Source organism: Panthera pardus, unplaced genomic scaffold (genome assembly GCF_024362965.1).
Source record: "Panthera pardus isolate Hobbes unplaced genomic scaffold, ASM2436296v1 HiC_scaffold_13, whole genome shotgun sequence".
In the NCBI taxonomy this organism is placed as follows: Eukaryota; Metazoa; Chordata; class Mammalia; order Carnivora; family Felidae; genus Panthera; species Panthera pardus.
Genome location: NW_026526688.1, coordinates 193,805,756 through 193,877,844, shown reverse-complemented (window position 1 = coordinate 193,877,844; position 72,089 = coordinate 193,805,756). Strand labels below are relative to the sequence as shown.

The 72,089-nt window shown below is 42.0% G+C and overlaps 2 long non-coding RNA genes across 2 annotated transcripts; one reads left to right on the top strand and one right to left on the bottom strand.

Moving 5' to 3' along the window:
• Positions 1-5,363: 5,363 nt before the first annotated feature.
• On the top strand, positions 5,364-7,635 carry LOC109269649 (uncharacterized). Its single transcript, XR_002081187.2, has 3 exons — positions 5,364-5,470; positions 5,794-5,943; positions 6,634-7,635. It is a non-coding gene; the product is annotated as an uncharacterized LOC109269649 (long non-coding RNA).
• Positions 7,636-48,136: 40,501 nt separating this feature from the next.
• Positions 48,137-69,668, bottom strand: LOC128776665 (uncharacterized). Its single transcript, XR_008421845.1, has 3 exons — positions 68,964-69,668; positions 60,878-60,989; positions 48,137-48,243 (listed from the first exon to the last, which is right to left on the bottom strand). It is a non-coding gene; the product is annotated as an uncharacterized LOC128776665 (long non-coding RNA).
• Between the last annotated feature and the right edge of the window lie 2,421 nt (positions 69,669-72,089).

Sequence of the window (72,089 nt, the reverse complement as noted above, 5' to 3'; positions counted from 1 at the left end):
GGCAGGAGTCGTGAGAAAATGAAACCTAATTTGCAAGCCTCAGACATGAAGGCAGCGATTAGTTGTGGAAGGTGAGCAAATGCACAGCTCCTGAGCCCTATCTGCCTTCAGCGGTGCCAGAAAGGGGTGGTGTAGCCAGGGATGAAGCCAGCAATGCCCAGAGTGCCAATGAAAACTCACTCTTTCATAGAACTTTACAAAGCACTTTCCCACACACGATCTTCTTTGATCTTGTTTGTCCTCGTTTACAGCTGAGGCGATGAAGATTCAGGTGACTCACCCAAGGTCACGGAATGAGGGCAGGAAGGGACCGCGATGCATGCCAGTTCTTCTGACCCTCAATCCCATGTTCTGGCCACCCTGCCTCTCAAAAACCTTCCGAAAGTGACAACTCATAGTAAGACCCTTGGCAATGAAGTATACACGCGGCCAATATACTAATGGGTATAAATCAATTGCACAGTAATGGCCTGACCCTCAGCTGCTGGGATGGTGGCCACAGGGCTGTCACTGGTGAGGCCCAGCAGGGCAGCTCTTCTCAGCTCAGGCTCAAAGCTACCAGAGCTAAACTTGCTCCTTTAGGCAGGGGGACCCAGACAAATAGACTATAATAAGTAGACCTTTGCACGAGACAGACTGGAAGCAGAGTGACCAGAAGAGTTTCACCGATGAAGGCTGGGTGGAGGAATACGATTCTTGGGAGAAGTACACAAAGCAACCCTTGGTTAGGCTTAAAGGATGCAAAGCAAGAAGCAGCCACCCTGCTGCTGAGGTCAGGGTGAGACACACAGAACAGAGACAAATCTTTTCCCACTGCCCTAGTGACAAGGGGGGTCCACTGGTCCATTCGAGCAGAAAACTGGAAATGTATCAGACCCACCAACACTTTCAAAGGCTTCCTCTAGTGACCTGGGGATAAAATGCAAATCTCCTAGGAGGATTCAAAACACCCCAGGAGGTCCCACCCTTGCTTACCTCTGTAGCCCCGTCTCTCATCACACTTCCCCCCCATGTATACACCCACAAGCAGCCCATACAGTCACTCTAGCTATCCAAACACTTACTGCTTCTCTTCCTCTGCCACAGCATGCTCTTTCTTGCTTCTAGACCCCGATCCAGGCTGTTCTTTGTATCAGCTTCATTTCCTCCTTCCTATCCCAACTGCTTAGCTCCTACTCATTGAGTATCAGCCTACAGGTCACTTCTCTCCATCACCTCTACCCTTATGAGGCTAAGTTTGCCTGCCATGCTCGCCCATAGCAGCCCGTACTTCCTGAACCCTCACTGTAATTGCTCAATTCATATTCCAACCTCACTACCCAGCAATTACTTGATAGAAGCAGGGATTGCTTGCACGCTCACTATGGTAACCCCAAGCCAAGCACATTTGTTGAACGATAGGATAGATTAATCCTTTAATTAATTTCACTGGTGGTAAAATGTAGTAAACAAAAAGCATTTCTCCTTTATAGAGGGTAAGTTAGTTGGTCTCAACTCGACAAAGATCCAGCTGGACAACCCCACCACGTCATGTTACATAAGCACCTGAACAGACCATTAGAGTCAAGATTCTGCCGAAAACGTGAGCAGAAGAGCTGTTCACACAGTTCTGACTTAAGAAGGCTTATTTCTGTCTGGGTGTGATCCAAGTTACTGAGGGCTTTAAATAATTGGGAAAGACATTATCTTTGGAAACTAAAATCCAACCCCTGTCCCTTGGTTCCTGCCAAATATCTCCCATAACCCACATTAAGTGGATTCCTCTGTCCTTAATCACATACTAAATGCCTGCATCTGTGGTTGGCATCAGTGGTTGTGAAGCAGCTGCAATCACCACATACATGTCCTGTTATTACAGCAGGAGAAATATTGGGTAAAGGGCTCCAAGTAGTTAGTGAGAGTAAGATCTTCCTTCCCACCTCCCTCTCTTCCTCCCCCTCTCCCTTCCTTCCCCCCCCCTTCCTTTCTTCCTTCCTCCCTCCCTTCCTTCCTTCCTCCCTCCCTTCCTCCCCCCTCACTTCCTTCCTTCCTTCCTTCCTTCCTTCCTTCCTTCCTTCCTTCCTTCTACTCCAGTTAAGGGTCAATTACTTTCTAGGTATTAAACAGAGATAAGTAAGGCACATTCCCTTCTTCAGAGGGTTGTCTAGAAAAAAAAAGAAGGTGTTTGGAGAACCAAAACTTCCTTAAAATCGTTTACTCTTTGCTTCTTAAGCTTTCATGTGTATTTCAAACCACCTAGGGATCATGTTAAAATGAGGTCCTGATTCAGTAAGTCTGGAGTGGCTCCTAAGATTCTGCATTTCTAATAAGCTCCTGAGTCCCACCAATGCCGCTGGTCTGGGAACCACACTTTGAGGAGAAAGCATCACGATATGATCTATATGGAGACAATCATTACATCCCTGTTGCCTCATTTAATTCTCACAAAAATCCTGGGAATATTTAGGGAAGGATGTACATTATGACCTTTCCACGGGTAAAATCATTGCATCTGGAAGAAATTAGCTATTTTTGTCCCAGTGGTACCACCTGTAAGACCAGGATGTATGTATTCATACCCAAAACCTCAAACCACCGACGTCGTCATTCCTCCACATGTCACCTACCCTTAGCTGCTGACCACAGCCAAGATGCCCCTCCACCTCTGGACACAGACCTGGAAGCCACCTGGTGGCCTCCTCTGCCCTAAGATGGCATACTGGCAGCTCTAGCCCTCTCCTCTGTGACCGACCTTGGCTGACCTTCGCTGATTTGGTGACTCCCAGGACAATGGACGGAAGGCCATAGGAAGCAGAGGAAGAAGGAATGTCTGGATTTTTCTGGAAGCACCTACCGCCGCTGGGTCTCAGAGAGGTCTCTGAACACCTGTCATCTCCTCCGCACTTCTGTTTCTCTACTCAGGTTACCTGCCGAGGACAAGCCACTGTACTGAGGTGTTGATGAGCACCTACCATATGTAGGATGCCGCACAGGTGTCTCTCCCGAATCAACTCAGTCACTAGGTGCAGAGTGGGCTGAGGTCTTCAGTCATGCAGGCATTCATTCAACATTAGTTGAGGGCCACCTGTGTCCTCGGCACGGGCTAGAGATCAATATAGATAAGACATATTCCTTCCTTTACAAGGATACTCAGAGAAGGTGAGAGACACATGCAAATTACCCAGCTAGGAAGTCTACAGCAGGGGCAGGAAACCACTATCTCCCCAGCCTAAATTCCTCACTTTTTCCAACTCCAGTGAACTCTTGAGACCAGCAAACTTCCTCATCTGAGGGATGTGTTAATAACACAGAGGTGAGGATTCCGTAGGTCCGAAAGAGGCCCAATTATCCGCATTCTCACAATCATACCCAGGGATTCTGATTCAAGCAAAACTCAGATCACCCCCCGAGGACAATGACTTCACACCAACTGTGGAAGTCAGACAGGAGCATTGCCTGCCTACCAGTCTCCCTGGGAATCTGCTTCCTACAGAGACAACAGACATCCTCTTGCCTTGGAAAGACTGATTTGGTTGGAAAGAGGAGCTCATTTATGGCATCCAACCAAATTTGGAAGCAATGTAACGAGCGTGACGTCCGAGGCCAGGAATGCAGCCCTGCTGGAAGGCTGCAGGGCTAGCAGGGCGTGGGTGGGTGGGGCAGCTTTCGAGGACCGCCTCCACGCTGCTCACATCACATCATGTTATTATGATGGATGCTCCTTGGTGCCAGTGCCCTGCCATGTGATCATCACTTTATAGTTCACAGCCCCACAATCTTAAGGGATGGTCACTTGGGTCCTTCGGTTGGCAGATGCCCTAGATAAACACACCCCCCTGGTAACCACATAGCAGCTGGGAGGGGTGGTTAACCCTGGGCTCCTGGACTCCAGAGGTAATCAGCTGCAGCCACCAAGTGGGACACTGAAGGGGATTACAATGAGTCCCTGCTGACCGATGAGCTGAGCCCAGCTCAACAGACTGAGGACAACTGAGATGGTGAGAAGAACACTGAGCTAAGAGCTGACCTGACCATTAACCGATGGCAGGAGCCTCAGCAAGTCAGGACCCCATTCTGGGTCACAATGTCCTCATGAGTAAAATACTTTCAGCCCTGGTTTTCTGGAAGTCCTTAATTTTGCTATAGGGAAAAGGCGCTTGTTCAGCTCAACATGGTAAGTTGAAATCTACCCCTGGCTCTCTCCTCACTACATCCTTCACTCCTGGAAGACCGGTCCACTCCCCAGAAAGCATTTGAGTTTCTCTCATCCCAAATGCACTACCTCCCTCTCTTTGCGGGGCTACTGGACCTGTATCATAGAATCAAGAGGGTCTGACTCAGGAAGGGAAAGGAAATGGACATATCCCAACAGCAGGAGTTTGTAGCTTTTTTAGCCATTAGCTTGAGTCGGTACCACCACCTTCCAGACTCTGTGTTTTTCTATTTTAATTATTAAATTCTGGAATATGGAGAGTCCCACAGGCCCTGGTGGAGTTGGATGCCTACTCCTGGCTCAGTCAGGTGCAGCCAGCGGGGCAGGGTCACTAAACAGCAACATGGCCAGTTACACTCCACTGCCTGTGAGAGGAAATACCCAGAGAAGGGGGCAGCCCCACCAGGGCTGGACACAATGATACTTCCTGGGGGACCTGAGCCTCTCCTGTCCTTTCAGCTCATTTCCAATGTCTGCTGATGTTCTGTCCTTTCCTAGGCCCCCAGGTCAAACACTGGGAGCTGAATTGCTTCAAGATGCAAACCTCATAGCTGAACTGTATCAAGAGCGCCAGACTCGATTCTCCACGATGCACCTACTGGCAGGATAATGTCGTTCATTCTATCCCCAGGGGTCAGCCCTCACTTAGAGCTCATGAACTCTGGAGATGGGTACACCACTGGCTGATCCACCCAGCAGAAAGCCATCCCACTGCCCTCTTCCAGAAATCCTGTAGAGGAAGCTTCCTGTAATGTTTATGATGGTGCAAAGGTCTGTGCCGGGCCCCGGGGATAAAGATAAGGCCATACCTCCAAATCCCTACTTTCAAGAGAGCTATCAGAAGAGAGACCAGGAAACAGGCAACAACACAAGAAAAGAGTCCCACATGCTTTCCTACACCCAAGACAGGAAGTTGAAGTCAGGAGAGACTCAGATAAGCATCTCCAGGGAAGGCGGTGCTTTCCTAAATTGTGTCTGAGAGGAGTAGAGGCTATGCAGAAGGAAGGGTGGCAAAGAGTATGGGCAGGAGGAATAGGAAAAGACTCAGAGGCAGTCCACCACTCAGCAAAGGCAAGGCATTCCTTGCCTTGTGTAAGGCAAGGAATCCAGCGAGGATGAGGCTGGAGGGCTTGGCAGGGGCTGGACTGAGTTAGGCTGAGTCAACCAGGCTGAAATCTGCGAGGCGTGGAGAGAGGATGGGAGTGGGAGACAGAGGCAGAAGCCAGCAGGGAGGTGCCTGCATCCTCCAGACGAAAGACGATACAGATACGCCGCAAGGTACGATTTAAGCTAAGATCTAAGAGACAAGAAGGAGCCAACCGCAGAAAGATCAGAAAGAAGAGTATTCTAGCAAGAGAAACAAACAGTGTGAAGTCCCTGAGGAGGAAACATAAATAGCTTGTTGTAGGAATAGAAAGTGAGCTAGCGAGTGGCTGAAGACAGTAAGGGCAGTAAGGTCTGAGACGTAGGCAGATGAAAGTCACCCTGGAAACGTGGGGAAGGTGGTGTTTGAGTTTTCTTCACAGGGAAGAAGCGTTTTAAACGAGCAACTCACATGATATTAGTAATACTTATGTTTACAACTTCTCCTTATTGTGCAGACAGGGGCCTGAAGGGAAGCAACCATCGAAACAGAGAGAGCAAACGGGGGTCTACTTACGCACTCCAGGCCAGGAAGAAGACAGCGGTCAAGGTGTAGACTGCCATGGGCAGACTGGTCCAAAGTTTTGGAGGCAGAGGCATTTCCTGAGGTGGGAAGACTGGCAAACAAATGAGGTTATCTTTGGGGGAGATAGAGGCATTCCAGAAACTCAATGGCTCCCTTTCGAATGTGTTATGTTTGAGGTGCATTTTAGAGATCTAAGTCGAGCTGTCAGGTAGCAGGTGGTTATAGAGGTTTCCCTTTGTGGCTAGAGACATACACCCGAGTGTCATTAGCATATACATGGCATTTAGAAACGTGGATGGGCCTGGACTAGATAAAGAAAGACAGAGAAGAAAAGGCTACCTGGGGCCAAATCTTGTGGCGTCCACCATTTTAAGATAGAGAAGAGGAAGAGAAGAGGAGGAGAAAAGCGAGGACCAATATCACCTGTGAGATGGGAGGAAAGAGAGGATATGGTTTTAGGGAAGCCAGAGCAGGGTGGGGGTGGGGGTGGGAGGCATCTTAAGAATGAAAAGGTGGCCAAGTCTGGCTACTTGGCAGAGAGGGCAGGAAAATGAGGACTGGGAAATAGCCGTTGGATTCAGATCCCCAGCCCCTAGGACCACAACTGCCACATAGTAGATGCTTAATAAATACGAGGTGAATTAATTGACTGAAGAATCTAACCCAAGGATGACAAGAGCAGAACATTTTTGGCTTCCAGGGTACCACTCTCATCCTCCTTCCTCTTTGACAGACATTAATAATCAATTCTTTTTCTTTTTCTTTAATCCAGACCCAGCTTTGGAGTCCTTCTGCTCTAGGCAGACCCTGTCAAGTAACTGGAACTGTCATGCAAATTGAAGCATATGTGCCATTCCTGGCATTAACTGTAAAGTCCAGGCGGGACTTCCTTTCACTTATTCAACAATGGAGGCACCAGGAACTACCTGCAAAGGGCACTGCAGAGGGAATTCGTGCTTATGCGAGGATGAGTCAGGTGACCGCTAAGACCCTTTGAAGAGTCCGTGGTTCAGATGACGGTTCTCCCTGCTCCGAGCATGCGGCCACCCAAGACACAGAGAGAAAAATCCAGCCCAGCCTGGGTTAATACGTGTGAACTAAATCTTTCTGAAAACGTCTCCTATGCATTTCTTTCCCCCTTATCTTTATTGGCCTCCTGAAATGCCTTATCTGCAAAGGCATGATTCTGTCCTCAATCTCTGTCTATGAGCACAATTACCATTTCTGCTTCTTCCACAAGGTAAAAATAAATCATGAAATGCAAGACATGAACTTACCTTGTCCACTCAGCCATAGGCAGACTGGCTTCGTCTCCAAATGATGCACTCCCCCACAAAAAATCACAGCAGACGGTTTTATTCTTCAGCCCAAAGCACTTAGCATTGTGGGGAGACATCTGCTGCAGACAAATCTTGGGTCTTTGGAGCTTTAATACTCTAAAATTTATTCCTCTCCACCACCTGGAGGCTCAGGGGTCCATTTGTGGACTTTTCCACCTAATGCTGCCTTGCAAGCTAATGGGCAGTTGGTTCACAGGCATGTAAGTTGCAGCTCATCTGTTAAAACCCCTACATCCGTATTGCAGCAGGAAGGGGAGAGAATTAACCATCAGCTTCTTGTCTTACCTTTATTAACTGCTTCAACAAACAAATACTAAGCGCCAGATTCGATGCTGTTTTCTAGAGTAGGATCTAGAGGTATAATAAAGAGTAAGAAATAGTTTCTTTTACAACCTGGGGTTCATGAATGGGCTTTAGAAGGTCTACGTATCTTTCTGAAGCGATGGGCAAAATGTCCTACGTGTGTATATATATATATATATACACACATGTATATATATATATATATATATATATATATATATATATACATACACACATGTATATATATGTACATATATACATGTGTGTATGTATATATATATATATATATGTGTGTGTGTGTGTATATATATATATATATATATATAGGTCTCCCGAGCGGTCTCTAATTTTCATGGGTTTCTGAATTCAAAATCGTTAGAGATCAATGGGAATCTAAAGGTTGCTCTCACATCCCCCTTTCCTTCATCCCCAGTCACATCAGACCAATTTCCAAGGTTCACCAGTTTTTCTCTTGAATTGCTCGAGATCTAACCCCTTCTCTCCATGCCCCCCCAACTTACCCCAAGCTGCCCTAAGCCAGTGACTGACTGAAAAAGCCTCCTCCTCGTAGTCTCCCTGGGCATCCACACCCTCCTCCAATCTGCTCCGAATGCAGGCCAGCCACGTGTTTTCAGATCTGTAATCCTATCACTTCAGTCCCTTGCTCAAAACCTCCTCATGGCTCCCACCGAGCTTCAGTGGCAGGCAATAAACTTTCACATCATCATTACCAACCACAACAACATCATGTTTGCTGTTCTCTTGGCTCCTTGGACTCCAGCCTTATCAAAGTTTTTCCATGTCTTCTCATTCCCCATCTGTGGTTCTGCCACCAGGCTGGTGTGCTTTCTGTGTTCTCTGCCCGAAAGGCTTCTCCTCTCTTCCTTCTCCAGGCTGTATCACAGTTATCACTTCTCCTGGCCATCTCCTTGGCCTCCCTGACCAGATCAAACATCCTGCTATAAAATCTCCTAGGTCCATAAACTTCCTCATAGCCTTTGCCCAAGCAAGAATTATGCAGGCCTTGCATGACCCATTGATTAATCTCTATCCCTCAGCAAACCCGACTATTGTTCATTGTGTTCCCAGTGCTTCTCGGAACACTGGGCACAGGGCAGGCGAGGGCTTGATGAAGGCTCAGTGAATGAACGAATGAAGGATCAAGTAGCTGAAGAAATAAGCAACCTGGTAAATGCTATAATAAAATAGTGCATGAAGTAGTGATAGGGCACAAGGTGGGGGGGGGGCATCTTTTCAGTAGGTCGGGGCGGGAACCATGTCTCATTCATCTTCGGCATCCAGTCCAGGTTCATCAGCTGTATAGATGAGCAACGTTCACGGAACGCAGGCACGAAGAAGGGACTCTGCCTGGGAGAGTGAGTGGGGGCTTCCAGAGGAGTCAGCAATTAACATCAGTCACAAAGAGAAACCAAAAGTATCAGATCAAAGGGAAAAAGCAGTAGCAAAGGGCATTTCCCACTGAAAAAGCAAGTACGAGGGCAGGAAGCCACAAAAACACACACAAAAAAGAGCGAAAGTTCTATGGAGCAAAAGGAGGGAAGTGAGATACAGGTAGAGATGCGCTTCTGATCCTCCCCGCGGGAGAAAAGGACTCCTTGCCCCAGCTACGGGGAGGGTGCTGAGGAAACACACCTCCGGCTGTCCGCTGCCTAGGGGTGGTCTCTGCCCTGGATTGGACAGGCCTCTCCGACAGTACTATGTGGTGGGGGTGCTGTAAAGAGGCGAAGAGTCCCGCCAGGAAGACGTTGGATCCTTCCAGAAAGGAGACAAGTGAGGTCCAAGCTAGAGGAGTGGTTCATGACGAGGAAGGGTAGTGTTTAGAAATTCAAGAGGAAAAGTCAGTAGCCCCTCGTGACACATTGACTATGGGGCCAAGTAAGGTACGAGTGAAGAATGACACTGAGGGGGTATGTTAGTCCCCAGGGTGGTGGGGAGACACTGATAGCTTGGGGAAAAACAGCATAGTTAACAATACTGTATTATGTACTTTAACACTTGCTAAAAGGATAGATCTGATGTTAAGTGTTCTTATCATGCCAAGAATAATCATAATCATAACAAACAAAGAGGGTAGGAGGAAACACTCTGGAGGGCTGGATGCTTATTGCATAGACCGTGATGATAGTTTCATGGGTGTATATTTATCTCCAGACTATCCAATTGTATACATTAGGTATGTACAGCTTTTTCTATGTCAATTATACCTCAATAAAGTGGCTCTAAATGTATATATACAGCAACCTGGAAGAGGAGCCTTCCCTCCCAAAGCCTTTTTCAAGGCACTCCTAGGCAGTGGAGAATGAAAATGCTAACTGGAATGTTCCAACAGCATTAAAATGCACAATAGAACAGCCACGTTTTACATGAAAAGAGTTGTCATCAAAGTTTTTATTTGTTTGTTATGCTTGTGGGCCCTTTTGCTTCATAGATCAGACATTAAGTGGCTAAAGAACATTCTCATGTCAAACAGACAGGTCTTCAAAAAGAGAAGCACAAAGGTATGAGTCTACAAAAAGGAAGGCCACGTTAATGCTGAGTGAAGAAGAACATGGCAGGAAGATTCTCCGTTCAACAAATATTTATTAAGCACCTTCTATATGCCAAGCACTGTGCTGGGAATACAATGATGAGTAAAACCCCACAGACTGTATGTCAGGAAGAAAGCACATAACTGGGGAAATTGAACATAAATAAATTATGTGTTGCTGGGTCCAGGGTGGCCCGGCCTATCGGTTTAGTCCAAATATCCTCCTGTTGGGTATTTGTTGCTCTGTGTTAATTTTGAACTGGAATTGCTTTTCATGTTTTTCCTCATTCATCAGGATATAGTAGCAACAGTAGGCAGATATACCAGTCGGGATCAGAACGCTTACGGATGGTGTGACCTTGAACGAATTACACGTCTTTCCAGTGGGGACAATTATACCAATGTCCCAGGGGGCACTTTAGCATGCACTGAGGTGCTTCATACGATAGTTACACTGCTACGGTGACATATCATATAAACATTTATCTTATGTGAATTCAACTGTACCAAATAGAAGTGAGAAGGAGTGAAGGAAATGATAATGCGAAGATGTGACCAGCACTGACTACGTAATTTGTGGGGCCTAGAGGAAAATAAAATTGAGAGGCCCCTTGTTCAAAAATTATTAATATTTTCAAGATGGTAACAGCAGAGCACGGGAGCCTTCCAGCAGGAGACTCTGCGTAACCACACAGGATGCACACCGAGGAAGCCAGGCCTGGGTATGGGCCCATTCCCATTCTCTCAGGGGTTCTGGGTTCTGATATATTTCTAACGCAATGAGCATGTTGTTCTATGATAAATATGATTGCAAAGTTCAAATGTATGTTTATCTACCTGTTCTTTTGTTTACGTAGTCCACTAACCAGAAGCAATCTCATTGTCGGCATAAAACCATCGAGGCTATCCTGTTTAAATCTTCAAGGGTGGATTTTAATCTATTTTCCCCCTTTATACACTGACTTTCTAAAGCCTGCAGAAGGTGAAAGACCATAGCTGTCACTTATCTCGGGACTTCTAGAACAGAGGCCAACCTTGAGCCAGGGTCCTGATTGCCTGCTTTACATACAGAATCTCATGCTCAACCCTCAGCAACCCTATAAGGTAAAATTACCATCTTCATTTGGGAGAGGAGGAGGAAGCTTAGACTCAGAACAGGCAAGAGATTTGCTCAAGTTACCCAGAAAATAAGTGAGATTTGCTCAAGTTACCCAGAAAAGAAAATCCCAGGTCTGGGATTCAGATTTGGGCCTTTGGATCTCAGGGTCCAATCTCTTTCAATGATAACATAAGACTTGTTCCTTCCAACTATCTTTTTTCTACAAACCTTGCTCCAAACCTTTGAAATGAAAAATTATTTGGTAAACAGCAAATATACTTCTCTGCATCTTGAGAGCAGAGAATGGCTCACCAATTCAGTTTGGGCATCTAAGGTGGGAGGCAGAGCCACAGGAGAGCCCGAGAGTCTGACTTGTACTTCCAGAGCTCTGATGGCCAGATGGTGAAATCTCAGGCCTGACGTCACTGATCTCCAGCCACCCAAATGCTAGCCCATGTGGAGAGAATGGTATAAGGAGGAGAAATAATAAGGGTCATTTTAGAATGAATGATAGATGTAATTAATGTTATTGACAATGAAAAGTCTCAGTTGCTGAGAGACAAATGAGTCAGCAGTGAGCTTGATGTTGAAACTACATGCTGTTTGGTGTTGCTCAGTACTGAAAAAGAAAAGCAATTTCTTGATCAATGCATATAAAAATCAAGCAAAAAAGAAAAAAACAGCTTGTGTGTTATATCTACAGCGCGTACGTATGTAAACGTGCACATACACGTGCACACACACACACACACACACACACTGTTACTCTTATGCATAAATCTGGGCTTGTCATTCCCCTTTAAGAGTTTTTCTTGTCTTCTCTTAGCATGAAGGCATTTTATAACCCAACCCCAGGTTCGCTGCCTGTGATCACCCTCCCTGGTCCCTACACGAAATCTCCAAATCCCGCTGTTCATTTCAGAAGCACCTCCACCTAGACATGAATCCTGCCCTGGTCTCCAAATCAGAAATGCAAGTCATAAATCGGCATGATTTGTTTGCATAATAGTGAGAAGTTCACTGCGTTTCCCAATTTCAGTCCAGAATGTCCCTCTTCCACCTCGCCATCTGGCACCATGTCATCTCCACATTGAGTTAATCATTCCCTTCTTCCAGCGTCATCAGCACCCAGTTCATACACCTATCAGTTACAGGTAAATCCTTCCAGCTCCCTCATAAGCTCAGAAAATATTTGATACATGACTGTATACCTGGGAGTATATGCCTCACTGATTCATGGGATTCTTGAGAGTAGTATCACCCTTATATAGCTCGTTTTCATGCCCTTCTCTGTGCTTGGCATATTGTCTTGAACAAAGTAGGTGCTCAATAAATATTAAAGAGATGTATTTGCATTCATCAACATTGCTGTTAATGATCACAGATTTGTCACATTCTACACAACATTTGGTGCCTCTTGAAAACAGAGGCAAACTGATTATTTGATAACACAAAGATCTTACCAGACTGCGGGAGCAGGGTGAGGAAAATATGTTCTGGACTAACACAGATGTTACTGTGTCAAATTATTTAAAAATTAAAAATTGTGTAGGATGTGTAACTGATAGAGCATCCAACATGAGAGGACAACTTAACTCCTGTTAAAAAAGAATTATCTGGCTCATTTTGGTAGAGGCATTCGTCTTGATCTTGGGAAATTCATGCTGATGGTAATAATAGGACTGACCGTGTGCCAGATGCTTGTTAAGCCCTTTAGAATATCATCACATTAGGCCCTCTTGATAGGCCTGTGAGAAAATAATTATTATATCATTCCCATCCCATACTCCTATTTGGAGATCACACTTCAGAGAAGTACAGAATTTGCCCAAAGTTGCAGAACTACCATATGGGAGAGCTGGATGCAAATTGAGGTCTGTTGCTCCAGAGCCCATGCTCTAAGTTAGTCTTCCCTAGTCTAGTCTGCTAGTCTGCAGGTAAAAGAAGGATATTAGGTGATGTTTTTAACTGAATCATAGAGGGATCAACTATCAAAGACTCTAATATCATTTTACAAAGAATAAAACAGATCCAGGGAGTTAAAGGAAGATAGGGTCTTAGAATCACATGACTGAAAATCTTAGGACTTTGAAATCCACTCAAGCACCCTTACATCCAACTGCTGACTTAACATGTGCTTTTTTGTAACAGCTTTATGGAGATATGATTCAGAAACTATGCAGTTCACCCAACATAATCAAATTTTAGAATATTTTTGTCACCCCGAGAAGAAATTCTGTACCCACTTACAGTGGGTCCACTTCCCATTGCCAGCTCCAGTCCTAGACAACCACTGATTTGTCTGTATGGATTTGCCTATTCAGAACATATAATATAAATGGACTCATCCAATATGTGGTGTTAGGCAGACACAAAAATATATATTTTAAAAAGGTCCTTTTGAATATCTTGAAGTCACCTCAAACTCACATGTGGCAGAAATGGGTAGCAGCAGTAGGAATGGTTGAAGGGGATTACATTTCTTCATCTGATCTTTATTAACTCCCAAATAAGCTACTCCCAAGTAAACATACAATCTAAGTTAGAATAACAAGCTTGATGTTTGCTATGGATTAAATGTACTCCTCCTTCCAAAATTCATATGTTGGTGTTCTAAACCCCAGTACCTTAGAAAATGAGGGTCTATACAGAAGTAATAAAATTAAAATGAGGTCATTAGAATGAGTTCTCATCCAATATAAATGGTGTCCTCATAAGAAAGAGAAATTTGAAAGCAGACACACATAGGAAGACTGACATGAGAAGACTGTAGTTATGATACCATAAGCCAAGGAACCACCTACCAGAAAAGTCTGGAAATGATTCTCCTTCAGAGCTGTGCAAAAGAACCAAGCCAGCCAACACCTTGAATTCAGACTTCTGGCCTCCAGAACTATTGAGATAATAAATGTCTGTTGTTTAAACCGTATGCAAAGTGTGTGGCACTTTGTGATGACAGTCCTGGTAAACTAATACAGCATTTGCATACATGTTCTAAACAACTTTCCTAGTCATTCTCTTTGGCAAATATATCACCACTCTTAGTCTCTTCCCCAGCCAAAATCTGAAAATTGACAATTCTCTAAAATCAGATTCATGAGATTTTCACTCAGTCCTGATCTTCCAGAGCTCCTTATTTTAGACAATAGCACTATCCAAACAAATGTGTAAGTTAGAATTCTAGAAGTCATCATTGACTCCTCTTCTTCTTCATGCCCCCCGCCGAATCTCTCTCTGTCTCTCTCTCTGTCTCTCTCTCTCTCTGTCACACACACACACACACACACACACATACACATCTCTAGGCTGACTTTCACAGGAGGATTCTAACAAGCCTTCAAAGGTGGCTTTAAATATTCCAGATCATTAAAACAAACTTTCAAATTTCTGCATGAAGTCAAGAAATTACTTTCAGAACCTGAAAGAAAAAGTAAAAACTCACAGAATCTCAATAAAGAGTATCCATACAAACCCTAATTATGACATTAGTCTGCTTAAGCCATATTACTCTTTAAAAGAGTAATATACCATGGGCAAAAGCAAATTAGTTCAGGAATGCAAGTCTGCTTCCTCTGAATCTACTGGCCCAGAATGTTATCATATAAGAAAGTTAGAAGAGACTGACAAGTTTAACTTGCTAAAACCCTGTATTGAAGTTACTCATTAGCCTAATCTATTCTCAAAAAAATTTTCTAAATATTTTTTCCTGTGTTTTTTTTTTTTTTTTCAGGAATATTTATACGCTACTTGGCTCTGGACACCATGTTTTTCCCTTTTTTAAATACACTAATGGTTTTTTGAAGCCTTAATCTATTGAAATGTCTGTCCACAGAGCCTCTTGCCAATATATATACAGAAAACTCCCTTAGTGCCAACATTTAATGGAAGTGGCCAGTTGTATAATAGTCAAAAACAACCTTTCCCACATATGAATTTATTTGAAAGCCAATAATGCACTTACTGGAAAAAATTTCCTAAAAAACTTCCTTTAGGTCTGAATTTCCGCCCAACTCAATGTCACTGCTATGATAATCTATTGCTGTGTGACAAAACTTCCCCCAAATAAAAAAGCAGTTTATTATTATCTTTCATGATCCCATGAGTTGAATGGGCTCAGCTGGTTCATTCTCCCATTGGGTTTCTCTTGTGATTGCAGTTGGTTGATAGCTGATCTATACTGATCTAAAATCTTGCTGGGTTGCAGATCTAAGATGGGTCACTCATGTAGCTGGCAAATGATGCAGTCTATTGGCAAGAATATGTGAGGGATTGTCGACCAGGACACTTTGCAGCAACTCAGATGGCCAATGCTGTCAGAGTTGTAAGCCCAGGGACATTAACAGGCATAGCAGCCAACCTCTGGCTGGAGCAGCCCACTTCTACAGAAAACTCATGGAAGGATCCTATGACATAGAAGTCTGGTTCTCAGTCCTGTGTAGAGACCTCTGGAACACCACTTCTAACATTCTTGAAAGCTCTTCAAGCACTTGGCTTTCAGTTGGACAAACTTGGGTTTCCATTGAGTAAATTTGGCAACTTTCTAAACCACTTCTTTAAAATGGAGACAGCATCACCCAAAATTTGCAAAATTGTGGTGATATTTAAAAATGTTAGTAATGGGGTGTCTGGGTGGCTCAATTGCTTAAGCATCCAACTCTCAGTTTCGCCTCAGCTCATGATCTCATGGTTCATGGGCTTGAGCCCCACATGGGGCTCTGAGCTGACAATGCAGAGCCTGGTTGGGATTCTCTCTCCCTCTCTCTCTCTCTCTCTCTCTCTGCCCCTGCTCTCTCTCTCTTTCTCTCAAAATAAATAAATAAACTTTTTAAAAAAGGTTAATACAGTGGGAAGTACTTTGTACACGGACTTGTATATGGTAGGGAGTTGGTTAATGAATATTTGGGAAAAAAGGAAATGATTTTCATATTTTGAGCATTAGCCTAAAATGCCATATTATGCCCTTTCTGATTTTACCATGGGTTCCACTTTCATATAAAAGTCAAATGAGACTACTCAATCTACATTCTCTCATTTTGTTTCTTGTCTGAACATATTTTCATTCTATGTATGGATAAAAAGAAAGTGTGTGTGTGTGTGTGTGTGTGTGTGTGTGTGTGTGTGTGTGTGTGTAAGCACTGGGAAGGTGGATTGGGAGAATATACATACCAAATGTTAAGACTGATCATCTTTGGGTGATAAGATTCGTCACACCTTTATAATTTCCCCACAATTCCAAATGTTTATAATAAGCATTGCTCTTAAACTCCAAAGGAAAAATAAGAGTACAGTGTTTTTCCATGTATGTCAGATTGGTTGGCCATATCATAAAACAGAAAAAAATACTTTTTTTTTTTTTTGCTGCCCTGCAGAACCTATAAACAATGGAAACTATCATGTCTGTGGCAGCAATGGCTGTTCATTTATTCACCCTCCTTTCTTCAGTCAGTAAGCAGTCATCGAGAACTGTCATGGGCACTCTAACAGACTCTAGAGATACTTACATGAAATGAGACCCTTATCTCTCTTTATAAACACCACTCATTCCTGATGCCTCCTGTCTGTCAACTTCCTACCTGCTGCCACCTTGCCCTCCAGCCTTCCCTCCAGGTCTTTCCTTCTTTGACGCCCCCACAGTTTGGTCACGCCTCTGCCATAGCTCTCACTACAGCTTGACTTGTGTCAAAGGAACCCGGGCCTGAGCTTTTGCCCACAGTGGACCATGTGCTCCTTGGAAGTCGGGACTCACCCCTCTCTGGTGAGGGTCTCTCTTCACCCTCATTCATCCACTCGCCCTAGTAGATGCCAAATTGTTGTGTTTTGAACTGATTGTTGCCCAAATCCCTCATTTTATAGTTAAAGTAACTCTAATCAAAGGAAGTTTGTGAATCATACAGTAAAGCCAGAGCTAGAATCTCTGATGCCCTCCCCAGCAAGTACCACTGTGTTCTAGCAGCCAATGCTATAGCCAGCTGAGACATCGGAAAGTGGAACATGAGGAACCAGGTACACTTCTGTCCATGGGATGACAGACAAGTTCTCCAAGGACCCTTCTCCACAATTTCCTTTCCCACCAGAAACTCTGCCCCATGGTTTGACCCCCTGGGGGAAAGCCTAGCCTAATTAGATGAGGTAGTTTCTCAGCTTCCTAATATAGCTTGGAAATAGAGCAGAAAAGTGTCGGGCTCTGAGTTAAGCAGGCCTGGGTTTGCATTGTATTTCTTCTGCTTACCAGCTTTTTGATCTTGGGTAAATCACTTCCCTACTAAGCCTCAGGTTCTTCATCTGTTAAATGGGAGTTATAGTGTCTACTGGAAAGGCACAAAGTAGGTGACCAGTGAAAGAGAGCTGGATGTATTATTGTTTTGACAATGACACAGTGCCCTGCTTGTCCACAAATTCAAGTTCCCTCTTAGCAAATATCTGCCCACAATTTCTTCTCTCACCCTCTGCCCTCTGCATGAGTCTCTCGGGCCTCATCTCCATGCTGCCTGGCTGGACAATGGCTTTTCCTGGAGTTCCTAAGAACTCAACTTTGGAGAGGCTCTAGGTGTCTATGGGGGATTCTTCACTACTTTAGGAGTATCTGGCTACTTGGGTCCCCCAAACGCTCTCTCTGCCTCTTCCCTAGAATCCCTGTCTGCTACATATTTGCTTGAAGAAGCCATTCAAGCAAAACAGTCTATTGAAAGACAGTGTACTAGTCAGAGTCTTCATTTTTACTTGCTTTAGGTGCCCAGAGGAAAGAACAACTAGTATGATTTAGAAGTGTTCAGAGTCTCCTGAAGGAGGTGATATCAGGACTGTACTTAAAGGGGGGGTATAACTAGGATCAAACTCGTACACATAACCCTCGACATGGATGGGATTCAGCATAGATACTACAGAAAAATAGCATGATGTTGTATAAAGAGTAGGTGTGGGGATAGTTAAATGCTCTTAAATTGCAATGACAGCCCCAGTTCTCCCCTCTACCCTGTACTGGCCCTCTCTGCAGTTCAGTTTTGCAGTGCTGTCTCACTCTGAGCTAACCTGGACATGCTTATGTGGTGACAACGGAGGAGGAGAGAGCAAAGCACTGCAAGCAGAGCCATTTCAAGACACTACGTGTAGGGGCGCCTGGGTGGCTCAGTCGGTTGGGCATCCGACTTCAGCTCAGGTCACGATCTCGCAGTCCGTGAGTTCAAGCCCCACGTCGGGCTCTGGCTGATGGCTCAGAGCCTGGAGCCTGCTTCCGGTTCTGTGTCTCCCTCTCTCTCTGCCCCTCCCCCGTTCATGCTCTGTCTCTGTCTCAAAAATAAATAAATGTTAAAAAAATTAAAAAAAAAAAAAAAAGACACTACGTGTATCAGGTCTGCTTAACCACCCAAAACAAGTCACACAGATAAGGCAACTGTCAAAGGGCCAGGAAGAAAAGAGGAATGGTTATAATTGACTCTAAGAGCCAGCAGACTTGAACGCAATGGCCCAGAGAAGAAGGGAAAGGAAGTGTGGCCCATCAGTTCTTCCTGCCCAGCCAACTTCTACCTTGTCTGCACACTAGAAATGAAGGAAAGGAAATGGGAGAGGATGCCCGTGAACTGGGTGGGAGTCCCAGTTCTCTCTCATTCACTGTGACTTGAAAAGACCCTTGCATCTTGCTTGGCCTCCTCCAGTTTTCTTGAGTTGGGGGGAGCAGAGATGCAAATTCTTGCTCTCAATTCTTCCCATGTTTTTGTTGTTGTTGCTTGTGATTTGTTGTGTTTTGTTTTGTTTAAGAAAATCTTATTAAGGACACTCAACAAAGACTCTCTGTGGTTCCCCATGGCCTGCCAATAAATTCCAAACTCCTTAGCTACACATTCAAAGGCCCTTCTTGATCTGAGCACTTGCTTACCCCTGAGCTATCTACATTCTGCTTTGTGCTGGGTCTATTTCTGCAGGAATCTTATCTTGACTACTCAATTGTGGGCTTCTTCCAGACAGGGGTTGGGAGTTAAACAACATATATCAGAAAGCCTGGCTAATAGCAGTCATCTAATATGTTTTTTACTCTGGGTTAAAGTAAAATATTAAGTCGGTTATCATAATTGAACTTAATTAAACAACTCCAAGACATGGTTAACTCCTGTAGTGGAAAGAGCACTGGATACAGAGTCAGAAGATCTAGGTATCGACTCTATTTTTTTTTCTTTTTTTTTTTTTTTTTTTTTGCCACTGGGTGACCTTGGAACCATTGCTCATTCTCCTCAAGTTATAATTTTCTTATCTGGTAGGTAGATGCGATAACATCAGCTTCCTTGGTTATTCAAGGGGGTGCAGGGAGTGAAATTGCAAATATAAAGAAAAAGAATACAGTATGACCTAGAAAGAAATGTCACTAGAATCATTATTGAATTATTATTACTCAAAAGCCTTTGAGGAACCCAAGTTTGTGACTACCAGACCTATGACAATGTACAGTTCAACGGGGTTTTTTTCCCCCTCTGAAGTCAATTAAGTAAGTGTTCTTCTGCAAAACTGAAATCAAATTTTATTTGAACAAATTGTAGACCTGAAAACCAGGGGTAATATCACTGACTTGAAGACTTTACATGAGATAAATGAATGGTTTTGTTAGAAGTAAAATGTAAGAGGGGCGCCTGGGTGGCGCAGTCGGTTAAGCGTCCGACTTCAGCCAGGTCACGATCTCGCGGTCTGTGAGTTCGAGCCCCATGTCAGGCTCTGGGCTGATGGCTTGGAGCCTGTTTCCAATTCTGTGTCTCCCTCTCTCTCTGCCCCTCCCCCGTTCATGCTATGTCTCTCTCTGTCCCAAAAATAAATAAAAAACGTTGAAAAAAAAATTTAAAAAAAATTTAAAAAAATTAAAAAAAAAGAAGTAAAATGTAAGAGGTAATAAGGCATCATTATACACATTTTACATCAAGACCACCATGTAGCATGGACACCAAACAATTTGCACAAGCTAACAAGTTGTGAATCAAATACTATACAAAATACCTCAGACAAACCAGTTACAAAGACCATGGGAACACTTTCTATAACTGTTCCAGGCTGTCAGGATATGGATCTCTCCGAGAATAGTGTTGAAGTAAAGGGAGCTTGCTTGCTTGCTTGCTTGCTTGCTTTTTTTAATTTTATTTCTTTTTTTATTTTTATGAAATTTATTGTCAAATTGGTTTCCATACAACACCCACTGCTCATCCCAACAGGTGCCCTCCTCAATGGCCATCACCCACTTTCCCCTCCCCCCCACCCCCCATCAACCCTCAGTTGATTCTCAGTATTCAAGAGCAGCTTTCACAAAGGGCAAAAACAGAATTTCCCATGTGAGACCTAATCTGAAAACAATTCAATTTGGTTCCATTGCAAAAATAAAGATTGTTGTCTTTTTCTATCACAAAATTAGGCTCACCAGCAGTCCAAAGCTGTTTCTCCACTAGGGACACAGAGCTCAGTTGGCTCCACAATGGAAAAATCATCCTCTCACCAAATAAGCCTTTTATTGCTCTGGGAGAGATTTCAGGTGCTGAGAAAGGAGGAGGAACCTGAGTGCAATAGGAAGCTCCACCTTCTACCCTGGGGGGTTTTCCCATTCAGGTTTTGCAGGTATCTTGTTGGAAGTTATTCCATTTCCTTAAGTAGCCTCCTTTTAACTGCCCCTGAAATCCATGCCAGAAAAAGAGAAGGTGGTCCTAAAAAGTCTAGTTATAAAACTTAAACTAAAACTTAATTCCCAGCCATTGTGAACTTAGGTTGCAGTCACACTTGCCAGGGGGCAAAAGAAAGGGCTGGCTCCATGGGAACAAGTGGAGACTTGAACAGATCCTTCAGTTAGGAAGCATTGCTCTTTGACTTGAGTCTGCCTGAAATTCTTTCATTCAGTATTTACAATTTTGGTCTGGCTTCCTCTGAAAATCCCACAAAAGAGTATCTATGGGGGGAGATTCCCATAGGCCACCACTAAGGAATCGTTAGAAGGCATCTGATCAGCCACTTCACTCTGAAGGTAGGAATGCAGAGGCCCAGAATGGTTAAGGAATCTGCCCAAGATAACCCAGCAAGTTAGAAGCAGAGTAAACGTAAAACCAAGTTCTTACCACCCTTACTCCACCCACTTTCAACTGGATCATATTCAACTCCTCAGCTGATTAGTAACACCCCAGCAAAGATTGTTGTATCTCATAAGCCACCTCCCTGACTGTGACACTAAAAGGAAAAAAAAGTGAATAGGAAGCCATTTACTCTCTGAATGTTCTTGCAGTCTAGACAGACAGATCCAGTCATAAAACAAAGACAAAAGTAATTCAATGGAATAGTGCTTCACCTGAGGTTTGCACACAGTACAAGGGGAAAACAGAAGAGAAGAAACTCCCTCTGGGAGACAGGATTGGAAAGGCCTCTCCAAAAAGATGACAGTTGAGCTGACTCTGAAAGAGAGAATGTGATGTGGGCAGAAATGAAGGAACACGTGCCACACCTAAGGTCATATCACAAGAACTCTGAAAAGGGTCTAGAGAACAGAATGGTGGGAGATGCTAGGAAACAGGTCAGAACTGGATCCTGGATGACCCTGTACATCATGATAAGGAACAGAGATTTTACCTAGTAGGCAATGAAAAGTCTACTGTTTTACTACGGCTGCTGTAACAATGTACCACAAACCAGTGGCTTAAACAACAGAAATTTATTGTCTCACAGTTCTGAAGGCTGGAAGTCTGAGTCCAGGTTTCTGTAGGGTTGGTTCCTTCTGAGGATTCTGAGGCAGAATCTGTGCCATTTCTCTTGCCTACCTCTTGGTAGTTTGATGGCAATCCAAGTGGAGATTTTGAGTAGGCAGTTGGAAGTACAAGAAATAATGGGGTTTTCTTGCCACAACTATTGGAAAAGACCTAATATGTGGGTGGCAGTCTGCTAGAGTTTGAGATACAAATGTGAATTATAGCAGACATTCCTGGTTGTATAGTTAAACTCCAACTCTGTTTCCTTCATTTTTAATGGAGAATCTCTGATTTTTTCATGTTAATCTTCTTTCTTTTTGATGTTTATTTTTTGAGAGAGAGAGAGAGAGTGCTTAAGAGCAGGGGAGGGGTAGAGAGAGAGGGGACAGAGGATATGAAGCAGACTCTGCACTAACAGCAGAGAGCCCCACGCAGAGCTTGAACTCCAAACTGGGAGATCATTACCTGGGCGGAAGTTGGGCACTTAACCAACTGAGCCACTCAGGTGCCCTTCATGTTAATCTTCTTATGTTCTCAAGGAAGATGGCTCCAGGCTAGGCCCAAGAAATGAATATTAATCAGTTCAAGCCAACAGAGGCAATTCTATTCCTTTTGACAAGCTTGATTTAAGCAAGGCCATGTGATGCAACCCTGGCCAATGAGGCAAGAAAAAGGAAAATCCATTGGAAGTTTCTATACAAAGTTTTGCTTTCTTTTAAAAAGAGATAGGTGATGGGGCACCTGGGTGGCTCAGTTAAGCATCCAACTTCAGCTCTGGTCATGATCTCATGGTTTGTGAGTTTGAGCCCAACATTGGGCTCTCTGATGTCAGCACAGAGCCTGTTTTGGATCCTCTATCCCTCTCTCTATCTGCCCCTCCCCTGCTCATGCTATCTCTCTCTCAAAAATAAATAAACATTAAAAAAAATTAAGAGATAGGTGAGAAGAAACTTGTTTTCTTCTGGACAAACTTGTGTGAGAAGTGGGGGGCTAGCATTACAGCAGCCATCTTGATATCATGAGGGGACATGTCTTGGATGAATGCCAACAGGCTGCAGATGGCAAAGGGAAGTGATGGGAACATCTATGTTCCTGTTGAGGACACCTTGCACCATTGGAATAGCTAAACTGGAAACCCCTACCTTCTAACTCTTCTTTAGGATGTATTATAAAGCTTTATCAATGTTTAAACTACTCTAATTTGATTTTTGTTTACTTTATAGCTGAAAGTATCCTAATTCATACACGATTATGAAGCACTGTTTCCTTAAAGAGGAATATAACACACTGCACATACAGGAGAAGAGAATACAAGGATAAAATGATGTTGTAGTAGAAGTAAAGAGGATGAACTGAGCATTCTAAGCAGATATAAGATGAAGCATCTTACTCTAGTAGTGAAGATCCAGAAGGTTTCATTATATAATATTTAATAGTATAACTGACATTTCTTTAAGGTTTTATATACAGCATTATCTCATGTATTCCTCATGCCTATCCCACAGAGAAGGTGCTATTATTATCCCTACTCATTAGATGAAGAAACTAAGGTTCCTGAGGATAAAGTCACAAGACAGCCAGTGGCAGATCCAGGACTCTAAAAATGTCTCTTTAGCCCTCAAGACACTTCAGCTCTAGGCTACACACTGTTTCCAATCATGTCCTCCCAAATGAACAGAGAATGAACGGAGATTAAGAAATGGTTCTCTTGTTCTTCTATATTATTTTTGGCAATAGCACAATATTCTTCTGATATGATGGATTGATGGAGAAAGGAAATTTTAAAAAGAAGGGAGGAAGTAAGAAAGGAAGAATAAAGGGTAACAAAATGGGGTGCCTGTGTGGCTCAGTCGGTTAAGTGTCCAACTCTTGATATGGGCTCAGGTCATGATCTCACAGTTCATGGGATCGTGCCCTGCATCAGGGTCTAGCTGACAGCACAGAGTCTGCTTCGGATTCCCTCTCTCTGCCTTTCCCTGGCTTGTACTCTCTCCTCTCTCTCTCTCTCTCTCTCTCTTTCTCTCTCTCAAAATAAATAAACATTTTTTAAAAGGTAGAAAAACATAGAGAGAGGGAGAGATGGAAGAAAGAGAATAGGAAGAAAGGAGGAAGAGAAGAAGGAAGAGAGGGAAGGCAAAAAGGAAGGAATGGAAGAGGAAAAGAAGGATGAAAAATATGGGTAAAGGGGTGGAGAGAAGATAAGAAGTAGGACAAGAGAACAGAAAAGGAGAGGAAACATGAAACAAGAAAAAGAAAACTTAATCCAGAGACTCATTAACCTATGAAGTCAATGCAATCTCAAGTGCATCTTACTTCAGCATTTCAAGTGCATCACACTTTAGAGGGGTCAGGTATTATTAGGCCTATTTTAAAATTTCATGTTTAGAATTAACACCAAGAAAATATTTTCATTCCATCTTTTTCTTTAGACATTCTCTTAACCTATCCTTCCTTCTCTTTCTCTCCTGTGTTGCTCTTCACAATTTATAAACATTCAAGAGTTCTCTTTTTTTTTTTTTCACTTGGCCTCACTTCTTTGCTCTTTGCATCTACTCTCTCTTCCTGTCTTCCTCGTCCCTCTTTCATTCTTCCCTATGCCACTTTTTTCTATACTTCTTCTGTCCCCATGGCTTAAAATATTAAATACCCCTTAATGGAGAGTTCAGGGAAAAAAATTTAAAAACCACCAGGTGTGATGTATGCATTTGGTGGAAATATTTGACCACATATTTGACTACAAAGAGATGGTTAGGCAAAGTTGAATCAAGTTTCAGTCACTATTTACCAATGAAGAGGCCACAAGTTTGGGTTAGAAAACACGTGGAACTCCCGTCAGCTCTCTGACCATTTCCTCATGCTGACATTACTAATCAATCATGGTATTCCATGTCCATTTGGCACTATAGGCAGCCTTGAGATCCTTCTCTCCACAGTCCTGTAAGTAACCACTAATAGCCAATATGGTATATTGGAATGAAGTCTAATTGATCTTTCTGAACCCAAAGCCTGGGGTAGGTTCAAGCTGCAAATGGTATGCATTAATATGAGAGTCAACAACTGGGTTGAGATGATAAAGGGATGGTCCATCTAATTATACACTTGCTTATCCATCCTACAAATTTTTGTTAAATATTCTGTGTTAGACACTGTCATGAATAAGACAGTCTTTCTAGGAACATGTGGGCTTGTTATCAAGGTATATAAGTTAACAAAAAATCACAATCCAGAATTATAAATCTTTTGCTAGAGCTAACCCATGGGGGCTGTGGAAGCACCCAATGGACACCACAAACCCAGCCTTAATAGAGTACCTTCTAGTGTAAGGCAATCCAGAAACTCTGACTTGTGGTCCTGCACTGGTCCATGTTATAAAAAGGTACTGAGTGACTGCCTACTTCTGTCTGCCACTATTGGTGACACACTACCTACGGGTTCTTTGTCCATCTTGTGCACATTTCATTGTATGAGCTCCATTAGTTTCTTTTGTACCTGTTATTCATTCAGTAATTCAACCATTCAGTTAATCATTCTGAAATACTTATTGAGCTTCCGTTAGGTGTCAGATACCGTGATGGGCACTGAGAGTTTCTTGCTGAACATGACAAGGCCTGTGGTATCATGGCATTTATATTTTATTAAGGGGAGACAAATGACAACCAAATAAATCAACAAGAAAAGTATCACATTGTGATGAGTTCTGGGGTGTGAGTAAAACAGAGTGATGCGAGAGATAGTGAGCCTGCAAAGCGGAGAGGTTAGCAAAGTCCGCTCTGAGGAGATAACATTTTGGAAAAGGCCTGAAGGATGAGAAAGAACCAGAAATGTAAAGGCCTGGAAGAAGAGTGTCCCAAGCAACAGAAACAATAAACACAAGAGCCCTGAGTCCTTTCTGTGCAGCTTCTACATCTAGTCTTAAGGTTGTACTGTCTCCTTGGTCAACCTGTTTAGAAGGACAGACCTCAGACTACCCAGTGATTTCAAGAACAGTACCAAGGTCACTTTGTGTATTAGGGTTCTACAGAGAAACAGAACAAATAGGATTTATATGTACAGGAAGATATTTATTAGAGGAATTGATGCATGTGATAATGAAGTCCCGAGATCTGCTATCTGCAAGCTGGAGACCCAGGAAAGACAGAGGTGTCATTCTAGTCCAAGTCCAAAGCCCTGAGAATCAGAGAAGTCAATGGTATTAATCCCAGTCTGAGTGCAGGAGAAAACTGCTATCCCAGCTCACGTAGGCAGACAAAGGGGCAAATTCCTTCTTCCTCTGCCTTTTTTGTTCTATTCAGGACCTCAGTGGATTGGATGATGCCCAGCCACACTGGGGAGGGCAATCTACTTTACTGAGTCCACTGATCTAAATGCTACTGTCATCTAGAAACACCCTCACAGACACACCCATAAATAACGTTTAATCTGGGCACCCCTTGGCCCAATAAAGTTGACACATAAAATGAGTCACCACACCTGTCTTCTTTGTCATACATTCTCCATCACATGGCATTTTAGTCATATTATGAGGACTAATATAGCAACACTGGCTATGGATGCATTAGTCTCACGACCTTCACCTTTCCAAGGTCATACTTACTTATCTCTTGCTCTTAGTCCTAGTTGCTCTCTCAGCTATTCAATAGGTGGAAATTTTTATCTTTCCCTGGGGTTTTGGTTGAAAGAGAAGCTAGCATCCTGGCAGTTTTCCTCTAAGAAGATCAACCTATCAATATAACAAGGCCTCGTTTTCCTCATTGGTTGACTTCCCACCTCTTCTTGGATACTGAATGTTAGCCAAGCGTCAAAATCATGCTTTAATGAAGAACCACTAATCATCTCAATCTCTGATGTGGAAATAAGGGTAAGAGAATTTTCAGCTCTTTATCGCAGTTTGCCCACTAGGTAAGGCTTCTATTCTCCCTGTGGTCCATGGTACCCTATATTAAGCTATGGACAGGAGAGCATGTTTGAGGCATGGATTTTCCAACATGTTATCTGGTTGTGTTGCACAAGGTGTCAATAAGTGTTCTAAACAAAAATAAGAAAAGTAGAAATGAGGAGTTTCTATTGTGCATTGTTCTATACACTTGGAAAATCTTCCACAGGTTTCTTTACTTCCATATTTACTTGCCTCTAGATACACCAGTGACTCTAATAAGACAGTAATATGTCAACATATGTAAAAAACTATGAAAGGTATCTACCTCGTTAAATGTTATCGATTTTATCAGTAAGGATCAGATTATGCTTCTGCAACAAACAAGCCCAAAATCTCAATGGCTTAGAATAATGAAAAATTACTTTGTGTTTATTCTACACATCCATCATAAATTGGTGTTGGAATAGGGAGTCATCTTCATTGAGGGAATGTCATAAAGACAGGGAGAAAAGTAAATTGTGGAAGTGAGCACTAGCAACTACACACGTCACCGCTACTCACATTTCATTGGCCCAAGCAAGTCACGTGTCTGCACTTAACTTCAATAGCAGGAGATATTCATTCTTTCAGTACACCCAGAAGTGAAGGAAGATGGGGGGATTGGTGAGTAGTAATAAGGCTTATGGCAGGAATCATCTCTATGTCTATTGTTTATTACTATCATCATTATTTTTATTATTTCTACCAATATATATAATAACATTACATATTTTCGAAGCTACTCAACAAAACAACCGTTTTCTCTTAGAACACCAATTGATAAGGAACATACCTTGGAAAATGCTTTCCTCTGTAATCACTCAAAATTCCTTTCACACTACTCTACCCCTCCAATGTTTTGCTTATACTTATCTCACCCACTTGGCCCTGAATCCTTTGTTCTGTGCCCTGACTTTAGACCTCTAATTTAGAAGTCGCCTAGTCTCCTCTTGGTACCCTGAGCCTTTGTCCACCCATCGATTTCCAACCTCTCCTTTTGTTCCACCTCAGCACTCATCCTGCTCGCTGGTCCCACTGCCATCTCCCGTGTGCACCCCTCAGACACCCCACACATGCATCCCCACATTGACGGGCCCTGTGTCCAACTTCAATGAAAGAAAAAAGAGCAATTTGGATGACCAGCGAGCAGCAAAGCTTTTGTTGCTACGTGTACCAATTGAGGATCACACAAAGAGAATCCAATGTATCTTCAAAAATCTTTCAGCTTCCTGCGATTTCCTGAAATAATAATTGGTTCTCCAGGGGGTGGGAGAAGGGAGAATTTGTGGCCCTCATTACCCCCTCTGCGGTTGGCTATTCTGGGTGGAAAAGTTGGAGGAAACGACTATAACGACACGATGCTGGCCCACTTAAAACTTCTATTATGAAACTGAGTTGCATAAGCTGTAAGGAAATAAGTTATATTCTCAGGAACAAATTCTAGTGAATCAGCTCATTTTAGCCTCACATCTTCATCTGTCTCTGAAGAGGCTTATTTAAATTTTAATAGAAAACGTTCAATGTGGGGCTCAAATGGAGGGAATGAAAATAACACTGTTTATCCCCAAGATAAAATTGTGTCGGGAGTTAAAAAAAAAAAAGAGAAAAATACAATGCTAATTTCTTGAAAACAAACCTCCTATGTCCCACTTTGTAGGGACTGGACAAAGCAATATAAAGTCTATTGTACTGAACAAAAGCAACGATGGTACATTTAGAGACTCACTGTCCCTTTCTATTTGGCTTTTTAAAAAATCATTCAAAGAAGAAAAGTGCCCTTGGGGGAAAGTGAGAAAAGCTTTCAAAACAAAGTTTTGCTACCATCCTGGAGTAGTTGCCGAGGGCAAAGGAAGAGAAAGAGCATGGGTAACAGGAAAATATTTAATGGGCTTGGAAGTAAAAGATCTGAGTTCAAATACTGTCTTTGCCATTTCCCAGCTGTATGGCACTGGATAAGTGAATTAAAATTAACAGTGCCAAAGTGTAGATTATTTTCTCTAATGAGGAGAATAACAGCAGATACTTCATGGTGCTTCGTGAAAAGGAAATGAAATGATGTAAGAAATTATTTGGGGCGCCTGGGTGTCTCAGTGGGTTAAGCGTCCAACTTAGGCTCAGGTCATGATCTCATGGCTTGTGGGTTTGAGCCCTATGACGGTTTCTATGCTGACAGCTCAGAGCCTGGAGCCTGCTTCGGATTCAGTGTCTCCCTCTCTCTCTGCCCATCCCCCCTCATCTCTTTCTCAAAAATAAAAAAATAAGCATAAAAGAAAAAGAAATTATTTGTCTTGTCCGTTCTCTTCCGGCGTACCACATCTCAGTGACCTTCACACCCTTTGGACCAGGAGTTGATTAAGCATGGCCACAGGCTAACTCTGGCCTGCTTCCTGTGTTTAAATAAGGTCTCATGGAAACAGAGCCATGACCATTTGCTTACGGTTGTTTTTGGAGAACAATATGAGTAGTTGCAAGAGACCATATAGTCCACAAATCCTGGAATATTTACTATCTGGCCTTTTGCTGAGAAAGTTTGCCAACCCTTGCTCCAGTCATGAAATTTTGGAGTCATCTCAGGCAGATCTGTTTTCTTCAGTCCCCACAATCAATCAGTCATCCTATCATATGGAATCTATCTCCAAAATGTCTCTTGTATCTTCGTACCTCTCCATCTCCACAGCTACCACCCAAATTCAAGCCACCATCACGGCTTCATTATTCTCCCAAGAGGGCTCCCAGCAGCCACTCTTGCTCTCCTTTCCTGCCCATGCCACCACGCAAGCGCACACACACACACACACACACACACACACACACACTATTCTTCAAATAGTAGCCTGAGTTTTGGAAAATATATTTCATGCCAACTCTCTGCTTAGAACCATTCAGAGGATCCCCATTTCCCATTATCCTTAGGATAAAATTCAAAATCCTGAGAGGCCCTGCAAGTAACCACCTCCTCACCACCTTTGACCTGAGGGATACTCTTCTAACACTGTCCTAACCAGACTTCTTTCTGCTTATCTATGAATAAGAGACTTACTCCTTTTTGCCTTAAGACTTACACAAAGGATGATTCCTAGTGCAAGAACAGACTTCCCCTCACATCTTCCATCTCTTTACCTGAACAATTCCTGCTCATCCTACAGGCCGCAGAACAACAGTCACCTGCTCATGTATACCTGTCCTGACCTTCAGTGCCATTCCCACTCCAGACTATGTCAGAGCCCCCTGATTTATACTTAACTTTGTACCTAGTGATGTTCGTTTAAGACCTCTTCCAAGAATGTATGCTCTTGAGAGCAGAGTAAAATCAGGCCCATGGCCACCTCTCTATTTCTGGCATGTGACATACCCCTGTGCATATAGCAGTATAGTGTCATGGTTAAGAGCAGACATCACTGCTAGGCTACCTGATTTGAAATCCCTCCACTGCTTGCCAGCTGTGTGAACAACCATTTAACCTCTTTATGTCATCATCTGTGTGTATGTAAAATGGAAATGACCAGGTATAGTAGGGCAGTATATCCAGTGTGTTGTGAGGATGAGATTATTTAATACATGAAGAACACTTAGAACAGAACCAAGTACATGTTAAGCCCTCTACGAGTGTTTTCTATTCTGACTAGAGAAGGCTGTCATTATAAACAGAATGGAGGAATAGCTAATTTTTCTGGGGGAGAATGTGTTTAGAGTTTGTTATTTAATTTCAAGTTCACATTCCTGCTCCAATAACCCCAGATACTTGACTTTCCCAAATGCCATCTGTATCGCACCCCCATATGCTTTTGCACATGCTCTTCTCTCATATCCCCAGTCTGTTCCCCATTGATTACAGTTCTTTGCAAACCCTACATTCACCCTAAGCCAATTGTTCCTCCCACTCCCAGATCAAGAGACATTAACCTCCTTTTCCTCTGTGGTATAATGAGATAGATGGATGGATAGATGGATGATGGATGGATAGATAGATAGATAGATAGATGTCAGATAGATAGATTTTAGATAGATACATAGATGCATAGATAGATGATAGGTATATAGATGATAGATAGATAGATAGATGTCAGATAGATAGATAGATAGATAGATAGATAGATAGATAGATGATAGAATGATACATTGCTCTTCTTCACAGCTTATATATATGAGATCTTTGGCTCCCCTTCCATTTTTATGTCGTTCTCGTGCTATGTACATTCTAGATTCTCTGTTTTTCTCCAGTAGAGAAACCCCAAGGAGAACTGATCAGTGTTTGCAGATATCAAACCACAACATACAAAAATCTTGATAGAGAAACAGTTGAATTATACTGATGATATTACTGAAGGAATGCCCAAGAAGTGGTGTATTAAGGTCAGATTACTTACAACACCCAGGAAATCAATCCGAAAACAAAGACCTGATTCACTAAGATGAGACTTTTTTTTTTTAATTTTACATCTATTAAATCCTAGTACTACTCCCACTAGTTATTGATTTGAGGGAGTGAAGATTTGGGGGAGCCCTGGCAGTGTCTGCTCAGCATGTGAACACCCTCCCTTTCCTAAGAATACCAAGAGGAGTAAGATCAGGGCAGCGTCTCCAGGAACAGAAGCCAAAGGAAGACAGATACTCCCGCCATTCCTTAGTACAGAGGGCACCAGTATAAGACCGCTTACATGTGACCAGATGGATGCTCACAGCCTCCACCTTCTAAGACGCTGAACCTCAGAGTGATTTAGAGGCACAGGGGCCACTGAAAATTATTTGTCAAATAGGCTGATTAAAGAACCCAGTGGTGAGGTGGGAAGTGTCCATTTCAGAGATGTTAGAGTGAGCATCCTAGCACAATGGGTCTGTGGTGGGCTGGTGGCTGGGCATTGCCTCCTTTGGCCCCTGCTCATTCTCCAAAGCTTCACATCACAAGTAGTCTTCCATTGAGTTTATTTTCTAATTAAATAAGCCAGAAATTCTTTTTGTTCTTTGCAAACCAGGAACACGAAAAAGACATAAGTTCCTGCAATGTACAATTAAGTATATTAACTGCTATGTACCTGCTATGTACAATTAGCTGTATTAACTGTATTTCCAATAGAAATATTCTATTTGTTAGAACAACTCTATTGTTTAGATGCGTATGGATTCTAAATGTTAGAAGCATCTAAACAATAAAGTTGTTCTAACAAATAGGATTTGTAATGATCATCCATTTATTAAATCATTTCTAATAATGCATGAGTTTGCCATGGGTCATCATGCATGGGAATAATGTGATTCAATGGGCTGAAATAATGTGAGCCCAATGGGCTGTCTGATGTATGAGTGGCATCCTGTGTGCACACCATTAAGGTTCCTGGTCACTTATGTGTTTTGGGACAGATAAAATCTATTCTGAGGCTTTGAATTATAGTTGTGTAATACACACCCAATTTCTAAATCTCCATGATAATAGAATTTTTAAAAAGCCAAGAAAAAGTCCCAACAGAATGTACCCAGAAAATATTGAGGCTGGATCAAGCCAATCTCTCTCTCTGTTATTATCTACTCTTTTAGGGTTGACAAACCTATACTTCAGAAACAGTCCTATAATGAAATGCACCAAATCCCAGACATTCTGGATAAATGGCCTCCTTCATTTCTACTTTACATCTGAGGAACCTGAGGATAAGATGGTTTGTATAAATTATGTTTGAGACACTACACTACACTAGTAAATTTGAGACATGGTGCTCCCATTTATGTTTCCTATCTCTTTGTCTCTCTAAAGATAATTTGTCTAACTTCTAATTCACTCCCTTTTTCTTTGTGTGTATTTGCAAAGCGCTTAGAAGAACACTGAGCATACAACAAGTAATATATACCTCTCAACTGTCAGATCATCATTGTGACACATCCCTTTTTTAACCCATCCATTGGATTTTAATCTCAATCATTGCATTTTTCTCGCCAGCTTTCATTCTTTTACCAAACCTGCTTCGTCATGATTGATAGTCTCTTTTTTCCTTGCTATCTTTATTACATATTTTACTTCTTCAAACATGATATTCTTAGGTAGTATATCTTCTGTATCTGAGGATTCCAACATCTGAAGACCTCTAGAGTCAAAACCTGCTGGTAATTGTTTCTGCTGAGTATTATTTATGATGGCCTGCTTCCATGCATATCTGGTCATTTTCAATAAGAGTTTTTGTATTTGGCTGAAGTTAACCTGTGGGCGTCCTGAAGGCTCTGAGATGAAGATGCCAACCCCTAAAGAGAATTTGCATGTGGTGTTTCTGGACACCAGGGACTGCTGTCAAGAAAGGATCACTTTAATTTCTTGGTTTTATTTTTCCTGATGCCATGGATGGTGCAAAATAACCCTAAGTTCACATGAGAAGATGCCTGGATCAGATCTAGCCATCTCCAGACAGGCATGGTCATTAATTGAATTCTAGACAGAGTCACAGCAGAAACAAACATAGTTTCTTGTCAGTTGCAGAAAGATACCTTCTTATACCAGCTATTCGCTAATCATACAGATGCTTTGAGAGTCATGGTTTGTGACGTCTTAAGCCCAGTATCTTCCCTGTTGCATACACCCCAGATCCATTTCTCATAGTCTGTGTGATCAATAATCCTCAAAACTTCGGGTACCTGGTTGGGTCATTTTACCCAAGGTTATTCTGTTTTATGATTATTCATCTCTCTGGTTTCAGTTCATGGTGTGTTGGCTTTAAGAAATTCCTTAGTGCTTGTGGGCTCAGTCACACACTGGCAAGTGTGTATTTGTATTCTTTTGTTCTTTCTTTCTTTCTTTTGTAATTTATTCAACACATATGCATCCCATGGCAGAAAAGCTCTTCAGGCCATCTTGTCCACACATAGCGGGAGGAGGAAATTCACGCAAAACACAGGGATGACTGCAGAGATAATGACTGTGTTCTAGCCAAAAGCAGCCTGGGAGAAAGAGGACCGTACACAGAATTTCATCCCTCTTGCTCCCACCCCTTTCAAATGCACCCACAGGAGTCCTGCCAGGCCCTAGGAGGGTGTCTCCTAAGCACTCTGTGAATTACCTGACTTTTAGCTTTTTCTCTTGTCCTCTCTGGATCATGATGCTGCTATTACCAGTCACAAAAGACACCAAAGTGGCCACTCTGCCCCTTCCCTTGTCAAACGAGGGGCCTTTTGCTCCTGCTGCTCCTGCCGAAAGCCAGGACACCGACTTCAGGACCAAGAATGTGAATGCCAAGGGTCACAACACCATCCCACTCACCCAAGCGGGCTCACCCCTGTGACCAAGGCTACCATGTCAAGGCTATTGGCATCTTGGTCCTCAACCCCTACAGTAATCATAGAAAGATCACTTAAATAATTTTTTTAGCAGTGAGGATCAGGGTCAAAGTATTCATTATCCTTGGGAGTAGCATCTGCTGAGCACACTAGGCCCTGTGTTATTTCTCTGTATACATTATCTCATTCATTCCATGGCAATCCTACTGTCTCCAAACAGGATCTGCCGATCCAACCAAGTGTCTCCTACTTCTTTCAAATGAGCGTCTAATCCACATCATAGCTAAGAACGCTGGCTTTGGAGCCTCACTGTGTAGGTTTGAATTCCTGTTCTGCCACTTGCTAGATGTGTGTCTTTGAACACACTGTGTCACCTCTCTCATGGGCTCAGTCTTCCTATCTGTGAAATGGAGTGGATCAGAGGGCATGCCCCCATAAAGCTGCCATAAGAATAAGAAAATCGCCATAAATGTTTGACTCTGTGCCCGGCACATCCTAAGTGCCAGATGCACGTTAGCCATTTTTTTAAATGTTTATTTATTCTTTGAGAGAGAGCACGCAAGCAGGGGAGGGGCAGAGAGAGAGGGGGACGGAGGATCCGAAGCTCTGCCCTGAGGGCAGAGAGCCCGATGTGGGGCTCAAACCCATAAACCATGAGACACAAAACATGAGATCACAACCTGAGCTGAAGTCAGATGCTCAACCAACTGAGCCACCCAGGAACCCCCTACACCTTAACCATTTTTAATGCCTTGCTATCATTGTGTACATCAACATAAGAGTTAGTGAACTCAGGATAAATTTTGCTCTTTGTGACTTTTTCATTGAACGGATACTAAAAGTATAGGTAATGTGATAATTTTAGCACTATAAGAGGGGCCACGGATTCAAAAGGACTATAAACTCCCAGCCTAAGGAGACCCATTCCTACCACACAGGGCTGTGGTAAGAATTAACAGAAAATGGAACTGGGTTATGGTAGATAGGGAGGGGTCATACCCACCTGTGCCCTCGATGAGAGCAAAGCCTCACCGGGGGTGAGTGGGTTGGGCTCTGGAATAAGAGCAGGTTCCGTGACAGAGATGGGTCAGGGACTATGCAAAATCCCTTTCCACATTCCTGATCAGAGATTCGAGAAACCCCACCTGTGTGTTAGCATTCTAAAACTGTCGGGAGAGGTTATAACACCCAAAGTCAAATTTTCTAAGCCCAAGATCTCACAGTGGGTGACAGGAAAATGGATTCAGGAATCTCTTACTGTCTGATGATTTTTTAAAGGATATGTATGAAAATAACACAGAAGAGAAGAACAAAGGAAAGTCAAATGAATGGCTCAGACTTGAAGATACAACAGGGATGTTATATTTATATCTACATTGATACCCACATCTACACCCTATCTATATTTATATCTGTGCTTTTATCACCAATCTCATCTTCTTCATGCAATTAGGAGTCATCTTCTGCCGACTTGGCAAGCAACATGAGATTCAAGGATGGCCCAGAAATATAAAAACCCACAGCGATAATTGCTTATTTTCCATCTCTCTCTCTGTGCATGCTGCTTGGCTTTTCTCTTTCTTGGGACACGGAGTCCTCATTTATACTCATTAAAATGTGTTAATGAGAACTTTGCAGAGTGAAAAATGAGGAAAGTAAGAAGGGGAAAGAGAAAAAAAAGACACATCGAGGGATTTTAGCTTCTAGTTAATAAGCAAGACAGAGCAAAGTCGAACAAACCCAAAGTTGTATTTTTGGCCATGAGCATACTGTTTGCTCAGTAAAGATGCTTATTACTCCTCCCCTAGTTTTTATGAATCCATGGAACACTCTTCAGTGGCACGAACTGGTTTTCAATTCAGCAAACCTATTTTGAATACCTACTGGGCAGAAGGCACACAGCTGGATGAGTTGGAAAACCCAAAGCTCAAAAACATGTCTCTTTCCTTTATACTCATGTCTACTCAGGTCAACCATAATCACCCTCCAAGGCTCCCATGGGCATCCTCTGATACACAGGGCTTGCCATATGGTAGCTATTCAATCAATGTTTGCTTAGTGAATAAATAAATTGGTCTACCTGGATACCCAAACACAATCAAGGCACACCACAGTCCCAGCGGACAGGGCCACGACTCTTTCTTTAAAAAGAGCTCACGCCAACCCACACATGACTGTTCACACGAAAACTTGTGTCTCCTTCCTTTGAAATACCATCATTTGGGGATTTCTCTTACCTCAACCCTCTTGGTAGCTGTTTATCCCCACCTCAGCCCCCCACTCCAGTTCTGGTCCCTTCCACCACTGCATGCTATTAGCACAGGTCTTCAAACCACTGTCAATTGATTCTAACCTTGCCGTAGTATTTCCCGTCAGATCTTTTGGTCTGGGGCTGAGGTGAGCTGTCAGCTGTTCGGAAAGGAACCTCGGGCACATGCGAGGTTTTGGTCCCACTCAGGCCTGCCTTTCCACTGGACCCCTTTCAGTTTTCAAAGGCGGTGTTGACGTGGTCAGAGCTGTGTGCTTCGGGGAGAATTACCCCAAAGGAAATGGGGGATTAAAGGGAAATTAGACTGGAGGCTGAAAGTTAAGAATCGATCCAGTCTTCCAAGTGAGAAGAAATGAATGTCTGAACTAAGGTGGTGATGGGAGAGGGTGATGGGACAAGGAGGACATGAGAGCTACATTAGGGGAGGCAAATGGCCCGGAAAAGTGATTGGAGCAGCCTATGGTGAACTGGTGATTGTGAAGCATGTGCTGTATCAGAGAAAACAGCCTTCGTGGGTACAAGCTGTCTGGGAAGGTGCCTTAGAAATGATGAAATGGGAGCAGAGTCCTCAATGACAAAGAATTTACACAGCAGCACAGGAGTGAGGAGGATAGGACAAATGGCCTTGGACCCTGCAGTGTCCTTAGCACTAAGACTAACCCGTAATAAAGGTACCGTGGACAGCTGTTGTTGTTGGCCCACTACTCGTGGAGCGCAACGTCACCGTGAATCAGGGATAGTTGCCCACCCCCTCACTCTGACTACCAAGCGAACAAATAACTCAGACCTACCTAATACGAGGATTCTATCACCCCGGCCTCGGTGATTTGTTCAAGTTTGGACCACTGACCACAAAAGATCCAATAAGAATTACTCAAAAGATTAGGATGACATATTCTGGGGCATCAGGATTAATTAAGGTTTCTTTTTTCTATCTCGAGTGTGAATGTACTCTACTTTTAGCACTCCTCCACCCCACACGCCCACTGTGGCCGGCACAGTGATCTTTCAGTGGCATGTAATAAAAGCCCAATGCCAACTAGCTTAAGAGCTTAAGCCAAAAAAAAAAAAAAAAAGTATATATACACATATATATATTAAAAAAGTATATATATACACATATATATATATATACATATACATATATATATATATATATATGAACACACAGTGCTTGGCATATGGTAGCTATTCAAGTATATATATAATTATCCTGGTTCCCAGGCTAATTTTCCTTCCACTCTACCCTACTATCTTCATTACCCTTGTAGAGACTCGGGCAGAGTTGTGTAATGGAAACATTTATCCCTTCTGAGAAAAGAGATTTGTTCTAATTACACAACTGTCCTCTCAACATTTCTGCTGTTACCTCTTCACACAATTTTTTAAAGATAGGATAAAAGATAGTGTTACTTTACAGTATACACACATACACCCATGCCTTTGAAAAGTGCTACTAGCTTTTATATGTGGCTGTGTGGCTGTTTTTATCATTCTCGTTCTTTTCCCGTGCTGGGCTTCTGGAGGCAAATTCAACTTAGAACTGGGCAGAGGTCAGGGATGAACCAGTAGAGCATCGAGTAAATACCCATGTTTTCTGCACTAAAGACACGGGGCTGTGCTAGACCCCCGAGTTTACAGAATGACTGAGAATTGGTCCGTACCTACTAGGTACTTTTAAAGGACCTAAGCCTGTCTTGCTCAGTTGAGATGCTGGACATTTCTTCTAATATCACCTCTAAGTTTAGCAGAAGGTATGTCTGTTGTTGAACACCTTTCATGAGGCAAATGGATAGATCTGGTGTTCACACAGCCAATACAAACCCATTTCAATGGAGTGGGTTTTTGTAGGTTTTTAGAGAAGCACATTTAGAAACTGCGTGGAGTGATTTGAATAGGAATATTTAAATAAGCCCAAATTTTAAAAACTCTATTAAAAAATTGCTACTAAACTTTTAGAGGGAAATCAGAAAACTCACAAGAAAATTTGCTACACCCAGGAATTAACCTTAGAAACTAAAATTTAAAAAGTCTAGGCTAATCACACAATTACTTGTATATTTTCTAGGCTTTTTGCAGAGATTTCAGTCACAGGCTCTTATTTGAGTCAAAGAGAACAAGCACTATTATTTTTATCCCCTTTTGGCAGCTGATAAAATTGAGGCAAGGAACGGTTAAGCAAATTTCCAAAGGTCATACATCTAATAAATGGAAAAGATATGACTCAAAAAGCACTCTACCTTTATGTCCAGGAGGCAACAGGAAAGAAGACGAGATCTAAAATCTGGGCTCCCCAGACACTGACTAACTCTGTGACGTTGGTCCAGTTACTTAATCATTTTAACATTTTAATTGACCTCCTCATTCATGAAATATGGATAACACTTACCTGGAAGTTTTACTTTGGGGACTGGATAAGACAATGTAAGTTAGACACCCAAACCATAGTATATAGTCAGTGTTGGCTCCCTTCTTCCTTCTTCTAGAGAACGTTGTAAATTCAATACATACCACCACAGTAATTCCAAAGCCATGTGCCATATGCAGATGCTCACGTATTCAGAATAAAAACCACAGGAGAGGATGTGGAGAAACGGGAACCCTCTTGCACTGTTGGTGGGAATGCAAACTGGTGCAGCCACTCTGGAAAACAGTGTGGAGGTTCCTCAGAAAATTAAAAATAGACCTACCCTATGACCCAGCAATAGCACTATTAGGAATTTACCCAAGGGATACAGGAGTACTGATGCATAAGGGCACTTGTACCCCAATGTTTATAGCAGCACTCTCAACAATAGCCAAATTGTGGAAAGAGCCTAAATGTCCATCAACTGATGAATGGATAAAGAAATTGTGGTTTATATACACAATGGAGTACTACATGGCAATGAGAAAGAACGAAATATGGCCCTTTGTAGCAATGTGGATGGAACTGGAGAGTGTGATGCTAAGTGAAAAAAGCCATACAGAGAAAGACAGATACCATATGGTTTCACTCTTATGTGGATCCTGAGAAACGTAACAGAAACCCATGGGGGAGGGGAAGGAAAAAAAAAAAAAAGAGGTCAGAGTGGGAGAGAGCCAAAGCATAAGAGACTCTTAAAAACTGAGAACAAACTGAAGGTTGATGGGGGGTGGGAGGGAGGGGAGGGTGGGTGATGGGTATTGAGGAGGGCACCTTTTGGGATGAGCACTGGGTGTTGTACGGAAACCAATCTGACAATAAATTTCATATATTGGAAAAAAAAAAAAAACACAGGAGGTCCTCACCCATCAGTACTCTCTGTCTCCAACCCCATCCCTGCCACTACTCCAAAGTGTGTGCCTCCTTCATTTCGTATACCAGCCAGTGACACTACCATTAGGTTCTCCAAACCTGAAACCTGCAAGGCAGCCCATGCCCCTCCTTCCTCTTGCCCTTGACATCCCACTGGCCACTGAATCCTACTCATGTCCCATGTAAAAATGTTTGCTAAATGTGCTTTCTCCTCTCCATCACCACCTCCAGTGTTCTAACATGCATCCCAATCTGCTTCTGTATCAACCCCCTCTTTTCTGTCCTCCAGGGCACTCTCCACTGCACGTCCGTAAGAGACTGGTCTGATCATGCAATCGGCCTACACCAGCTTACCCCACCTCTCCAACTGCCTGAGGACTCCATGGTCTCTAACTTGGTACATAAGACCCACCATCAGCTGGTCTTTACTTCAATCTTCTGTCATATTTCCCATCCCTCTTCCAGGAACCCCCAGGACCACATCTAACTATTATAATTCCCTAAAGGTGCTTTGTCCTTTCTCACCCTCCTTGGTTGATCTCTCTTCTTGGAAAACTCTCCCCACTTTATTTGCTGGAAAAATATCTTCTTCGTTGAAACTCGGCCCACTATCATCATCTCCTCTAGGACACCTTCGCTAATACGCCCCAAGAGCTGGGTTACGTGTACCCTGATGTACTCCTAAAGCATCTTATGTTTGCTTCATGCTCTCAAAGCACCATTCAGAGCATATTGTGACTTGTAGCGTTTAGATCTCGATGAAGACAGTTATGAGGTACAACATTCTATTAAGGTTGAAGGCAAGCTCTAAAGCTGCCTGGGTTAGTCTCCTGCAATGTCACTTACCAACTATGGGATCTGAGGTAAGTTTAAATGACCCTTCTGTGCCTCATTTTGTACTTGTAAAAAAATATATATGTGTGTGTGTGTTCATTTCTGATGACTGCTGTGACAAATTACCACGAACTTGGTGGCTTAAAGATGAAAATGTTATGTTCTCACAGTTCTGAAGACCCAAAGTCTGACCTCAAGGTGTCAGCCCCTTCTGAAAGTTGTAGGAGACAATCTATTCCCTGCCTCCTCCAGATCTTTGGCTCACAGCCACATCACTGCAATCTCTCCCCCCAGAGATTGGATTTTATAAGGACATCTGTCATTGGATTTATGGCCCATCTTGAAAACCCAGATGATGTTCTATCTCAAGATCTTTAGCGTAATTATATCTGCAAAGATGTTTCTCCAAAGAAGATCACATTCATTCACATTCATAAGTTCCGAGGATTAGAACATGGACATCTTTTGGGGGAGCCACCCTTCAACCCACTACAAGGTGCATTTAGCCTGGCTTTTATATTTCTTAGCGATATTTTAAGAGATTATGCATACAAAGCTCTCAGGTCAGTATCTGGCAGAGAAGAAACGGTCAATAAATAATAGCCATTATTATTGTTATTCTTCTTATTATTATTCAGTGACAGTCATGTGTATAGTCTTTAATGGTTACTTCCCTATTTTTAAAAGTTGCGTTTCTTAGGCCAAAAAAGTTAACTAGAATACTTGAGACATATTGCAAACTGCAAGGGTTTAAGTGAGTTTCACTAGTTAATCTTCCCTTTAACAGGAAAACTCAATCAACCAGAATTCTCATCCCCTTTGTCACATATGAACTTTGACAGTGCTTCCAGCAAAGGAAACTTATCTATGCCAAGGGCATGGAGTTCTTTTCCCTGTGCTAGTACCCAAATAATGAATGACTTTATCTGAAATAATTTGGAGAGGTTATGTGTAAGGGATTACAGACTTGGAAAAGCTAGGGAAGCAACCACCAAATAACCACCCTGCAAGATTAGAGATGTGAGAATGCACCAAGGTTGGCAACGAAATGTTTTTCTTCAGGTCGCTCCTTGAGTCGGTGACAAAGCAGAGACCAGAACCCAGGTCTCTGGATTCATCCCAGCCTTATTCCCACTAGCGATCTGTCTCATCTTATTGATAACAGACAGTACAAAAATTAATAGGAATAATAACATCAGCTGTTTAAAAGAATCGAGAGGGTGTGGAACCAATTTATGGGACTTAGCACCATGTTAATATCAGAAGTTTTGCAAATTCTATTCCAATAGACCCATGTCATGATATTGATATACCCTTCACAAACACACTTTGCTTCCATTTTGTAACAGCAACAGAGTAAAGCACTGTGGTATATACCAATCACCTTATTTTGACACACAAGACCCTCTACAGTGTTCCTTGATAATAATGATCACCTTGTCCTTCCCTTCACGTACCTTTTGCTCCAATGAAATGAAGTGTCACTGACTCCATATTTATTCCATGCTTCCTCCAATCCACATTTTTCTTCCGTTCTGATTCTCTGTATCTTGAATACTTCCCCCCTTCCCTGTTTCTATAATTCCGAAGTCCTGCCATCCTTAAAGGTTCAGTCCAAATTCTATGTAATCCAAAAGCCTTTCTGGTTTGCTTCCACCTGGAAATGGCATTATCTCTGAACTCCCCCTGCTTATTTTTTACACTTCTCTTGTATCATCAGTCATTTTCTAATTTTTACTCATTTATCTTCATTTTGTGTCTTTCCTCTTCATGTATTAAGGCCTCAGAGACATCCATGAAATGATAGTTAAATAATATTTATGTTAGGGAGCTTATTATGAACCGGGAAGCCCACATGTCACAGGACTTTTTAAAACAGATTAAACATCTGAGCCCAATACCTTGGTCACATGTATGTGGACCAAGTTGGAAATCCAGTTCAAGATCAGCTGATCCCTAAACTGACCAGAAACTATGCAGTGGCACACAGGGGTGACCGTGATATCCTGGAGCTGACTCATACTGGTTCTCAGTTCCATTTTCAGGATTTGAGGAGTCAGGTGACATCATGTTGATAGCTGAAATCAACCACAGTGGGATTATTTGCACCATGGAAATCGGCAAACATTACAAATCAGGGCTTTCCCCCCACCCAGTCCTCCCACAGACAGCCCATTATTGAACATTAACCAGCACAATACTGCTGCTAACCAACTAAATCTTCTCCCTTGGCAGTTTGAGTGTGAGACCCACGGAAAGAGCCGGTGGTCTTTAACAGAGACAAAAGCAGAAAAACTCAGAAGAGAAGGCAGTGAGCAAGGAGGCACGAGGTAGCAAAAGCCTCAAGGCAGAGAGACAGGAATAGAAAGAAGTTAATCAGTGGGGCACCTGGGTGGCTCAGTCCGTTACGCGTCTAACCTCAGCTCAGGTCATGATCTCACAGTTGGTGAGTTCAAGCCCCACGTCCGGCTCTGTGCTGACAGCTTAGAACCTGAAGCCTGCTTCGGATTCTGTGTCTCCCTCTTTCTCTGCCCCTCCCCACTTGTGCTCTGTCTCTCTCTGTCTTTCAAAAAAGGAATGAATGTTAAAACATCTGTATAAAAAAAGAACTAAGTTAATCAGTAATGGCAGGTTTGGTAGAAGCAGAAGCAGAAGGTGGTGAGGTTGTTTTCATGACGAATTCCTGGAGTAGGAAAAAGCCAGATGCCTCCGCCTTGGGATGGTGACTAACTCCGGAGTCTGGAGTCGTGCTGGATCCCATGTGACCTTTTCTGACTCCTGCTCTTCTGGGATTCTGGCTCTGCGGCGGTTCCTGTTTTTCTTACTTTGTTGTCTCCGCTGAAAGATAAATCCCCATCACAGAGGCCCCAGAGGAGAGGCAGAGTGACATGCACAACCCTTCTCATGGGTAACGCTCACATAGGGGGCGCATAGGCCACCGACTCTGATGAGCACCAACCTGCGCGAGATGAGCAAGCTGAGGCTCAGAGGACCTGCGGGACTTGCCCAATAACGTGCAGCCAGCAAACAGCAGGGCCAAGGGAGAACCCCCCAGGCGGCCGGTGTCAAGATCACGAGCTTCCTCCACTTTGGGCCTGGGTGATCTGTGAGAGCCACGTAGGATGCGCACCGGTCTGACGCTCTGCCCACCCACGTCCCAGTCTGTGTATGACAAGCAGGGCTGGGCAACAATCAGAAGGAGCAGAGAGGCTGAGAGGTAGAAACACTGAAAGAGAAGGAGAAAGGGAGGAAATGTGGTTTAAAAGTTTGAGTGTTATGTACAGATAAGACGTATATGGGTATACACACATATATACACGTATGTGGTGTCACGTAGATTATATTTCATGTATATGACATGGCATCAAACACACCTCAGTTAAAGTCTCAGCTTTGAGGCACCTGGGTGGCTCAGTCTGTTGAGCTTCTGGCTTGGGCTCAGATCATGATCTCACGGTCCGTGGGTTCGAGCCCGGCATCAGGCTCTGTGCTGACAGCTCAGAGCCTGGAGCCTGCTTCGGATTCTGTGTCTCCCTCTCTGCCCTTTCCCTGCTCTCTCTCTCTCTCTCTCTCTCTCTCTCTCTCAAAAATAAATGCACATTAAAAAAAAATTTTTTTTTAAGTCTCAGCTTCCTACTGATTGGACACGAGAACTTGTACAAGTCATTACCCCTCCAAGACTTCACCCATAAAATGGGTATTAACTTCTCTGTCTACCTCCTAAGATTCTGGTAAGGCTTGGTTAGAGAATGTATATAAACCACTTGGCCTAAAGCCTGCCATGGAGTAAGTATTTTATATATTTGGTGTATAGTTTCTATTATTTTAAGTAAAATAAGAAAAAAAATCATGAATAGCTATCATAACTTTAATCTGATTTGCTCCTATTTGACCACCCATAAAAGGATTACTACACGTAAATTGATGGTATTCTATACATGCACACAGGCTGCTCTGAAAAAAAATTAAAAAAAAAAAAGAAAGAAAAATTGGAAACATGCAAGGCTCAAAATTAAATGTCTTTAAATAAAACATAAAGCAAAACCAGCTGCTGTTGGAACTTGGTCCCTAGGCAGATTTGATTTTTGAAAATGACAAAGATGCCAAATTGTGCTTCGATCCCTGGGCTGCATGAGCGTAGCAAACGTGATTGCCTCCTTGCACTGATTGCCTGTGCGAGGGAAAGATACAGATGCTTAAACAAAGGATATTGTCTGCTGGACACACAGCTCTCTGGGACCCCCAGCCAGCAGGGGATTCTGCAGCCATATCGCAAACAGCGTTGCCGAATTTCCTCCCACTTTCTGAAATGGCAACACCATGAATGAAACACCCTAATGGGTGCCATAAAAAAGGAAAAGAGCAAATTCGTTAGGCTGATACAGGATAACACTTCTTGCCATTACACAGAAATCACCTATATTTCTACAGACCTCAGTATGGGGCCTTATGATTTACTAACAGAGCCTCTGCTAATACAGTACAGGCCAAGACTAATGCCACCTGGGAGATGGGTTTCTCGTGCTGTGACCTAGAAATGAGACCCAAGCTATCTTTTTTTAATATAATTCAAATACAATTCTTTTTAAATATAATTTTAAAGTTGGTAAAACAAAACCAAAGAAAACGCATAACGTAGAGGCAAGAATAAAATCCGCCATCAAACACATCACCCGGACAGTTACTGCTTTTTGCATACACGCTTTCCAGGCTTTTTGTCCCCACACCACACGGTCGCTTTTACAGAGTATCCGCTGATTCTGCAACGTGAATTTTCAATCGCTAGGCTGGCGTTCTGTAAGGTGGGGTAGGATAATAGCAGGGGACCCCACCCACCTACCAGGGTACCAGGAAGTACCCCTTAGAGGAAAATCATTTCTTTCGGAGGAAAGGATTACTGATCCAGGCGCTTCCTTCCTGCGCCCGTGGGAATACACCAGGACTGAAAATGAGAAATTCTCCTTCTCCGTGGCCCCAGCTTACCTTTCCTGAATCCCCATATCACGTCCTCCAGCATGCCCCGTGTTCCTGGCACAGGAACGGAATCACAGTGAACTGGACCACCTCTCAAGGTGTCCACTCTGCCTGAAACTCTCCAGGGTACAGCGAATTCCTTTTGACCTCTCGGGCCTCATATGACACGCCCCTCCTCTAGGAAGCCTTTGCCGAACCCGACCTGACCCACCACCGCGGACAGAGGTGATTCGGCACACCACAGCTACCTCTTCAGGGCACTCATTACACTACTTTATTTTTGGTTTTTAACCTCTTTCCCAAGGGAGGGAGACATGAAGTTACATTCAGAAGGGAAGTTAAGGACCAGGAACTGGGCTTGTGCCACCACCTGCAGTGTGCATGTAGGCCATGGTCTTACGTTTATGAGCAGCAGGAGCCTTTGCCCAAGAGTGAAGCGTGAGCTATTCGTTCCAGGGGAAAAGCCACTCTGGAGACTGCAGGTATGTCCATCTGAGGCATTCCCCGTGGTTCGAGACTAAGCTCCGTCTTTAAAAGGCTCACACCTGAAGAAAAGGAATCTTCAACAACTAGGAGGAAAACCGTCATGATCAAATGGCTAAGGCTCACAGAAAGGATAAGGAGTCAACATGAGTCCTTGCTGTCACACGCACGATTGTAGGGAAGATTGAGAGGGGGAGGTGAATGGCACCCCCAGTGGAGTCTCTCTTAGGAGACAGGAAGCCCTCTCTCTTAGGCAGGAAGCCCTGCCCTGTGGAGACAAAGAAAAAGCCAGAATGAATACAAGGCTATGAGTTTCAGAGCTGAGCCTCTACAGAAAATAAATAGGTTAGAATTGCCACCTTCAGTCCTCAAGGGTAGATAGTTTCTCTGGGTGACGGACTTCCCAAATAGTTTATCTTGTACACTTGTGTGACCTGCCCTAATAGCACCCAGAGCAAGAACTGGTAAGTGGAAGGCACTGCATAGATATTTGATGGATGGAGGGATGGAGAGATGGAGGGAGGGAGGGAGGGAGGGAGGGGTGGAGGGAGGGATGATAGTGCAATGCTACTCCAGGGTTACTCAGACGTAACTTTGTCTTAGAAAGTAATACGAGGGGCGCCTGGGTGGCTCAGTCGGTTAAGCGTCCGACTTCGGCTCAGGTCATATCTCACAGTTTGTGAGTTTGAGCCCCGCATCCGGCTCTAGGCTGACAGCTCAGAGCCTGGAGTCTGTTTCAAATTCTGTGTCTCCCTCTCTCTCTGCCCCTCCCCCTGCTCATGTTCTGTCTGTCTGTCTTTCTCAAAAACAAATAAACATTAAAAAAATTTTTTTAAAAAAGACAGTAACGTGAAAACAGTTCACTTAGAGAGTGGTCACCTCAGCCAGGGTCTGGAAGGACAAATTCGAAAGCAATGCAGGACAGTTCCAGAAGCACAGAGGAAGGTAGAGGGACAAGTACCCCAAAGGAAGCCTCACGGGCTATGATCCCATTCTACAGATGCACCCTGCTTCTTGAATAGGTCCTACCTTAGGGAATACTCAGGGCAGGGTTCCAGCATCCTTGTGTTCAAGTGAAGAACACTGTGGAATTTTCGAATCCTAAAGAGTCCTGAAAAGAAACTATTGTAGTCCCTAAACTAGTTCAATAGTTCAGATATCCATAGAGGAAATGAACATTGTCTAAATTAGTTTGGCATGGATAACCCCAGCGCTGTCTTCCACAATGGCTGCACCAGTTTGCATTCCCACCAACAGTGCACGAGGGTTAGGCCAAACATGCTGGGAGTCACAAATGTGTAAATGAGCTAAACTCCTCTATTAAGGGACAGAGTCTGAGATTTTTTAAAATACAGCTTAATGTATCATAATGCACACTCCTAAAACAAAAACATCAGTGAAAAATAAAAGGTTAGAAAATAATATGATAGGCAAAAGTTGACAAAAAGAGAACCAGGTATAACAATATTAATATGTCGTTCACTTACTTTAAGTTTAAAATTGCCTCTTTGCTAATGATCAGGATTTTATGAACACAATGAAGTGTTAAGACTGGTCATCTCCTGCTGACTAGCTAGCTATTCTCATGGGCATTCGAGTCTCTGATGTACCTAAATCGAAGTTAAATAAATTAATACATGTACCACTATCACTTTGCAAAAATAAAATAAATTAACAAAACCAATATAAACTAATAAAAAGCAAATTTTTATTTACTTTATTTGCTATATCCTTTATCCCTTGAATAAAATCTTTCAAGACATAGGTTCTGTGTGGCAAAAGTAAATAAAAGGGGAGGTGTTCTGCAGAGAAAAGTATGGACACTCCAACTTAGTCCAAAGTTCTCAAAGGATGGCTCTGAGGCTCGTAGAATTTCTGGAATCTGCCCACAGGCATACCACGGGACTCTTTGACTCCATCGCTCATATTCTTTCCCACTCAATCAGTTGCGTCCTACAAAATGAAAATCCTGTTGCCAAAAGCTGAGCGGCTAAAAATCCTGCAGCCTTTCTGCGTAGCCCAGCTTGACACTCGGCTGGACACTCAGCGGACCATGGGGTCTCCCTTCCAAGCCGGTAGTCAACTACCAGATGCCCCTCCAATGCCACTTGAATCCAAAGTCTGGAAAATCGAGCAGGATTTCTATGTTGTAGTCGGGAGGCAGAATTTCTTCTTTGGGAAAACTCAGTCTTTGCTCTGAAGGCAACTTAAGAGCATGGTCAGGCTCTAGCCAAGTTGACCCATAAAATTAACCATCACGGCCACACTTACACCAGCATCCAGAAGGCTCCTGCAGCAGAAGAAAAAGGGCTCTTGGCTTTGAAAATGCCAACTTCTTCGGCAACTTCCTTGGCCTCCTTTCCAGATTCGGTAAGGTGGAAATAATGCACTGGAGGGGAGAGAATTACCAGTTTTTTTAAAATACTGACAAGGTGTAAATGGTCTTCTAACTGGATGGTTAGTGCACAAGGCAGAGCTACCCGGGCACCACCCTTCTCGGAGCACTCCTGCACCCCAGGCACAATCCACCTGCCCTGGAGCCCTGCACCTTGTGGGGCCCGGGGAAGACCTAACCACGTACAACGAAAAGGAGTTATTTTATCGTTAGATGGAACTCTTGCCCCAACTTGTCACGTGGAGCTGGACTGGGCCAAATGGATTCCATTTCCAGGTTGTCATAAATGTCTTTTCCAGCCCTGAGCCCCATGTCCTTTCTGCTTAGCTGCATTTTACTGTCATGGGAAAGCAGTCGCACACCCCTTCCCTCCGTGGGCCAAAGAGAAGCACCCAGAACAGGCTGTGGGAAACTCTGGTTTAGATGTCCACATCTCTAGGGCCTGGCACTGGCTGAGGCACAGAAGACCTCGCCGGTTTGACTCGTTGACTCAATCATGCCCCGACCTGAGAAACCAAGCCTTTCCTTTTATTGCCTTTTTTTGAAAATAAAGGCATCCGTTGCCTCCAGATGTGACACCCCCTTCTGCTCTCTGCTCTCCTGCACCCCTATAACAGAGTTGGCGGCAGGCTCGGTGCAGCCTACTTTATCTTTCAGTCCCTCACCTGGAAAGCAGGAAGGATAGCACCTATCCAGAGTCCGTGGGAAGACTACACAAGATCCTGGGTTCTGAGCGCCTGACGTCACCGTGCACGAACAAAATCCCTTTCCTCTTCCCCGTGTTCAGTGCCGTGCTCCACGTGTTTCCCCCCGTGGCTCACACGTTCCCCTAAGCCAGGCTCGGATTCCCATCGGCTGGCAGAAGTGCAAACGGGGGGTCGGTCTGCCATCCTTCTGGCTTCGGGGTGAACCAAAGGAGGACGTGCCGTGTGCCTGCACAGAGCCGTTAGCGTACTCAGGCCTTTTGTTTCACAACGGATGGGACACCGGGGCAGACAGGTGTCTGAGAAGGTGACAGCAAGCAACCAAGACCGACAGGCGAGAGCAAGCCGCGGGGCCACCGCGAGCAAGTCCCAGGACGCAAAGAGGGCGGCAGAAGAGGAAGAGGGCGGGACTTGCAGGGCCAGGCACAGGGCGGGTGTGTGGGAAGTAGCAGAGGGGGGCAGGGGGAGCAGAAGGAATGAGAATCTCAGCCACACAGGCGGAGTGGGGGAAAGGAAAGTCCACCTTGTGCAGGAGAAAGCCATTGCTTGAGGTTCTGTAAACACGTGTGAGAGGCCGGGCCACGCGGGGAGAAAGGCGACTCTTCCACTCCCTGGCTTTGTCGAAGCCACCATCTAGCTTGTCTAGCTTGGAATGCTGCAACAGCCTTTCAGCTGGTCTCCTTGCTTCCGACCCGGCCCCTTTAGCCCTGGCCTCTGAACAGCGATCCGAGAAAGCCCGTGAAGCTTGAGTCAACTTATGTCACTCCTTTGCTTCAACCCTGCAGTGGCTACTATCTCAGAGCAAAACCAAAGTCCCACAAAGTTCTGCAACGATCTTCACGGTCTCCTATGATCTACTCTCCATCCCTCAGCATTCCTGCTACCTCCCACGTGTGTTTGGCCCAGCCAGAACAGCCACCTTGCCTGTCCTCACGTACACCAGACCTATATCCATGGCCTGAGGGCTTTCATTTAGCTCTTCCTCTACCTGAATGTTATTTTCCCAAAGATCTGCTTGGGTAACCCCAGCACTCCTGTGTCACACTTGGCCCTGCTCAAATCTTGTATTTTCAACAAGGCCTCCCCTGCACATCTTTTCTCGTGCTATGAATTGCCCCCAGACCCTACAGTCTCCGTTTCCTTTCCCTTCTCTTTTTTCTCGTTTGTGTCCACACAGGTCGTTAAGATTCTGTTTACTCTGTATTATCAGTATTGCATCACTAGAATGTCAGCCACACAAAGGCCACAATCATTGTCTGTTTGTTCCTGATTATATTCTAAGGTCTGAGAATGGTCCCTGACAACAGTAGCAGGTGCTCCATAAACATAAGTTGAATGAATGAATGAATGAATGAATGAAATAAAAGGGACTTTGGAGCCAGATGAACTCAAAGCTTGAATCTACCTCCATGCTTCTCCTCTTGGGCAAGTAGATTGAGCTTTCTGAGACTCAGTTCCCTCATTTGTAAAATGGGAATTAGAGTTGGTACCTCCTAAGGTTGCTATGGGAATTAACTAAGAGAACTTTATAGAAAATACCTGTCACAAAAAGGCTCCCATTAAACATGGATTTTCTTAAAACATTTCCAGAGACAGCAGTTTCTAGAATGAGAGGTTGCTTATCTTGATATTCTGGGCTGAAAGAACTGGTAAACGTTTGTGAACACGAACTCTCTGCCAGGCTCTATTCCAGGCAAGTGAGTAATAACAGAGAAGAAAGTAACTGTGCCCTCAGGGAGCACAGAGTCCTTCTGAAAAGCAGATACCCCAGTCCTAACTTCTATCGGAAACATTCAGAAGGTGTTAAAAGGAGGGGGGAAAACAGCAGAAACGAACTAAAAATTTCTTAGTTTGAAATAACGTTAGACTTAAAATAAAAGCTAAATAATGCCGAGCATTTCCATGTCTCCCTCCCCAGCTTCTTCCAATGGTAACATCTTAGGTAACCAGAGCGCCTCATCAAAAGCAAGAAATTGACATTGGTCAGTTTCTACTACAGATCTTATTCAGATCTCACCAGTTTTTACCTGCTTTCTGGGTGTGTCTGTATATAATACTATGAGGTACTATCACATGTATAAAGACGAACTATTAAAATCAGAAAGGATTTCACAAAAGTAATAAATATCTTGCTTATTTCTCGTTACATTCCGAATTCCGGGATTTAGCATTTCCATTTAATAGATAATATGGTGCTCAGAAAAGCTCAGCGACTTGCCTAGTGTGGCACAGTTCATCAGTGACAGAGCTGGTACCTTCAGTTTTCTGACACTCAGCATGTGCTGATATGAAAAACCTTAAGGGCAGAGGCTCAGGTGTGACAGTATTAGAAGGAGTTATCAGGGCTCTGGCTCCAGACTTAACCTGCCATGGACAAGTTTGCTGCTACACAACGGCTGTTTTGTAGGGACCACATTGCTCTTTCCTTTGACACTGCTCCACTCTCTGGCTCTGGAATATCTTTCATAAAATGCAGGGGAGGGAAAGGCCCATGACATATCAGTATTTTCTGGGGGAAGGATTCCCCCCAAATTTTACCCCTACTGTCCTGATACTTCCCAGCCAGAGTCACCTCTGGGGCTGTCAGCTGGAATCCTGCAGAGCAAAGAAAGCAGAAAGGTTTAAAATCAAGGGACACGGAGAGAAGCTTAAACAGCTTGGGAGGAATCCTGCAGAAAGAAAGTGACTGTTGTCCTTCCTTCTGAAGCTCTTTTTTGTTGCCCAGTCTGGCTGAAAGCAGCAGGGTCTGAACCTCAGCCAAGGGACAAAGGGCTTTTTTGGCTAAGAGAACTAATTGTGGTCACGATGGGCCAAAACAGGAGGGAAGTATTTTATGTGGTAAAAGGGCCTACCAAATGTCAGAATCGGTGCCTGCAGGATGTAATTTAATTCTGCAAGCATTTCTAAGCACCTGCTTTGGTCCAGGCATACTCACGGGATGGAGACAACCCTACCCCTCCATGAACTCCCAGACTGGTAGAGAAGTCATTCATTCTGTTCGTTCGTTCATTCGTTCATTCATTCATTCATTTAATCTCTCACTCCTTTGGCCATATAATTTTATTTATTATATTAAGAACATAGCCTCTAAATAAGAGAAACAAATTCATTCATTCCTTTAAGAAATATTTGTTCGGTGCCTGCTAAGTGTCCAGCACTGCTGAAGGCATTAGGGAAACAAAAGTAAAAAAAATAGAGGTCTCTACTCTCAAGGACATTGATTGGCTTGAGGCTGGAGAGACAATGAACAATAAACATAACAAGTAAATTATATAGTCTACTAGAGGAGAAGGTGGTAAGTGTTGTGGGAAAAAGAAAACACGGAACGGGGCAAGGGGCCTGGGGAATATGGGGCCAGAGAGTTTCACCTGCAGTGTTCAATCAGGCTGTCCAGCCATGCGTTAGTAGCCATGTGCATATGGGGTGGGGAGGGGACATAGTGCAGGTAGGGGAACAGCTAGAGACCAAACTCTAATGTGGGGCCACATCTGCTCAGTCCAGGAACAGTCAGGAAGCCCATGAGGTTAATCACAGAGAGGGAAGGGAGAAGAGGAAGAGAGTTAAGACTGGAGGTATACTGCACAGGGCCATGGTAGCATTTCTGCCTTTGTTGAGTGAAGTGTGTGGCCATGGCAAGGTCCTAGTAGAGGATTATCATGATGTAGCTCATGTTGCAGTGGGAGCATTTCAGCTGCCATGGTGGGAACAGACATTATGTGTACAAAGCTAGAGGCGGGGAGATCAGCCAGGAGACCAGTTCATCCAGAGAGAACTAGTTGTGATGAGCACCGGGTGTTGCATGGAAATGATGAATCACTATATTCTACGCCTGAAACTAATATTACACTGTATGTTAACTAACTGGAATGTAAATAAAAGCATTTTTAAAAGGTGAACAGAATAATAAAAACAACCATCGGAAGGAGAGTATGGCAAACAAATTTTATAAATTGGATAAATTAATAGTTGGCTTGAAAGCCTGAAAATTGGTTTATCTCATGCAGGGGAAGTTAAGGTAAAGCCAAAATTCAATTCTTGCTGTGGAAGATACTTTCAACTTCAAAAGTAGGAGAGGTAGGATTTCTACATTCCTGGCTTCTCCCTAATGATCAATTAGACTAAATGTGTCTTTTTCTTTTAATATTATGAGAATGCCTGAAAATCTTCAACTTCAATCACTTTTGCCTTCTCTAATAGAATTTCTATAAGAATTTTCTTTACCTTTTCTTTCTCTACCTTCTCCTGACTTAGATATCTGTGCATGATGGCTTATACATTTGTTTTCCCCTAAAACCATATGCTGAAACCCTAACCCCCAATGTGATGGTATTTGGAGAGGAAGCCTTTGGAGGCAATTAGATCCTAATAGTGGAACCTTCAAGAATGAAATTAATGTCCTTATAAAAAGGAACACAGAGAGCTTCTCTCTCTCTCCTCTCTCTCTCTCTCTCTCTATCTCTCTCTACCATGTGAGAACACAACAAGAAGGCAACCACCCACAACCCAGGGAGAGAGCTCTCCCCAGAAATCAAATCAGCTGGCATCTTGATCCTAAACTTCTGGCCCTCAGAAGTGGAAATAAATCTGTTTAAGCCATGCTTCAGTCTGTGGTACTTTATCATGGCAACCTGAGTGGACTGAAGACAATGTGTCTCCAGTCTGTTAACTTACCAATCAATCTCTGACTTCTCCATTCAAGTCATCTTTGTAAATCCACCTCTTACAAGCAACACTGCTGATTTGGCTAATGCTCTCACCTTGACACTAGTCCAAAAACAAGAACTATCTGTCGGTCAACATCAACAGTCTATTCCACTCGGATATCCTATCACTAATGTCCAAAATAAAATTAACCACCCCCCATTTCCTCCTCCATGCTATCCTCCCTTCCTCACTTCTTCCCAGTCACCCAGGTTAACACACCTGAGACGATGCTTTTACATTTGTGGACTCTGCTCCACAAATCCAATCAGTTGACCATATATTAGTCCATAAACATCCTATATAATATCCTACCTTTGCTTACATCTCATCTACTCCATTTCCACCACCCTTTTCTAGCTCAATCCTGGTGACCTCTCCCCTGGACTACCACGTTAGTCTTTTAATTTACTCCTCTGGCTTCAGTCACTCTCTTTAAGACCATCTTTCGCAAGACATCCTGATAAGTCATCTGCAAGCGCAAATCTCATCATATTCTTCCTCTACTCAAACACTAACAGCAGTTCTCCCTGCTGGTGGAAAAAAGTCGGACACTTGTTTCTCACCAGCTCCTCCTGAAAATGTGGATTTTGTCTGCCTTACTGTCTTTAATTCTCACTATTCCCCTCTATGCACTTTATATGCCAGTTTGTAGGAGAGATTCACTATGCACTGAACACTGTCCTCACTTGCTCTGGCTTCTGTTCTGCCTGCAATGCCTCTCCCAGCTTTGCTGCATGTCCAAATCCTTAAGATCCAGACAAAATCCTTTCCTCTGATGTTATCCCTTCTGGTCCGCATTCACTCTCCTTTAAATACCCTCAATATTTGCACCAGACCTTTAAAATGCCCTAATTTTGATGGTACTCTAAATTTTACCCGCTTATGTTTCATCCCAGGAAACTTCAGCATTTCAAATACTTTGTTTGTTAAGATAATTCCAGCTGCTGTAACAAATTAGCCCCCAAATTTTGGTGGCCTAACACAATAACGATTTCTTTCTCAGGTAGGAATCTAATGTGGGAGTTCCTGCTCAGTAGGCAATTTTTCTCCATGTGGGAATTCAAGGGCCCAGATTCTTTCCTTCTGGTGGTTCTCCCATTTCTTAAGACCCCCCAGGCTCCCTGCTTCCAGCCAATAGAAGGGGGAAAAAGAGGGTAAGAAAAAACACATTTCCTAATCATCGTTACCTGGACATACACCACTTATATTCATAGTCTGTTGCAAGAACCGGCACTTGGCCCAAGGTCGGGGGAGATATAGTCCGTGCCTGGGCCAGACACAGCTCTATTTGATAGAAGAGTGTGGAAGTTTTGGGTGGAAACTTAGTCTTCCCTGCCACACTCTGGCACACAGATGACATTTTACATCAAAAACATATAGTTGGAGCTAATAATACATAAAATGTTCACCTTTTAATGATCACTTACAATGGGCCCTTTTGTGCTAAGAATGATGTATTTATTATCTCCAACATAAAGAGCAACATTGCAATATAAAGATAACAATCATGCCTTTTGAGATGGGAAAACTTTGTTTCAGAGACGTAAAATGATAATAATCATAAGCATAATAATATTTAACGAAATTGATTTTAACATTAACTAAGAACTTTACATACAAGATGACTCAAGATGATAAGTTGTTGAGCAAGCTTTTGAACTCAGATATCTGAATGTAAAGACCACGTTCCATCCATTACTAGTTCAATCTCTCCTTTATGCTCCGCAGCTAAAATGTACCTAGTAATAGAAGTTGACATTTGTGGTGTGCTTCCTGTTATATACATTTATATATTTATATACTTAATTATATACTCAATTATATATACATTTAACATGTATTGAGGCACTGTAATATTTAACTTGCATTAATATATATTACAACATATTATGTTATTTTATAATTATATATGTATTTATAATCCCATTATATGCTAGTTATTATAAATATGTAATTAATATGTTACAATATGTTACATTATATATTATACATTGTGTTGCAAGCTAAATATTATAATACCTCAATACATGTTAAAGGTACATAATTGAGCCTGGCACACAGGAAGCATCATAAATGTCAACTTCCATTATATGTAGCAAAATATTATCATATGATATGAATACATGTATGTAGATACCATAATATATATTGCATGTACACTGTATGACATCACCGTCATGTCCTTCATACAGACGAGGAGACTGAAGCACGAAGTGGCTAAGTGACTTGTTCACAGTCTCACCGTGAACAATGGCCCCTGCAGGTGTGAACCTGGGCACCTGGGTGCCATAGCCAGAGCTCTAAGTATAAAGGTTGGCCACCTGTGCTAATCCTCTTGCTTCCCAGACCTGTTTGTTTTCCCAGACATCAGACCGTGAGGCCATGAAATACAGGCGCTGTGCAGTATTCATCATTGCACTCCAGTACCTAACATTGCCTGGCACACTCCAGTAAATATTTGTTGAACCCAATTGATCAAGTTCAGGGAACACTGCTACTGAGAGTAGGACCAGAGTTTAGAATCTGTGAGGTTAGGGGAGGAGCAGTAATTTCTGCCAGGAGAAGAGAATAACCCGGCATTTCAAGAGGCAAAGTCCAAGTGTTTCATGAACTTCTCACTATTTGTCTTTCTGGTGAACTTCTGCATTCCGGGCAGTAGGTCAGGACTGGAGAGCCCGTGCCGTAAGAATTCCATCCTAGCTCACCCAGCCTGTCGAGAGCACCCTTGTAACGCTCTACTTGCATGTTTCTGTGCCAAACACTACTCAAAAGCTCAAGAGACAGGAACATGTGTTTCTGTTTGCATTGGAAGTTTGGGAAATATGCCCGAGACAGAGAGAAATCCCAGGTCTGTACAAGTTTATCTTTTTGTCTGGGACATAAATAAAAATAAGGCCTGTGGTGTGAGAAAGGGCTTAGGATTTCCTACTCAGATGGCATGGCCACATAAATATAAAATAAATAATTAGGATTTGTGAGGGGATTTAGCTATCACAGAGCACAGTCATATATAGTGCCCTGCTTAGTCCTTCCAAACCACACCCAATCAAATCTTCCCACTTTTTACCAAGCAAAGGGAATGGTTTTTCATTTGGTTGTTGGCTTTGTGGCTGCTGTTCTGCTAATTTTTAATGAAGCAGTATTTAGACTTTCCGTGAAGAGAGTGTATGGAGTTCACACTTTGCTCCTCTGTTCCAAACAAGTAGAAGTGATAAGGAAAAAAAATGCACACACACATTCACCTACACACACCCCACATATGAAAGACATTGCCAGGAATAAATGGGAAAAGAGAAGATTACCTTTCTTGGATGAGGAAAGGAACAAAGATTAGTGAGAGAACTGTAGCCAGAAGCTTCCTGGGCTCTGAGTCTGAAACAGGGCTGTGGGTTCAGCTTCCACAGTGTGAATGAAATAAAAATGAAGCCACCATCCAAGATGGGGAGCTAGGCCCATGATCCAGGACTAGGCCCACAACTCAAAGTCAGTGGATGGATACATAGGATTTTCCCATAGATGAAAAGGAGAAGGGCTGCCCACCCCTACCCAGAGCTATAGATTGTAGGAAGCTTCAGGCTTGAGAAAGCCCAGAGGACACAGGCACCATCTCTCAATAAGGAATGAAATCAAGAAACATGCTAACTTGGAGACTGGATCTACAACATTCCCTTTATTGTCGTATGTGGAACTGGTTTCCTTAAATGCTAAGGTAAGACATGGGGATCTATACATGGGCCTGGGAGCAAGAAGAAGGCAACTATCAAATCATTAGGGAGGGTGGGATCAACAAAGATGGAGGGAGAGAGAGAAATATAATTCCTTTTTAATTCTAAGTCTGACTCCAGTTTTCCTTCCCAGCCTAACCCAGATGGAATAGAAACCAGGAATTGGAAATGCTGGATACCACTGTGGTTGGAGATACAGTGGAGCAAATACTAGAAAGAATAATTAAAAGTATATATATATATATATATATATATATATATATTCTACACCCATATATATATACACACCCAAAGTGTATGTGTGTGTTCTACATTCAAAATGACATAATTAATGTCCAATTCCACTCATCTCCAGGGCCACAAAAGACTGGAAGTATAATATTGGAGCTCTGAATGAAAGGCTCTGGATTCAGGGACACCAGGCATAGCTGAGGGAAGGTGCAGAACTAAAAATGCTGAAAATAAAAGCCCAGCACCTATTTTCACTCAGCTCCTACAAAGCCATCTGCCAGGCTTGTGCTCACAGACAAGATACTGGAGGATACTAGAATTCCATAGAAGATGGATAATCCAAGTGAAAAGACTTACAGTTACTAAACAGAGATTCCACAAGGAAATAGTGATCTACTCAATTGGTCAGTAGTGAAGCCCACCACTCAACCAGTCCTGACTCCACAAGCTGGATTTCAATGAGCTTTCAAATGATTTTTTTTCAATATAAACGAACAGCAAAGAATCACCAGCTTCTTGAAAAATACTTATAATAAACAGACCAATACAACTATAAAAAAAATAAATCAAAGAAATGGATTACGTACAGGAATCATGATATCATCTTTCAAAAGCATAAAAATTCTCATAAAGGTAAAAGATACTACAACTATGAAACAAGAATGAGTACTATTGAAAAAGGGACAGTCATAAAATAAACAAAGAAGGACTATTTTCAATTTTTAATTCAATATAATATTTGGGAGATATGCTAAGTCAATCTCCTGGAACCAAAGCTCAAAGAGCTAAATATGGGAAATTTTTTAAAAGAGAAGATCTGTTTAGGAGGGCCAACAGCTAAGTATTAGGAATTTGGGGGGTGGGGTGGGAAGGACAGTAGAGAAATACAGGGAAAGAAATAACCAAAGACATAGTACAAGAACTTCCCAGAATTGAAGAATATGAGCATAGAGATTGAAGGGCACCACTGAGTGCCCAGTGCAATAAATGAAAAAAGACTCACACTAACGCATTTTGTTTTAAAATTTTAGAACACCAAAGGTGAATAAAAGATCCTAAAAGCCTCTAGAGGGGGGAAAAAGAAAAAAATATAAATACTCATACATCAAAGTGGCACTGAAATTCTTTTTAGTAACACTGGATTTTAGAAAAAAATGGAGGACTATCTTCAAAATTTGGAAGGGGAGTGATTTTAAACTTAGAATTCTATACCAGCATAAACTATCAGTCAACTGTGGAGGTAAAGCAAAAAGTTTTCCAAGCCAGCAACATCCTCTCACCCGCCATGAATTCAGAAAGATAACAAGAGGTGTGTTGTGTTCTACCAAACAAGGTCATAAACTTTAAAAAAGAAAACAGTGGATACAAAACTATAGGGACTTCAACCCAGGAAGGATGCAAAGGTAATTCTAATGATGATGATAAAAGAATATCCCAGGCAACAGCTGCTCTACAGGTCCATAGATCAGAGCAGATCAGTGCACAAAGATGTAAGCCTTCAGGGAAGACGCACCTGTCTTTTTCTGTTTGACCATTTTCTCTCTCTCTCTCTCTCTCTCTCTCTCTCTCTCTCTCTCTCTCCCTCTCTCTCTCACACACACCTGATATATTGCTTAAAGAGTATGAATATACTAAAGAGAGATTACATTACATTTTTGTGAGTCTTAAAATGAGTTAATAGTAGGTGTTCAAAAAAATTAAGCAATAAAGAATGTATTAACTCTAGAGAAAACCATATATAAAGTATATATGTACACATATAAACAAGAAAGGAAAATCAATCCTAGTATCCTACATTGCTCAGTGGAGAATAGTATTTATGCACCATAATATAAATACTCATTCAAACAAAAAATATGATATAACTATATTGAAAAAGTGATAGATAGAAAGAAAATTATTCATTCTCCAAAATAACAAATAAATAGATAATACCTAAAGCTTAAAAGTAGCAATATGTTAATATCTAAAATTTAAAAACCAAGAAACAGCAATATATTAATATTATTTAGAAATATGGGGGTAAATACAGAGACACTGAAATATTTAAAAGAGGTTGCCCCTGGAGACCAATAAGCAGAAGTGGATTCTGCTACTATAGAACTGTTTGAGTTTTAATACATGTTCATAAGATACTCATAAATCAAATTAAGTTAAGAAGGGAAAATACAAAAATCCATTAATGTAATATACCATATTAAAATATTAATGACATTACTTTTTAATTAAAATTTTTTTCAAAACCTTAATAGATATAGGAAAAACATCTGAAATAACAGAAATCATTCAAGACAAAATGCTTAAGAAACTAGTAGTAAAATAAAATATATTTAACCTAAAATAACAGCAAATAGCATATTTAGTAAGTGTTGCTTAAAAAGCATTCAGGTTAAGTGAAGAAACAAGATGATGGTGTTCCCGTTCTCTGTTTCCATTTCACACTGTATTGGAGGCCCCAGACAATGCAATAAAATAAGGAAAAGAAATAACAGATATAAGTATTGGAAAGGATAAATTGTCCTTATTTCACACAGTAAAATTCTGTCACAAAACATCAAGAAAATTTATAAGACGGCCATTTAGAATTAAAAGGAGAGCACAGCAAAATTTCTGGATATTAGATCTACATATCAAAGTCAACAAGAAATTCTAGGATAAGTGCAGAAGAAAGACCTCTAAAAAAATGCTCACTAGATCCATGTTTATTTCAAGAAAATGTTAGAAACCACTAGGATTGCCTGGATGGCCCAGTGGGTTAAGCATCTGACTCTTGGTTTTAGCTCAGGTCATGATCTCATGGTTCATGGGTTTGAGTCCCACCTCAAGCTCCCTGCTGATAGCACATAGTCTGCTTAGGATTCTCTCTCCCACTTTCCCTGCCCCTCCCCCCTCTCTCTTTCTCTCTCCCAAAATAAATAAACTTAAAAAAAAAAAAAGAAACTGTTAGAAACCACTTATATTTATCACTAGGAAATCACTAAACAAATTATGTAATAAATTATAAACAACAATAACAAGTGTATAAAAATGGATAAATGTCAAAAATGTAACTCCAAAGAAAAAATAAGTTGTAAAGTGTTAAGAATAGTATTCTAATATATTTAAATGTAAAAAATATATTCTTTATTGATACGCTATAGATTAAAGTTAGAGTAAACTGTTAGACACAAGGACTGAAGAAATAACAACAAGCATGACAGTCTATGTTTTTCCCATATAAAATATATCCGGAGAGATATACCATCCAAGCTTTATATGGCCAACCTCTGAAGTAATTAGATTCCCAGTCTTCTTCCAGCTGTTCCTCTGTCATCAGAGAATGTCTCTGATCCTTGGGGTTCAAGATGTGCATTGTAATTCTGACCGTCACATCCAACTTCCAGTAGCAGGAAGAAGAAAGGAACAAAGAAGATGTTTTTTTTCTTATTTTTAAGAAGATTTCCAAATAGTTGACAAAACACTACTGCCTACTCTTTATTGGCCAATTCTTAGTACTAAGAGTACACCTATTGCAAGGGCAACTAGGCAACAAAATCTTCCTTGTAAAAATTGAGATTCATCTGTTCCAAGGACGAAAAGGAGAATGGATTATGGTAGGCAAGGAGGTAATAGCAAACATCCAGTTTACAATAACATTCTACTGGGTTTTAGAAGTTATCTCTAATTAATGAGGAAAGGAAATGGCATGCGAGCACATCATGCAGGGAGTTTGTTTCTGTGATGGTTATTTCTTTTTTCTTTTAAGTTTTTATTTCAATTCCAGTTACTTAACACACAATATTAGTTTCAAGTGTACAATAGAGATTCAACGTTCCCATGCAACACCCGGCATTCCTTACAATGTGATGGTTATTTCTTAAAAAACATTTGAAACAAATGTGTCAAATATGTAAACATTGACAAAGCTGGGTAGTAGGCTCATGGATATTGTCCTATCATTTCTTTTTCCTTTCTCTAAATATTCCACATAATTTTAAAAATCAAGTTAATTTTTAAAAGCTTAATTTATTCACCACAGTTCTATTAAAATCATTCTTTTTTTTAATGTTTTAAGTGCTTATTTATTTTCGAGAGAGAGACAGACAGACAGCACATGGGGGAGGGGCAGAGAGAGAGGGAGACACAGAATCTGAAGCAGGCTCCAGGCTCTGAGCTGTCAGCACAGGGCCCAACACGGGGCTCGAACTCACAAACTGAGATCACGACCTGAGCTGAAGTCGGACGCTCAACCGACTGAGCCACCCAGACGCTCCTAAAAAAATCATAGTAAGCGCACACGCACACATACCCAAACAACTTGAAAAATAATAATGATATCTAAAAGACTCACACTTCACTACAAATTCTCTTCTACCTGGAGGTCCAGCTATTTTAATTTTTATAGTAAAATCTCTGATTCATCAAATTACTAAAGTTTTGACTACCCCGATAAATCATCATTGCTGTTAACCAGCATTTGTTGAATTCCTACTACATGGAGGTAACAGTGTCAGGCTTTCTTCTAAACAACACATTATCGAACATGTGCCCGGTGTCATTTCACTTGTATTGGCTTGTGAATTATGAAGGATTCTCTAAATTTCTGATTCCCTGTGCAAAGACCAATGGACTCCCTTACTGATTCAAACAGTTGTTCTAGTGAGAAAAACGGACATGACACCTTTTTCAGAAGCATGCAGGCTGTGAGCACATTCTTTCACCCCTCTGCCAAAAATCTATTGAGCAGCTAAATTGAGCCCCCTGGCTGCACAGATCTCTGCTTAGCTGAGAACTTCCACTGAGGAGCATTTTTATGATACCACCACCCATTAGATGGACATTAAATTAGATGCCCCTTTCTTTGCTTGCTTATATCTTAGAATGCTTCCTTATCTCACCTCCTTCTCTATATTCTGAATGCCTGTTTACTTGTTTATCTGCCCCCAAAGACAGACCTCTCTAGGGGAAGATGCACCATTTTGGTCACTGCGGTATTCCTAACACATGGCCCAGGGTACGATACAGAGTAGTTCAATATATATATATATATTTTTTAATAAGTAAATGCCATTGACCTAAACACTGGTGTTGCTACTTGATCAGAACAAAGACATTTGGATTCTGAAGACTTCCTTTATTGCTTCTAATTTACAAAACTATAAAACACTGCCAAGTGCACAACTCACAGAAATTAATCTCTGAATATTAATTTTACAGTAAGTGCTCTTGGAATTTGCTTCAACTGAGGTATCAGAATTTAGAGAGTTCAATTACTGGGAAAATATTCCTACTACCAACAGAAGAATCACAAGGAACAATCTACAACTAGGCTGGCATACTGAAAGATTTAGTGTGAATAATGGATTTTCAGAATGTCTACATCATCAAGAGAAATAGCAAAGGAAAACAAAATCTCTGCCCAAATGTTTAGGCGCCTCATTCATTTCCTGTTTTTCCAGTAAATTCGCATTAGACACAACCCTTAACCTTTTCAGACCTTAGTTTATGTGGAGATATACGAGGCTTCCCAAAGCTTTACAAAATCAGTGCCTGAAGCCTCTTAGGACACACTGTTCCTTAATCTTTTCCAGCTAATGCCTCTCAAAAATCACACTGTTAAAAAATCTGGGTTCCATCCACTTTTTAAAAGAAGGCAATGACCTGCACACATGTCAGGAAACCATTATTCTATTTATCATCTGTAATTTTTTAAATTTTTTAATACTTATTTTTGAGGGAGACAGAGGGAGTGGGAGCCGGGGAGGGGCAGAGAGAAAGGGAAACATGGAATCCGAAGCAGGCTCCAGGCTCTGAGCTGTCAGCACAGAGTCTAACGTGGGGCTTGAACCCACGAACCATGAGATCATGACCTGAGCCAAAGTCAGATGCCCAACCGACTGACCCACCCAGGCTCCCCTATTTATCATACGTATTAAGTTTAAGGACTTAAAAAGCACTACAGTAGTGTTGTTGACAATATTATTGCTGTTTGTAGTTGCTGACAATATTATTATTGCCGTTTGTAGTAGGCTATATAGCATTTCCCCGAAATTCACGTTCACTCAGAATCTCACAATGTGTCCTTATTTGGAAACAGGGTCTTTGAAAATGTAATGAGTTAAGGATCCTAAAATGAAATCACACGGGATTTAGGATTGGCCCTAAATCCAACAACTTCTATCTTTATGAAAGAAGGAATGAACTGAGAGACATTCAAAGAAGAGGCCACGAGAAAACATGGAGGCAGAGATTGGGGTTATAGCTCCCATAGCCAGGGGCAGCCAGGGACTGTCAGAAGCCACCGGAAAGCCCAAACAGGCAAAGAAATATCCTCCCCTAGAGCCTCTGGAGGGAGTGAGGCCCTGATGACACCTGGATTTCAGATTTCTGGACTCCAGGGTTGTGAGAGAATGTCTGTCATTCAAGCCCCCAGATCGTATCACTTTATCATGACAGCTTAGAAAACTAAAACACTATTGGCTTTGAAAACACCAAACTAATAATTGCATCACTGGTGAAACACAGTAAAATTATTATGCTATGGCAAAAAACAATCAAAAGTAATTTTATTACTGGAAAAGGTATAAGGAAGCAGGAATTCTTAGGAAGCGTTGGAAAAACTGGGCTCTACCTTGGCCACAGCCAGGCCCCATGATCTGTGATGAGTACAGAACAAAAAAGCGCTGATTGGGGCAGTAATCAGTGTTCCTCTCAAATGCCCAATAAAAGTGGTCAATTACATACCATGTCAAACGCATTGTTTTTTCTTAACCGAAAAAGAAGTTGGAAATTGTAGAACTCCATAAATACAGTAAGACTTGAAATTGTTAGCACTTCTCAAAGTCTCATGTTTCAGACACTTCCCCAGTATTGGCTTGTCACCACCCCGTGCATTACGCTGACACCTGTTTTACAGATCGCACACAATGGGTTGGAAGCTCCGCGAATACAGGGAATTTCACCCATTTGTTTGCTGAACGTTGCTCGGCACATACCAGACACTCAACATATACTTGGTGAGTTAAATGGACCTGAGACTTGCCCAAAGAAACACAGCTAGTGAGCAGTGAAACCAGGAATCCAGGGGTTGCACCTGGGTAATAACGGCTTTCGGAATCATATTCTTAACCAGCTCCCCCATCCTACCACTGATAATGCAAGTGGAGACTTAAATTTCAAAATCTTTATTTATTTTTTTTAACATGTATTTCTTTTTGAGAGAAAGAGAGACAGAGCACGAGCGGGGGAGGAGCAGAGAAAGAGGGAGACACAGAATCCGAAGCAGGCTCCAGGCTCCGAGCTGTCAACACAGAGCCCCACGCAGAGCTAGAAACCACGGACCGTGAGATCATGACCTGAGCCGAAGTCGCACGTTTAACTGACCAAGCCACCCAGGCATCCCTCAAAATCTTTAAATAAACCAAGACAAACCATTCCAGAAAAATTGCAAAACAGTGAAAAGAAAATAATCAGCCAGTAATCTACCACTTTGTTGGTGAGCATTAACATTCTGTTGATATTTCCTCCTGGGGCTTTGTTCTCTTTGTGTTATATATGTCTTATCCCAAATTTACGTTCAAACTTAAATACACATTCTGGTTTTTAAATTTGTCATTGTAGCAAACAATATCTCTACACCTATAAACTCTTAATGGACAAAACATCATATATTCTATTGAGAGATTGTTACATAATTTACTTCAAGTATTCCCTATTTTTGGACATAGGTCATTTCCATTGTGTTTTTCACTACAAAGAGTTCTCCAGTAGATACCTTGGCTCATAAGCTTTTAACAGTATTTAAGATTATTTCCTTAGGCTATGTTCTAAAAAAGGGTGCCTGGGTAGCTCAGTCGGTTGAGCTTCTGACTTCAGCTCAGGTCATGGTCTCACAGTTCATGGGTTCGAGCCTCATGTCTGGCTCTGTGCTGACAGCTCAGAGCTTGGAGCCTGCTTTGGATTCTGTGTTTCCCTCTATCTCTGCCCCTCCCCCACTCATGCGCTGTCTCTATCTCTCAAAAAAAAAAAGTATAAGTTAAAAAATTTTTTAAATAAAAATAAAAAAAAGGATATGTTCCAATAAATAAATAAATAAATAAATAAATAAAAGAAAAAGACTCCTAGGTCAAGGGGTATCAAAATTATAAAGGCCATTTTTACTATCTTCTGATAAAATACTTTCCAAAAGGGGCATACCAGTTTATATTCCCACCAGCAACGTATGAATGTAAGAATGGAATGGAATGGCTACTTTATACACTAAAATATTTACTAATTTCATAAGCAATAAATGATACACTATTTTAATTTGAATTTCTTAGAGGCTCGAATATATACACGCCTATGCTATGACCCACCAATTCACTCCCAAAGAAATATTTAAGAGAAATGAGAAATGAGTGTGTATCTACCCTAGGAGTTCTGTTCATAATACCCAAACACTGGAAACAACACAAATGCCCACCATTGGTAGAATGGATAAATCAATTGCGTATTTTCATAAAATGAAATGCTGCAAAGCAATTTATAAAGAATAAACTACTACATGCAACAAATGGGAGCCTCTCAAAGAAATTATGTTACATAAAAGAAGTCAGGCACAAAGAGAAAATACTTTACAACTGCATTTATATTGTGTTCAAGGACAGGCAAAACTAACCAATCATAATGTAAGTCAGGCTAGTGATGGGGGAAGATTGAGTGTGAGTATTGACTGGGAAAGGACATGATGAAGGCTTCTGGGTGCTGGAAAGTTTCTAAATCTTGATCTGCACGTGGTCACATGGGTGTATACGGGTGTAGAAATACATTAAGCTTAAAATCAGTTCAATTTATTATTACAAAGGTTATATACCTCTATGGAATGGAAAAAAATGTGAAGATAAAAACAAATAACAAAGCATGAATTTTGAAGGACCAAAGAAGTATACGAACCCTCTTGTGAAGGTCCTTTAAGGTAAATGGTTCATTGCTCCATTTTATGGGAGTGAGAATTGGTTTTTGGATGATATCATGCTTTGCTGTTCAGGGAGTTAGATAATGAACTCACTGAACTATTTACACATATGTTTGAAGGTTACAGAAAACTGGAATGGTGCCCAAAAGACTCAAAAAGTAAAGGAAGTCATTTTAGCAATTACCATCTGGCTAATATACCACTTCAATTATTATTTAAATTACTCTTTTAGGGACAAAAACTGATAAGCATAAAAAGAGAAGAAAAGCATATAAAAGTCTTCAATAACTGGGAGTGGAACGACACTAGGAGTGAGAAGAACTACATTCTCATCTGAAATTTTCAGTATCCAGAACACCACGGTTCCCTGGTTTTCTTCTACCTTCCTCTTTTTCTCGTTCTCCCTTAGGTGTCTAATAAATGTCTCAAATTTAAGATCTTGATTTTCCATACACCCCCGACTCCCCCAAACGACTGCCCTCCCAGCTTCTCCAGCTCAGGACAAAGTAACAACACATCGCTCAAAGATCAAAATCCACACACAGAGAAGGGTCATAACACGGGAAAGCCCTCTTCCTCATTTGCTTTCATTCATACCACTTATCACCACCTCCCATGTCATATATTAGTGTTTTTATTAACTGTGCCTCAGAAAGAAGAATGAAAGGGGTTTTGGTTCATTACAGTCTCACCAGTGCCTGGAACAGCACTTGGCATGTTGAAAGGCACCTGGAATATGCTGGCTCAAGAATGAATCATATATTGTACATCATATAATCTGATTGAAATAAATTTGTAATAATAACAAAAAGGACCATCTTTTTTTTTAATTTTTTTTTAATGTTTATTTATTTTTGAAGGAGAGAGAGAGAGACAGAGTGTGAGCAGGGGAGGGGAAGAGAGAGAGGGAGACACAGAATCGGAAGCAGGCTCCAGGCTCCGAGCAGTCAGCACAGAGCCCGACGCGGGGCTAGAACTCACAAACCGCGAGATCATGACCTGAGCCGAAGTCGGACGCTTAACCGACTGAGCCACCCAGGCGGCCCAGGACGATCTTTAATAGTACTATCATTTACTCAATAGATTACTGTAAGGTTTAAATGAGATAGATTACAGAAATTATGTTTTATTTTTTTTGGGGGGGGGGGGGGGCTTGGTCATAAAATTGCAGATTGCTCAGCTGGTCTCTGCAGGATGATGGCCTCACAACTCTGACCCAGGCATTTGTAGTTGGTAGTCAGAAAGTGTGTGTCCTGACTCCGTCCCTGATTATTAACTGGAGACCCTTAGGGTATATGTATAATCTCGCTGAGTCTAGGTACTCTCATCCATAAATTGAAGATAATTAAACTTGCCTCGCAAGGTTATAATGCAAATTAGTTTAAATGATGCAGTGTTTATGAGCGTGCCAAGCAAGTACAAGGTCCTCAAAAAAAAAAAAAAAATGACAAAAAACACGGGTGTCTGCATTTATGTAAATTATACCATTGAGCATTACACTTTCTTGAGGGACCAAGTATTACTCCTAAATAATATTTATTATCCTTTTTTCTCATTATAAAGACATACTTACTGTAGAAATTGTGAATCCTCCATAGATATGACAGTTGCTTAGAATTCTACCTCCTTAAAGAACATGACTTATAAAAGCTGTATTTCTTTCTTTTGAGGTTTCATTGGTAGTATATAGAGCTGATTTACATGTTTATAATTAGAATAACACTGTTAATAAAATTTTTGTGATTATCTCCCTGAGTGAAATCCCCAGGTGGAATAACTGTATAAAAGGGAATGGAAACCATTGGAACTTTGAATGCACTTTGCCTAATTTTCTCCAAAAAAAACCATGGCATTAATTTATACTAAAGTCAGCAGTATGCATTTGTCTATTTTCCTCACATCCTCATGAACTAGTGAATTGAAGCATGGGGGAAAAGCACAAATACCATCGTGATACACAAACAAAAAATCTTACTATTATTTATTTTTATATTTAATACTATATTTGATTACCATTTTTGATAATGACATCATTACATTTGTAAAAATAAATATTATTTTTTTTCAACTCAAAATGTACAACCCCATCATCCAATAGTCGTGGTTTCCAACTCTTGCTGCTATGATTCCAGACATCTCTCTATGGATAGAAAGATATAAGGACAGGGAGGTATTTAGAGAACAAAGGAGAGAAGGAAGAAGGGTGAAAATAGGTGCTATTTCATTATTCCTGGATTCTGTGTTGGTGAATTTGTCTACAGGCTGTATTGTGGTGATCATTTTACAATATATATAAATATCTAACCACTATGGTTTACACCTGAAACGAATGTAATATGTCAATTATATCTCAATTAAAAGGATTTTTTACTAAAAATCTATTGTAACCCCAAAATCAATACTTACTGCACTTACTTAAGTATTCACTGACGTTCACGAAGCAGCAAAAATGTTGACTCACACAACTTGAACGTTCCCAGCTGAGGTCAAACAAGCAATGCTCTGTCTTCCTGTTTCAGAGTAAATAAGTGTCCTTTGTACAGTCCATTTAGGGCCAAAGTTCTTGCATTTTTGTGCTTTTTGTTAGTGATTTCACTGCTTAAAATGGCCCACAGGCACAGCAGTAAAGTGCCATCCTGTGCTCCTAAATTCGAGAGGGATATAATGTACCTTATGCTGGAAATCTGTATGTGAGATGAGCTTGTTGCAGCCTGACTTACAAAGCTGTCAGCCCTGAGTTTACTGTTAGTAAATCAACAACATACGTTAAATGTTTTTAAACGTTTAAACATTAATGTAATGATTGGTTGATGAGAAAATGCTGTGATCAGAGGCTTGTAGGAACCTAACCCTGTATTTCCCCTAGGAACAATGGTTCTATGTTTATTAATTAAGTGTTTGCAATGACTTTAAAGAACATACCTACCATGGATATTAAGAATCAACTGTACTTAAGAAAACTTAGAAGATTTTATAATCTTATACTATAAGTACTCCTATTAATAACAGTATTAAATTTGTTTTTACTTGACTCAATGGTAAAAGTATAAATCATGTAGAATTAAAGGAACTGCTGAAAAGTATTCAATTTTCTTCCCAACAAGAAATATCAATTCCTGAACAATCCCTCTATATTATTAAATCTACAGAGATTAGGGACGCCAGGGTGGCTCAGTCGGTTAAGCGTCTGACTTCAGCTCAGGTCACCATCTTGCGGTCCGTGAGTTCGAGCCCCGTGTCGGGCTCTGGGCTGATGGCTCAGAGCCTGGAGCCTGCTTCCGATTCTGTGTCTCCCTCTCTCTCTGCCCCTCCCCCGTTCATGCTCTGTCTCTCTGTCTCAAAAATAAATAAACTTTAAAAAAAAATCTAAAGAGATGAAAATGATTTTGAACTTACTGAAAGGCTCGAGTCATTGTGTTTTTAAACTAGGCTTCAACTTGACCTTTCCTGGACTCTCTGATATGAGGCTATTGGAACACTTATAGCTCCCAACACACACGTCTTCCCTGTACCTCCCACCCTATATTTGTTAAATTATTATTGTGTCATTGTCAAAATCTGGGTCATTCGTGTTTGGAGCTGTGACCATAAATTCTAAAGTTTTTCAGACTTGATCCATTTATAATCTGATTTAATACTCTTCAACAATGCTTTGGAGGGTAGTTTCTCCAATCCTGGACCCTGACTTTGCAATCAAGTGGTTTGGTATTCTTGTTCTTATTATTCTTATCAGTTCTATTAGAATAGTACTGTGTTGTTATCCTTAAGACAGAGGGACATGCCTTTACAATGAGCACAGAGCACACACACACACACACACACACAGGCACACAGAATACCAAACCACACCATGCGTGACCAGAATCACCTCCTCCTGATTCTCCCCTACACCCCCTGAGCAGTCCCTCTCACAGGTCACAGCAGACCTGGCAGCAACAGCTACCAATGTCAGGGAAAGCCAGCCACCCTGGGAATAACCATTTTTGGATCCAGGAGCCACACTCCATGGCACACATGGGCAATCTGAAGCTTCCCTAGAAAGAAACAACTTCCTTGCTATATTTCACGGATTCTAAAATACATTTTTTTTCACATTTTCACATTTCTGAAAATGAAGTGATCATGAATTGATGTTATGTCAGAATTTAATTGGCAACGATTTTTGTTTGTTTCTTAGTGATACACAGAAACAGTGATGGCATCTTTAACACACTACTGTGGCACAGACCTGAAAGGCAGCCTGTGAAGAAGGGTGGGGGAACTGCGGGTGATCAACAGAGAGAGAAGGAGGTTTGGGTAATTGGGGCAGAAAATGGCAAAGGTGAGTGAGTAGGAAGATTCAGAGTCACGGATGGAGAATATTTTAGTTGAAACACCGTGCAAAGGTCACTTGTCCATGATCATCATCCTCAAATATTTGAAGGGCTGTCATGTGGAAAGAGAGAACACACCCTCTTTGTGCAACTCCTGAGGGCAGAATAAGCACCAACAAACAGAGTAAATGTTGCTGTTTGGGGCTCCAAAAAATAAGGATTTTCAAAGTTTTGTTTTGTAAACAAATTGGATGAACATCCACCTGAGAAAATGAGGTTTATTGGAAGGAGTCGGGAAGAGACCTGTTGCTTTCCTAGACATCCCTGCCTTGCATTTGAGATTTGATGTAGCAACTTTTTTTCCAGTTTTAAGATTACAGAATTTTAAGAATTTATGCCCAGTTTAGCCTCCACTAGGGAATTATTTTATGTAAATAAATAATTTTACATAAAAAGAATAATGGAAACGTGTAGAAAAATATTAATTGTAAAGTAAGATTCCGTCAATATATCCATTCACTGGGATATGGTTAAATAAATCCAATGCGATAAAATATACAGCTGATTAGAATAACCACTACGAAAACCATGTACCAGCAAGGAAAACTATGTGGGAGAAAATCCTCAGTGGGTGAATAAATCACAACAATGCATCTTCACTGATTGTATGTAAAAGTATCATGTCTGCAAATGGACAAGGACTAGATAGGAATAGATCAATGAAACAAGCGATTTTATGAGGGGCAGAGTTCTAGGTTAGTCTTTTCCTCTTTTTAATTTTTAACCTCCTGTTGTGAGAAAGTTAACTCTTGTTCTGAGGGGCATAACCTGGGTCCTTCCTAATATGAAAACCTTCCACTGTATAAGCTCCTGGCATTCCTTCCCAAAGCACTTATATCTATAAAGGATAATCTCAAGCCGTTTGGACCTAATTAGGTAATAAACAGACCTGCTATTTCTTTTGGACTAGGGATCCCATAAAGAAATGACTGAGACAGTACGGGCAATGTGAACCAAGAGATTTGGGGGAACGTCTCACATAATCCCTGTGGACAAAAAGCTCATCATCTAGTGGCAAAAACTGGACCATAAATAATAAATAAAATAGCATAATAAATCATACAATGTAAATGAGCACAAAATAGGGGAGGGGGATTCAGCAGGCAGGAGACAGGAAGTAATTTAGACCTGATGGGAAACATCAAGAAAAAACTACACAGGAAGAATA